The 72,089-nt window shown below is 35.1% G+C and overlaps 2 protein-coding genes and 1 pseudogene across 2 annotated transcripts; all 3 read left to right on the forward strand.

The window, feature by feature from the left end:
• The first annotated feature begins 8,269 nt into the window (after positions 1 to 8,269).
• LOC109676055 (olfactory receptor 7G2-like) lies at positions 8,270 to 9,205 on the forward strand. Its single transcript, XM_020152587.2, has one exon. It carries the CDS (start codon positions 8,270 to 8,272, stop codon positions 9,203 to 9,205), a length of 936 nt encoding a protein of 311 aa, XP_020008176.2.
• A 14,174-nt stretch (positions 9,206 to 23,379) lies between these two features.
• LOC109676054 (olfactory receptor 7G3-like) lies at positions 23,380 to 28,931 on the forward strand. The gene is made up of 2 exons (XM_074053261.1): positions 23,380 to 24,290; positions 28,886 to 28,931. Exons 1-2 carry the CDS (start codon positions 23,383 to 23,385, stop codon positions 28,929 to 28,931), a joined length of 954 nt encoding a protein of 317 aa, XP_073909362.1. The 5' UTR covers positions 23,380 to 23,382.
• Positions 28,932 to 33,178: 4,247 nt separating this feature from the next.
• Positions 33,179 to 34,691, forward strand: LOC109676048 (suppressor of cytokine signaling 6-like; annotated as a pseudogene).
• Positions 34,692 to 72,089: the final 37,398 nt, after the last annotated feature.

The following is a 72,089-nucleotide window of genomic DNA, read 5'->3' on the forward strand; positions in this document are numbered from 1 at the left end:
GCCTTTCATCTTTACACAAACCACAACAGATATCTTTAAACTTCCTGTCTTAATATTTACCCTCTCTTCCCTGGTAAAGACCAAAATAGAATCCAAATTTCCCTGTTAGACAAACTGCAGAAACTTAAAGTAAGTTTATAAGTAACACAATTGGTTCAAAATACCAAAGTTGCAATTGGAGTTTTTTAAGACCCAATTCTTGATGTTATGTTTGGCCATGCATCATTTTTCTTGATCCCTCTTTTTAAAAATTTTACACATTTAGTAGTACTCAGAGCACAGTAAACAGTGCTCATAAAATCTTAAGGGAGAATCCCTAGGACTGCGTTTTCTCCTATGTTCTCAATTTGTGCCTGGAGAAGAAACACAGACGGAAGAAAAGACAGAAAGGGAGCCATGCATGGCTGCATCTGTTCCCTTATATGGAACTCTTTGCAGGGGCAGATGGGGAAGCTTCCTCACCCCCTTCCTAAATACCCTGTTCCCTTTATTCAGAACAATTATTCTGTACCCTTTAAGATGGACGTCTCCTTACACTTTAAGCAGCATAATTAATTAAACCTGCAATGATTTTTTATGGAGGCATATCTTCCTAATCATTGCACCTCCCCCCAGTCCTTATTGCTGGGCCCCTGGACTTCCCTGTCCTATAGGGTGCACCCTTGCTAGGCATGTTGAGACACACGACTAGGATCAAAGTGGAGGATCTTTAACTTAAAATGGCCTTTTTTAAGATTTCAGATTTAGCCCCGAGAGGGTGCTTTTTAAGTAACCTTTAATAATAGGTTAGCTTGGGCTACAGCAACTTTGTTATTAGTCAAATGTTTTAAAGAAAATTTAAGGAGTCTAGTTTTGGGTCAAAATCTGTCCTCCTATATCCTCCTCCAGAAAAAAGGATGCATGAGTCCATCCTCTTAATTTACACCAAAAATTAGTTTTTCAAATCAGAATCTGCATATCAGGCAAGGAAAAAGGTATTACATCTCCAATGAAACTGGTGATACCAGTCTATCTTAGTAACCATGGAAATTTTAAAATGAATAAGCCACTCAAGAGTTAATTTCAGGGAAGGAGCCCCTTATAATCATAAAAAAATAGAACAAATCTATAACAGAACACAACAAGGGGAACCCAACCTGAACTACAAAGACCCAATTTAAACACATGGACATTTGTAGGAGACAAAGAAAAGCTTAGACAGAAAATTGAAATTCCCTCCAGCCTGTGTACAAAGGGTGTGGCTCCACAATCCTGACCACATGGTGTCTGGGCCAGAAAAGTGAATGGGCCAGCCCATGGTTGCCACCCACAGTGACCAGGACATGACCTGTTCCCTCTATTGTTCTTGATATGTCTGTGATGGTCCCATCTCAAAACAAGAGTTTAGACTGTTCTAGAGACTAGTCTTAGAATTAGGTGGAAAAAATCTAGAAGAGAAGCAGCTCCAAACCTTAATCACATACCATTTAGATTCCCAATTGGTTTTATGTTTTAACTCCAGGAACCTGTGAGTCACTTGGAAGACTGAGAAAACTAATAATGAAACTTGAGTAGGACTTCTCTCTTTTGCTCCTCATCCATCTTTGCTTCTGTTGTCCTTATCTGGATGGCCAGTTTGGGAGAGGAGACAGGAGCAGGCCATGCAGTTGGAAAAGTGAAAGAAACATCTACCACGAATAAAACAGATTTGGACAGTAAAGTCCCAAAGCTAAATGCTTTCATATCTTGTGAAATTCAACTCCTGCCTAAGTCTCACCAATTTATGTCACCAGAGGATGGATGAGGGGGCTCCAACAGCTTTCCAGTTTCCACATAAAATCTCAGATCTATAAGATCCACAAACCTTGAAAAGCTTTTCAGTGTGTCTTACAACAAGGAGTCTCACAAGGTGAAAGTTTCAGCAAGGATTTATTTTAGTATAACAGGACAAAGTATAGACAAAGGGTGGGGGGAGAGAAAAAGAGAGAAACATTTCCTGTTCCCAGTGCAGGAACGGGGATCAAAGAATCCTTTCCATCTCTGCAATTAGATTCATTACAGCTGACTCTGTTGAACTTTTTGTATCTCAGTAAAATTGCAGCATGTCATCCCTCATAGAAAGGAGTCAATACGTTCTAAAATTTTCCAAAGACTGCCAGCCATTCTAATTCTTCTATTTATCCCCAGTGTAGAACAATCCATGCATGGAAACTGTAGAGAAAATGGGATTTCATTCTACATTCAGAATATGCAATGTGGGAGACTCAGGTTCAGAATACTCTGAATCAAAATTCTTAAGAGAATGGGGAAGGTGCAATATTTTCTATGCATATATTTTTATTATAAAGAATTAAAAATACTTTCATGAATGAATGTATTAGAATTGAGAAAAAGTGCTGTAGGACAGGTGCCATGTGACTTACAGAAGATTGTATAAAGAATGCATACACACAATTAAAATGATGATAAAAGAATAGTACAAAAAACTCTTCATAAGTATCTTGTTCCTCTCGGCAAAAGATTATCTCTTGCAGATTTCTGCAAAGGGTGAAGGCAACCAAAGACCCTGTTCCTGAGTGGCAGCTGGAATCTTTGATATGTCTTGGTTCCCTAATGCCGTTCCAACTCCATAAAATAAAATTTAGGCCCTTTCACATGTTAGTAGGCATTCTGCCACTGAGTTACATCATCAGCCTACATATTTTGTTTTGTTATATACTTATGTTGATGGAGTTTAGCATGCTACTCCATATGAGTTTACAGCATACATCAATCTCTTTTTCAACCATCCCCATCATACACTATTCCCAAGCTCTAGTAATCAGTGTTGCACTTTTAGATTCATTGTTTTAGCTTCCATATTCATGAAAGAGAACATGTGAAACTTGTTTCACTGTGTCTGGCTTATCTCACTTATTATTATGTCCTTTATAGAACATGATACAGTATGAAGAAATAAGATAATACAAAATGAAAAACTCTTTCAATATTTCTTCTATTATTTTTCCTTTGGTATTCACAATGGAAGGGCAGAAGGGGACTGTGTGGCTATAAACTCACATATAGGATTATAAATCCAGCCCTTCTAGTGTGCTACTGGAATGATCAAGCATCTTAAATGGTATTTTCCCTTCTAACTCAGGTCTTACTCTATGGATGTTAATTCCCCTTCTTTCCCCTGCATATCCTTTTATAATATTGTCCTTCCTATCAAACTCCATCAATGGGCACCTCTATTTTTGTTACTAGGTATGGATCATAGGACCTCAACTGTGCTTTGGCAATCTACCATACCCACCCCAAACACAAAACTAAAGAATAAATTATATCTCAGTTGATGAACTCTTCTTAAATTATAATGATAGTAATATAAGTACACATAGTGACCATGATCTATGATTCTCATTCTGTGCTATGTACATTAGTTTTCTTTTTCTTGTAAGGTTATAGGATGTATGTGGTAAATATATTGGATTTACACAGGTGAAAAGCAGAACTTTTTCAAAAATTTCTCTCTTGAGTTTTCACAGAATTTGAATCTAGATGAGGGTGATTCTGCACCATGCCCGAGGAATTTCTATGTAGTCCATTCAGTGTAGTATAACCATAAGTAGGAAATGTGAATCTGTTAAGTAGAATCAAAACATCTATGCTTTAACAAGCCCTTTGGTATTTCTGATACACACTAAGGCTTGAGGGATAGTATTTTTTGGTCTCTCTAGGGAATAACCAAATCATTAGCATCTGTATTATGTTCCCTGGTGTATGAAGGTGGATAGTTGGGAGTAGAAATGCTTTTGATTTTCTTTATATTTGTTTCTCTGACCCTTGGGAGTTCATTATTAAGGCTTCATACTCCTGTATTTCTTATAAAAATTAGTAGACATTTAGATAATCCACCAGTCCTTTCTGACTTCTATGCAGCATCCAAGGATCAGTGTCCATGAATCCTGAATGTAGAAGGGACAGAGTTGGTAAGGTATAAGCCCTGCAAATGCCGTGGATCCTTCCAAGAGTCGACTTTTATTCCATTACTTCTTTTCTGGACTTGATGGCAATCTGACCAAGAAAGAGAGGAGGTAGGATACATTTCTCACTAAATGGTTTAAAATATTCACTGATGGGTGCAAAAATTCCAGACTGATAGGGATGGGACTGGAATAAGTGCATTCTCTGTGTCCTAAGAGGTGCTTTCCCATTTTCATTTTCTGAAGGGTGATAAATGAAGGGTGGGAGGTTTCTCAAAGCACAGCTAAAGAGAGGAGCATAAATAAAGAAAATGAAAGAACTTCCTTCCTAGAATCCATGGGTTTCTCCTTGTAAGTGGCAGGAGCCCAGCACTTTGTGTGTATCTTCTCATTAGTGCCCAGCGTGAAGGAATAAAGCAAAGCATCTCAGTTTATTTTCACACAGCCACATTTCACAGAGAAATGTGTCCCGTTCCATTCAGCCAACTTTGCTAGAATCCAGGGCACACTGCCTTAGCACACAGGAAAATCCCTTTGAAAGTTGTAAAGCAGAAAAGATTGTTAATACTCTCTATCATTTTTTCAAAATTTCCAAATACATAACATCTAATCTTGTTTCCTGAGTATTTGTTGAGTGTTAATGAGACATAGCAGCTTTGTATTGGTAAATCCATAGACAGGGAGCATTTTGTATGAAGGTGATCATGTTCTCAAGCATCATGTACCATGACTAATTCTTATTGTTATATTACCATATGCACTGTATCTAGAAACAATAATATGAACAATGATTGTAACTAATATTTCTAGAGATTTTATGATGCCTCTAGCAATGGCATCATGGTCCTAAGATTGAACCCAGGTCTCTCTGCATCTTAAGCCTATGCTCTACTACTAAATTGTACTTCCAGGGTTCTCCTTCCACTCCTTTCTATTAATATTTGCCTTTCCAAAGTGCCTATCCTTATAAAAGTACATTTATTTCCTAATTTTTAGATATTTTATTTGACAAATAAGATTTGTGTACACCATGTGTAAATGTCAGATCAGTGTAATTAGCATGTCTAGGACCTTAAACATATACATCATTTATATGTGTTGAAAAACATTTAGATCCCTTCTTTTTTGTAAAATTACTATTTCACAACACTTATGTAGTAATATGCAACAACTGAGCTATTAATAAGAAATAGTTTATGCATATATACTGGTCTATAAGTACATAGCACTTTAATTTCTGATATTTATCAAGATTTGAATTTTTCTTGTGATTGTTACTGCTAAATTATAGTTACGTATTATATTACAACATTTTATTTTGTATTTAATATTACAAATAGCCCTTATAATTATAGCACAATTTAGGGAAAAACAAATTTTAAAAGTGTAATAAAAATTATAATTCCTTTCTTGGAAATATCAAATTTAAATTTAGAAAATAGACTAAGATTTTCCCAGATTCTTACAATTAGTTTGACTTGAAGTGAATTTTAACATCAAAAATATTACTTATGGCTGGGCATAATGGCACAAAAGTGTGGTTCCAGCTACTCAGGAGGCGAAAATTGGAGGATCTGGTGTGATGGCCATCCAAAAAGTTAGTTCAAACCTTTTATGAGGAACAAACTGTAAGTAAAGAACTGGAGATGTGGCTCAAGTGGCAGATCACTTGTATGCTGAGTACAAGGCCCTAAATTTTAATATTTCTAGAAAATATTACTTGAATTTGTAAGACTCCTCTTATTTGAAAGGAAACTTGGAACTGTCTTTTATCTGATACTCCTTTATAATAACAGCATGTCTGTGAATGCAATTGCTAGGTAACATTTATTGGGTGCTCACTTTATAACAGGTACTCTGTTTATCACTTTATATAATCATCTTTACCCTTCTCTACGACAGGTAACATTTTTGTGTCCATTCTCCATGAACCAGGTTTACAGAAGGCAAAACATACAGATGGAACACTAATACCCTGGTCTTCCTGAACTTGCCATTATGCTGTGAGTTGCTTGAAGTGGTGGGGAAGATAATGTCTTATGTCCAGGCACACATTACAGTGTTGTCCATGTAGATAAAAGTGGTTAATAGGAAACTACAAAAGATAAATTCCTCAGTTCTCTGACAATGAGAAGAATAGATGAAGCAAGTGAGAGGGGTATGAATGACAATGATTGAGGAGGTGAATGAATGTATGATAATATTTGATATACTGTAAGAACTTTTGTAAGTGCTAACACACATCACAACAATGAAGGAAAAAAAAGAACTCTAGAGTTCAATAAACCTAAGAGAAAAGTTGCTTTTTAAGGAGCTTGAGTATGAGATGGCTTTCAACAATGTAATAATGGAAAAATTAAATGTTCAAACTGGCATAGAAATTTTGGAGATTTATATATAAATGACACCAGTTTTATTATTTAATGTGCATCATACAATTTAAGACTTTGGGTTTTTCAGTATTATTTTGACCTGCTGTGAAAGAGATTTGAACAAAAGAAAAATTACAAGATATCAAGAAAATAAATTATGCAAACACAAATAGATAAACATAAAATAGGAATAAAATAAAAACATAATTTAGAATAAATGAAAACAATATTAAATATAGTAAAAAGTATATAAGTTAAAAAGATGAAGAGTTGGAGAAGTCTTTCCATGTCATTTAATGCAATCCCTTTTGGGAGGGAAGGTAGATGTCATATCTGGACTCTATTTTAGCTGTTAGGAATGTGCCCCAAATGAGTCAGAGCGTAGAAGAAGCAATGACAACACTGCGATCTGAACTGGAGTGGGACATTTTTATCAGCAGTATATTTGATCACCAGCTCTTACTATTGCTGCTTTTTAAAGACGGTGTGGGGGCATGTCTATAATCCCAACTTCGGGAAGCTGGGACAGATGTCTAAAGGTTTCTTGACCAGCTAATGCTACATAGTGAGTGAGACCTTGTCTCCAAAACAAAAACATTGCAAAAACAATAATTGTTCGCTCTTAACATATTTTCTTACTCAACCGTGAACTGTAATATCAGTTTTATATGGGACTCTGTAATCCCATATATAAATGTTACAGGGGCCAATGTTGATGAGAAATTGAATTTCCTAGTGAGGTATTGGTTTATTGGGTGGAATGCTCTGTTCCCCAAGGAACTTTTGAAACTTCACTTATATCATTGCCCAGTAAAAATGCATTGAATTCAATTCATCATTAAGTGTTGAGTTGGTGAGAAATAATGACAACTGCATCACCATGAGGGGCTTTCCTAGAAAGCAGCTACCAAGAAAAAAATTAGCCAAAAGATATGCACTATTACATATATATAGTCTAATTTCCAGACAGACAGCACACAAAAGGCCCTGGGTTTAATCTCTAGCAAAACAAACTAAAATAAATATACTCACTGTAAGAAAAATTAATGACAAGCAACAGCCCAAATGTAACACTTCTAGTGGCTAGAACAATTAATTTATATTACATAGGATCCAATGTAGTAGCTTGATGCAACTTTAAGATATAACATATTTAGAATAAATTAATGAGTGGTAACATTTCTCATAATAAGACAGTAGAGGATGTGAGATTATAATTTGAGCAGAATCACAGATTTGTAATTATGGGGAGATTCAGAATATCAAGTTAATCAGTTATAATTCTCTGAGAATACGATATCATAATCAGGTTTGATTGTGTAAAGAAAAAATACAATTTAATGCTGAATTTAAAAATAGTATAAATGATTATTGTTTAAAAATAGCATTACTGGGCATAATGGTGCATGAATGTAATCCAAAATGTGAGGATGTGGAAATAAAAGGATGAGAGTTCATGGCTAGTTTGGGCAAAAGATAGAAAGATCCTATCTCAAAAACAAGCCAAGTGTACTGCTTCATGCCTGTAATCTCAGCTACTCTAGTTCTGAAGGAAGGAGGATTAAATTAAAAGACCAGCTCAGGAGAATGCAGCAGGCCCTCTCTGAAAAGCAAACTATAAGCAAAATGATTACAGGCTTATCTCAAGTGGTAGAGTCCTTGTCTAGCAAGTATGAGTCCCTGAGTTCAACACTCAGCAATAAAGAAAAACACAAAACTTCCATTTTTGTTTAGAAAACACATAAATTATATTTTATGTATCACCATACACAAAATTAGTCTGAGAACTACTTTTTTGCAGGAAGGAATGAAAATGACTTGAAGGGTGAAAATGTTTAAATATTACTAGAATTTAAGGCATTGACAGAAGATTTCTTTCCACCAAGTAATGTCTATGTTCCTGATTCATTGTCACTTATATTACTATCTTCCAGCAGACTACTGAACAACATGGAATCAGAAAACAAAACAGATGTAATAGAATATTTTCTCCTGGGACTCTCAGAGGATCCAGTATTGCAGCCCATCCTCTTTGGGCTGTTGCTGACAATGTACCTGGTCACCATGCTTGGGAACCTGCTCATCATCCTAGCAGTCAGCTCTGACTCAAAACTCCACACCCCCATGTACTTCTTCCTCTCCAATCTGTCCTTTGTTGATATGTGTTGTGCCTCCACTATAGTCCCTAAGATGCTGGTGAACATCCAGACAGAAAACAAGGCCATTACATATGCAGGCTGCCTTACTCAGGTGTATTTTAACTTGTTTTTTCTAAGTATGGATGATTTACTTCTGACTGCAATGGCCTATGACCGCTATGTGGCCATCTGCCGCCCCTTGTATTACACAGTCATCATGAACCCTGGCCTCTGTGTTTTGCTGGTTGCAGTCTCCATATGCATCAGCATTGTGGATGGACTGCTGCACACTCTAACGTTGTTAGGCTTATCTTTCTGTACTGACCTGAAAATTCCTCACTTCTTCTGCGAAATTACTCAGATTCTCAAACTGGCTTGTTCTGACACTCTCATCAATAACATCTTGTTATACTTAGTAACTGCCTTCTTGGGTATTGGTCCTTTTTCTGGCATAATTTTCTCTTACACTCAAATTGTCTCCTCCATCCTGAAAATCCCATCAGTTGATGGAAAGTATAAAGCTTTTTCTACTTGTGGGTCCCACCTATCTGTAGTTTCTTTGTTCTATGGGACCTGTATTGGGGTTTACCTTAGTTCTGCAATTACTGATTCTCCCAGGAAGACTGAAGTGGCCTCAGTGATGTACATCATGGTCACTCCCATGATGAACCCCTTCATCTATAGCCTAAGGAACAAAGATTTGAAGGGAACCTTGAGAAAATTCACATTTGGAAAATTTTCATTTTAGCAATTCTGTCAATTGTCTTCAGTATGGAATTCTAGAATGCGTCAAAGGAAACTAATTACTTTATTGAATTTTTCTAGCAAGTATTTAATTAGGGTCTTTCATGACATTTACTTTTGTATTGAGTCCTGTCTTTCCTATTTTTACTCCAAGTCAGTGACCAACCAACTTCACTCATTGAGTCCAGTTTCCACAACTATAAAATGGGGAGAGTAATATTGTACACTTATTAGTGAAATAGAGAATCTGTCTTATACTGGGATATATGAGAAAATGCAAAGTATGTTTTATACCAAAAATCTGTCTGTACTGAGTACTAGCAAAATGAAAGACATACAGTTCTTGGGTGTGCATTCCCGTGTCAATAAAATTTTAGGGGACTTTTTCTTTTTCCTTTATTATTTTATGATTAATTCAGTTCCAAATTAACTCTCTTTCCTTTGAGTTACTTTTATTTTACTCTTATTTACACTTTTGTCATACTATAAACACATTATTTGAAAAGTCCATTGAGATTTCTTTTCTAATTCAGGTATTAAATAAAAGTTGATTTCTCAACATCCAATCATAAGAATTTCATCCCTTAGTTTTGAAATTTGTTTTAACTTAGTTACATTGAGGTAACAAAACATGCTGTGCTTATTATTTTAATTTCTTGAAATTGCCCATATGATTATCTATGTAGCAATTCTGGGAAATCACAAATGACAGGTAAGATCTGGAGGAAATGCCTGTAATCTATTGCAGTGTTAAGCACTTGACTAGCATGCAGGGGGCCCTGTGCCCTATCTTCAGCATGGAGGAAAGGTAAATTTCTAAATTGACACTTAAAATCAACTCCTCAGCATGTTGTTTCCAGATCAGTAGCCCAAATGGGCAGCCCTTTTTGTTTAATAACTTTTACTCAACATCTGCGAGCTTTGGGAGAAGGGGTTCCATTTCCATTTTGAATTTGGACCCAAATGCCTGTTTTGTCCTGCTTATAATATCAGCATTATCAAGGGAGTTCATTCTTTTTGGTTCTCATAAATGTGCATATTTCTGGGTCCCCTTGGGATGTTTCAATACATGAATATTTGTATTTCAAATCAGTGTAAGCATGTCAGTTCCCTCCAACATGTATTGTTTTTTGTGGTGGAGATATTCAATGTCCTTATTGCTAAGGTCGTGTGAAATATATAATGCATTGTTGATTCCTTCTCTTTCACTTTAACTTAGTAACTGTTGAAAACTTTTCCCCACCTCTTCCACGGGTTTCATTCCCAGACCAATGGCAACCACTATTTTATACTCAACTTGCACATTACACACTTTTTTTAGATTCTAGAAATGAGATCATTAAAATCCAAGGGGAAACTGAACCTTCAAGAAGAATTGTCATGGTGTAGACCTCTAGTCCCTGCTACTTGGTAGGCTTAAGTTAGGTTAATTTCTTGGTCCAGGATTTTAGCCAGAGCAACATAGCAAGATTCTGTCAAAAATAGTGAAAGAAGAAGACAAAAGAAATTGAAAGGAAAGGAAATGGAGGAAAGAGGAGGGGAAAGGATGAAATGTTAATGTGAGGGGAGGGAAGTAGAGGAAAAGAAGAAAGAAGGAAAGAAAGAAAGTCTCTAGGTAACCCCCATATACTTTTGTTTGAATAAAGCCAGGAGGTGATTTTGATGTTCAGTCATGACTAAGAAGATATGGCAAACTCCTTATGCATTCCACAGTGTTTCATTTTAACATTGTTATATATTCTGAACTCTCCTGTCAGCATTCACAATTGCTTCTGACTGTTGAACTTTTTGTAACATACTAAATAATAGTCTTATTCCCCACTGAAAGGAATCAATACATTCTAAAATTTTCTGAAGACTCACAGCCATTCTATTTTTTAACTTTGTTTTCATTTGTATTAACATGTATTCATTCAACAGAGGTGATTAATTGGGACAATTCTGAGTAGTCTTACATTGTATATTGGTTAGATCTCTCCCACCACTCCCCATGACCTTCTCCCTGCCCCACTTAAAGCAAAAGCAGGATACAAAATCAATTTACACAAATCAGTAGCCTTTCTATATATGAACAATGAACAGACTGAAGAAGAATATAGGAAAACAACCCCATATACCATAGCCTCAAAATAGATAAAATACCTGGGGATTACTTTAGCAAAGGAAGTGAAAGACCTCTACAAAGAAAATTATAAACCACAGAGGAAACAAATCAAAGACTACAGAAGATGGAAAGATCTCCTATGTTCATGGATTGGAAGAATCAATATTGTGAAAATAGCTGTATTACCAAGAGCTATTTACATGTTCAATGTAATCTCCATCAAAATTCCAATGACATTCATCACAGAGATTGAAAAAAATCAACCTTGAAGTTCATATAAAAGTACAAAAGACCTCACATAACCAAGGCAATACCAAATAAAAACATCAATGCCATAGCAATTAAAACAGCATAGTAGTAGCATAAAAATAGACATGAAGAACATTGTGTTGGTATTTTGCTGTTTGTGTTACTATGGCTCTGTAGTATATTTTTCAAGACAGATATTGTGATACCCTAGTATTGATCCTTTTGCCCAGGATTGCTTTGTCTATTTCAGGTCATTTTTGCTTCCGTGTGAGCATTAGGAATGCTTTTTCTATATCTGTGAAGAATGTCATCAGAATTTTGATGGGGATTACATTGAACAATGTTTTGTGTAGTATACCGGTTTTCATGATTTTGATTCTATTCACCCACAAGCCTAGAAAATCCTTCCATCTTTTCATTTCTTCTTTGAATTCTGCCTTCAATGATTTATAGTTTTCATTATAGCAATAGATTACTTACTTCATTTAATTTATTCTTAGGTATTTTGACGCTATTGTGAATAAAACCATTTTCCTGATTTTTTTTCAGTTGTTCATTATTGGTATATAGAAAAGATGCTCATTTGTGTATAATTTAACTTTCTACTATACTACCTGAATCCCTTTTGTTTCTTCTTCTGGTCTTATTGCTCTGTTGGGGGGAGAATAGACAGTTTTGTCTCATTCCCTACTTAAGAGGAAATTGCTTCAATTTTTCTCCATTTAGTAAGATATTGGCTATAGACTTATCAAATAGAACCTCTAATATGTTTAGGTACATTCTTTCTATTTCTAATTACTTCAGAACTTTTTATAATGAAAGGATGTTGGACTATCTTAAAGACTAGATCCCCTGGGCACAATCTCATGATGTGTTGTAGAATTCAAATTCAGATATTGTTGATTTTGCACCATGCTCTAGGAATTTCTTATAACCATTGCTCTCAATGTGTATCCCACTCATTTGCAGAATCAGCAAACTTGAGAACTTGTGGGAAGTCTAAATTTAAAATTCCACCTCAGACCTACTACATATGAATCTGTTGGGTGTCATCCAAAGATCTGTGCTTTAAAAGTCCTTTGGGTTTTGCTGGTGCGCTAACATTGGAGATACAGACTTGGAAAGTATTTTAGGTCTTCCTGGAGAATAGCCAACTCATCAGTATCTGTGTTTTGTTCCCTAGTGTGCAGAACTGGCAATGAAGGGGTTGAGACACTTTTGATATTTTTGTGTTTGTATATCTGCCTCCTGAGGCCTCATTTTGAATGCTTCTTATTCCTTTATTTGTCATAACAATTGACAGACATTTAGAGAACACACCAGGCCTTTCTGACCTCTGAGTATCATTCAAGAATCAGCATCCCAGAATCCTGAAGTGCAGAGGGGACAGAGTTGGTGAGGATATTAGTTTTGCTTATGCTATGGAATTTTGCAAGATTCTGATTTTACTTTGTTGTATCTGAGCTGGATTTGGAGGTGATCTTTTGAAGAAAGGAAGGAGATGGGATATGTTTTTCATAGAATGTATTAATAATCAATGAGTTGTAGAAATACTTGACTGATAGTGATAGAACAGCAATGAGAGTGAGACTGTATTATGAGAAGTGCACTTTCATCTTTTGAAGTGTAAGAAATAAAGGGTAGGTTGTTTCTCAGAGCACCACCAAATAGAAGATTCTAAATAAAGTAAATGAGAAAAGTTCCTTCCCAAATTCTGTTGTTCTTTGTAAGTGGCGGGAGTACAGCACTTAGCCTGCAACTCCTCATTGGTACCCAGTTTCAAGGAATAAAAAAGCAGCACCATTTAATTTTACATAGCCATCCTCCTTAGAAATATGTCCAGCTTGAGCCCATCAACTTTCTATGAATGCAGGGCATGCTGCTTCAGTGTACATTAAGACACTGTTCAAATTTGCAAAACAAAAACGTTGTTAAGATGCTCATCCTTCAGTTTTTAAAAATTCCAAATGGACATCTATTTATGTTTCCAGAATATTTAGTGAGTGTTAATGATAAATAGCAACTTGTGAACTGGGATTTCCATAAAAGGGAACATTCTGTAGTAAGCTGAATATTTTTTTTAACAACAATGTACCAAGACTACTTCCCACTGCTTTGCTATCAACTACATTGTTTCTACTAACAATAATATCAGCAGCAATGATTGCAGTTAATATTCTTAAGTACTACACTATGCCTCTAACAACGAGACCTTTTTCTTATTAATTCAATTTGTACAATATTCACTTGATTAATGCTGGTGAACTTGTCTCAGCAACTGTTCTCTCTGTCTTGAATAGCCTAATACCCTTAATATTAATACTTCATAAAACATTGTATGTTTTTGTAATCCTGTCAATTTGTCTGAAGGTTTACAATAACTATTAAAGCAATTCTCTTACCCACCCTTGTCAATGGAGAGGCAGACCAAAAATGCTGACTCAGCTCCATCGTTTTCTGGAAGGATCACATACTCCCTCCACTTCTTTTTATTGTGTATGTTGGTGAGATTGAACCCAAGACCTTATCCATTTTAAGCATTTCTACCACCATGATACAACCAAGCCCTCTCTTGACCATGCTATTATGACTAGGCATCTTTCCAAAGCTTCCATACTGAGATTAGGATTTTCATTTGTTAATTTTAAAAACATACTTTTTAATTAACACATAACAATTGTAAATATTTCTATGGTACAGAAAGGTAATTTTATACATATTGTATAATTACAAACAATGTGTAAAATTCACATCAGGATAATTAGCATATCCTTCTTAAACACATCTAACTGAAATCCTCTTAAAATTTTAGCCTCCAAATGAAATAATATTGATGAATTTCACAAAATGCTGAATAACACATGATACGAATAGCATGTACCCTATCATTCAAAATTAAAAAAGACAACAAGCTGGAAGGCTTATTCAGTAGGATTTAGTGATTATTCCTGGTGTGGAGAGGAACAGAGATTAGAAACAATCCAATAGGGATTCTCAGATTCTGATAATTAATACCTTTTTTTTTCTTGACTTGGGACTGATTTTGTGGAATTTTATACTTATCTTAATATATGCATATATGTATATATATATATTCAAAATTTCATGTATTTATTGGCCATTAGTATGTCTTTCGAGAAGTGTCTGTTCAGTTCTTTCACTCATTTGGTAATTGTATTATTTGCTCTTTGATCTTTAATTTCTTTAAAATTTTCATTTCCTCCAAAATTTTTAACTTAATAGCATATAATTTTACAAAATACTTCCTAGCAAGCCACTGGATTTCAGTAGTATGCGCTGTAAGGTCACACTTTTCCCACTACTTTCAAGTAAAAAGGATTGGGATTGCAGCTCAACTGACAGAGCACTTCCATAGTGAACACAGGCCTTGAGCTCAATCCCCAGTACCACAAACAAAAAGAAAATATTATTTGAATTTATAAGACTCATATAATTGTAAAGGAAATTTGGAATTTCTATATAATAATGCCTTATCTTAATAGCATTTGTGGAGTACTCCCTCCAGGTAACCATTACCTAGTGTACACTTTTCACCAGAAACTGTACTTAACACTTTACATAACCATCTTGAGTATTCTCGGTGACAGGTAGCATTATTTCACCCATTCTCCAAGAAGCTGCTTCACGAATGCCAAAAGACACAGATGAGACATAATAACCTGGTCTTCCTGAACTTTTCAAAAGACTGTGAGCTACTTGAAGTTGTGGGAAGGCAATGCCTTACTTTATCTTAGCAAACTTTATAGTAGAGAGTAGGAAATGAGACAAGAGCATTTCCTTAGTGCTCTTACTATGGGAAAGAGCTAGATGAAGCAGGCAAGTGGTCAAACCAAGAAGTCTAATTGTATCTCAATAAAGTTAAGAGAAAAGTTTCAGTTATAGAGCTTAAAATATGAAAATCATTTGAAAAATGTGAAAGTTGAAAAATTAAGTATTTGAAGTGGCAACTAAATTTCTAGAATTATATATAAATAGTGTCAGTTTTATTATTTTCTAAGAATCATACCATTGAAGTCTCATGGTTTTTTCTTATTGTTTTGAACCACTTCTTAGTGTTTGTATAAAGCTTTCTTTGGAAATGATGTGTATTAGTCATACAAAATAATTGTCTTTTATGACATTTTCATATAGAGTGAATATATTTTTTATCATATTTATTCTTCTTTAACCTTTCCTATTGTCCTCCTCCCTCTTCTTCTTGTCTCCTTCCCCTTCTCAAACAGCCCACCTTGGACCACCTTCATGTCATTTTAAAATAATCTGTAATCCCCACATGAGACAAAGCATGATATTTGTCATTCTAAATCTGACTTATTTTACTTAATGTGAGACTCTCCAGATCTAGCCATTTTTTACAAATAACATGTTTTTTTAGTTTTATTTTTAATTTAATTTTTATTATAATTTCATTGCACAGATATCATTGTGTTATTTACAATGTACATATAAATACTTTGATCAAATTCATCCATCTATACTACTCTTTCCTAACGTTCTTCCCTCCTCCCCTGTCTTTTTAAACAATTTTTGGTGCATTCATTATGATATATGCATAAATTTATAAATACATGTGCATATAAACCTGTTATATTCACTCTTTGGGTTTTGTTATTCCTTATTTATAAATAATACACCAGTGTTTATATATACTATATCTTTGTTCTCTGATAACTAATCTCATTCCACAATGTGGCTATTATAAACAGGACTGTGATAAACATTGTGATAAATATTTTTTAAATTTCTTTGACATTTTTATTACTTTCACCCAGGAATGCAATAGCTATATAATATGGAGCTCCATTTTTACCATTTTTTTCCCAGTTCTGAGGGTTGAATTTTGGGCCTTGTACTTGCTAGGCAAGTACTTTACCACTAACCCAATTTTTAGCTTTTTAAGTAATTGTCATAGTGATTTTCATAGTGGCTGCAATGAAATTAACTATTCCCACCAGCAATAAATAACTATTTCTTTTCCCTATACCCACACAAGTATTTTTTAGTTTTTCTTATCTTCAGATTTGTCTTTCTTATTGAGATGTCCTGAAATCATAATGTAGTTTGATTTGCATTTCCATGATTGCTAAAAAGATTGCACATTTTTTCTTGTATTTTTGCTATTTGTGCTTCTTTTGAGAACTATCAGTATAGTTCTTTCACTCATTTATTTACTGGATTTTTAAATTTTTCTAGAATTTCCAATGTAATAGAGTATAACTTTAAAAATATTTCCTAGTGACCCACTGGATTTCAGCAATATCTTATGTAATGTCTCCTTCTTTCTACTAATTTTATTAATTTGAGACTTCTTAGTGTTTCTTTGCTTTTTTTGGTGGGATTGAGGGGAGATGGAACGTGGGGCTTCAGGTTTGCAAGGCAGACGCTCTACTGCTTTTAGCCATACTCTCAGTCCTTCTTAGTGCTTCTGTTCATTAGACTTTCCACAGAGTTTATGAGTTTTCTTTATCATCTCAAAGAACCACTTCTTTGTTTCATTGATTCTTTGTGTTTTTCATCTTGCCTATATTTCACAGATTTTAGTGTTGATCTTTGCTTTTCTTTCCTTCTACTAATTCTGTGTTATCTTTTCATGTTTGTTAGATTTTAAGGTACATTGTTTTATTATTTACTTGATTATCTGTAATTTTTTAAATGTAAACATGTGTACCAATGAATTTCCCTCTTAGAACTGCCTTAAAACTCTTTCACAAAGGTTCTGGTAAGATTTACATACATTTTCCTCTGATTTTTGACAAATTTTAATGTCCTCTTTATTTCTTCAATAATTTAATTATCAGCAAAAAGTGTCTTGTCAAACCCCTATATGTTTGTGTAGTTTCTTCTGTTCTTGATTTCTACTTTTATTTGATTATGATGTGATAAGATACAGTGAATTTTATTTCAATATTTACTTTTTTTGGTTTGCTTTATAGCTTAAAACATGTTTCATTGAAGAAAATTCCATCAGTTACTTAGAATAAAGCATTTTATGCAGCTATTAGATGAATATTCTAGAAATGTTTATTAAATACATTTGATCTACAGATTGGTTTACTCTTAATTACCTTTGCTGATTTTTTGTCTAGATGATGTATATATTGGTGAGAGTGAGGTATTTTACCTAGGCTTATCTTTCCCTTCATGTTAAATATTTTTTGTTACATTATATTGGGTGCATCATTGTGTGATGAATGAATATTTACAATTCTTACATCTTTTTCTATTTTATTAGTGTGCATTAATCGTAAAAGAGATTTTATTGTGGTATTTCCACACATGAATATAATTTACTTTGAACAAATTCACCCTCTCTATTACTCTATTACACTTTTTGTTATAGCTTCTTGATTGTTCCCTTCATTAACATCTAGTGACTGTCTTTATTTCTTCTGACCAATTTTGGGAGAGCGTGATTACCTAAATATTATTAAATATCAATTGTCATTTTTCTTTTTCATTCTGTGTGTCTTTGTCAGTGCTGTCAGATTTTTGCAAATTGAAAACAGTTGGATCTTAATTTTTAATGCTTTCGAACACTTTGAGTTTTTTTTTCTTTTACTTTTTTGTTGTTGTGCTAGGAGTACAATGTGACATTTAAAAAAGTTCTACAGTATATCAAATGTATCATAATTGATATATCCATCATTCTCCTTTATTCCCTCTCTCCCATTCCTGGAATGGTTTCAACAGGTATCACTTTTTTCATTTACATAATTGTGTACACAGTATTTGCACCATATTCACCCTTCTATACTTTCTTCACATCTCCCACCTCTTACTAGTACCAACCTCCCAGAAAGAATCTGTTGTACTCTCCTGTTCCCCAGTTTGGTAAAAGGAAAAAATATGACCTTTTTGTTTGTTTAAGATACATTCATAGGGTGTTTCCCTGTGACATTCCCATGTAAATATGCATTATCACATGAATTGGCTCCTTTCCTCTATTTTTCTCCTTTCTACCTTTTCCTCCTTTTGGTGATTTCAACAGATTTAAAATTTCTGTATTCATTCTTGTTTAGGAACTGCATCAACCATTTCCCTTCTTAACGTCCTTCTTTTACCCTCCCTGTCTTGTATGTGACTTCCCTTTAGTGTGAACTGTTTTTCATAATATTGCTTATGTTGATATTTGGTCTATAGTCTACATCTGAACTTAGCTAACTTCACTTAAGATGATGTTCTCCAGCTCCATCCGTTTACCTGCAAATGACAATATTTCATTCTTCTTTGTGGCTGAAAAAAATTCCATTTTATATAATACCACTTTTTTGTACAGTTAAGACCATTTACATTTACTATGATTATTGAAAGGTATTTACCTTAATGATTTACTGGTTAGTGATTTAATAACATTTCATTCTTTCCTGGTTTTCACTTGTTTCCATTGAGATTTATTTTTTTCTGAAGTGTCATGCTAGTGTTATCTCTATTCCTCATCTTTATGTGGTATTCTTTCAGTCTGTTATACAATGCTGCTTTGATGGTCATAAGAACTGCTTTAGTTCATGCTTACCACGGATATTTTTTACTCTTCTTCCATTTTGAGAGGTAATTTTTCTGAATTGGATAATTTTGTTTTAAAATTATTTACTTGCATGGCTTCAAATGAATAATTCCTTGTTCTCATGAACGTTCAGGTCTCTCCTGGGAGGTCAACTTATTCCTGAAGTTTAAATTTTTAAGTAACATGAGATTTCTTTCCAGCAGTTTTCAGTATACTTTCTTTTTCCCATGCTTAATATGCAGTGACTTTTTTATATCCTGTTTATGCCCATTTTGAGTTCTAGATACATCTGGTACTTAGACGTCAGTTAATTTTACTAGATTTAGGAAATATTCTGCTATTAATTTATGGAATAGATTCTCTATGCCTTTAGTCTGTGTCTAAGATCCCTCTTCTTCAAGAAAGATTTGTAAGATTGGGCTCCTAATTTTCCCCAAGAAATCTTGAAAATTTGGGTCACAATTGATTATTGCTGTATAGGGGTAATAAATTCCTCATCTTGTCTCCAGTCCCTAACATTGCTTCTACAACTTGCTCTAGTCTACTGATGATGCTTTCTATTTAATGTTGTATTTGATTTATTGAGCTTTTGTTTCTTTCTAAAATTTTTTTCTTTTCTTTCAGATAATCTTTGTCATTTTTGAATTTCTCTTCCAACTTCTTGAATTGTTCATACAAGTTGTTCAATTTCTGCTCCAATTCTTGAACTGAGTGCTTTATTTCATTCACTTATTTTCATCCTTTTATAAGTCATTAGTGATTTTTTTTAAACCAGAGTTTTTAGTTCTTTATCATTCATTTCAGTATTATTTGATTCATTTTTGAAAAGTTATGAACATTTGGGGGAGTTATATTTCCTTCATTTTCCTTGTGTTTCTGTGTTGTGATTTGTGTGTTTATATTGTTATTAGTTCATTTGTTTGGCTGCATTATATATTCCAGTTTTATATGGGGTTTTCTTGGTGAAGGAACTTCTCTTGAGAGATCAATCCAAAGTATTTATTAGAGATGAAAAAATAATCTTCTATAACAATGCCAAAATAAACAATACATAGGGATTCAATTAAAACAATTAAAAATAATAATCAACCACAAATAACTATACAACCAATAGTGTTTAAAAACAACATAGGACATTCTATGAACTAAAAAACGTACAGAATGGTAAAATTAATATACATAAATGAATTAAATATAGGATATGGCAAATTTTGGGGAAATAATTAAATTAAAAGAAAGGAAAAACATAAGAGAATAGAGCAAGTGATAAAAATATCTAATTTAAAATAAAAAGTACATAAAAATTGTATGGATGGATAATTGTAAAAAAAGAATACAAATAAAATATAATTAAAATTAAATTAAAACAATATAAAATACGGCAAAGGTATAAAAGTAAAAAAGGCAAAGAATTTGATAAGTTTTCCCATGTTTCCTTATATTGAAATCCAGGAATATGTGGTAAGGTATATGTCATATATACCTTAACTGTGAGGATTCTGCTCCAATGAGTCAGAGAGTGGCAAGAGCAATCACAACACTGAGATATGCCTTGGAGTGGAAGACCCACTAGTACCCAGAGCTCTGCTTCCCGATGTCAATGCTTTCATACAATCCAATATTAAGCTACCCCGTGAGTGTGACCTGGCTAGGTACTATCTGTGTACCTGAGCTCACTGTTCTCAGTCCCAAATGGCAGAAAGTCAATTCTAGAGGCTGAGAAATTAGCAGGCCATGAGATCATAGCTTTTAGTTTCTTCAATAATCCACAGATGAGAGGGCGTTCTCCTTCTGTAGTGTGCCCTACTACGAAAGGCAGGGCCTGTAAACACTAGTGTCTACAAAATCCAAGCACCTTCTTGCTTAAACTTCTTCATGAGTCTGTGTGTAATCTATACATTATGGTCACTGCTTCTCACAATGACACTTAGGGGCAGGATAGTCCTAGACTCCCTGACATGTGATTGCTCCTTTATTGTCAGATCCACAGAGTAGGGCAGTCCCAAAGAAAAGCCTCTCTCTTGAGATGGTGCTTAGATAAAATAGTCTGCAATATAGTGAGCAGTGAACTTGATTTCTTCTCCAAGCTGGACTGCTACACAGGGAAGGCACTATCAGACCAAATTTACTTTCAAGATTTAAAGTTTATGAGAACTGTGTCTCCTGCAGCTAGCCCTTCAGTATCTTAACACCAGTGCAGCCTAGCTTACCTTGTGGTTGAGGCTTCCAGTTATTCTCCTCTAGGACGAGGATTTAGAGCTGCTGTTTCATACATTTCTCTGTGTCACCTTTATGTTTCTCCATGCTTTTCAGGTGCCCCATTTTGTCTTTGTTGACTCCTAATACTCTTTGTCTGTTCCTAATATTATCTGTCCCTTTTACCTTGACCTTTCTCATTCAGAGCATCACATGTAAGAAGATTCTAGTCTGCCATCTTAGTTTATAACACTAAACTCCTTTCATAATTTTGACAAAATCCATAATAGATTTTTATAAGTGATATTCACCTTACAATGTTACACACCACATAACTTGTTTTTTTTTGCTATAACCATATTTTGGTACATTTTATGTGACATCCCTCTGTGACCCCCTCCTTCCTATTTCTGTCTCTATTGAAAAAATATTCTATTATCTTCTTCCTTCAAAGAAATCAAAATTTTAGTTGCCACATGAGTGATAATATCCAGTATTGTTGTGTTTTTCTATCTGGGTTATTTTGATTCCTGCCATTTATGGCAATGTGAAATGAATAAGAATCTTTAATATTGACTAGAGGGGGAGAGAACACAGTTGTATCAACAATGCATTTGCACACTTGCTCTTAGAATTTCTCACTTTTAAACCACCCGTGGTGAGGATATTCCCCTAATCCCACCATTGGGGGGGGGTTGAAGAAGAGCATGATTTCTAGAGTAGCTGAGGATATGTAGTAAGACACTGCCTCAAAAAAGAAAACTAACAAAAATAACTAATTGGTCACTCAGAGAGGTGTCTTGACTAAACCATGAAACACGTTGTTAGTTCTGCATCATGGGGTGGCTGAGACTATATATTACTTATACAAGGCCTGATATTCTGAAAAAATTGTGTGTACCCATGAAATACTTTGGTAGAATATCATTGACGAGTTCCCTATGGATGCTTTGAAACTTTGCTTATGTCTTTGGGTGCCCTGAAAATATGCAGAGTTTAATTTGTGTGTGTGTTTAGTGAGTTGGGGGATGATAACCAATCTATCGTTAGTTAGGCCCTATCTTAGAAAGCAGCTAGCAAGGAAAAAATTAGTCTAAAGACATATGGTATAAAATGTATGCATCCAAATTTCCAGACATGTCTAGCTCATGAAAGGCCCTATGTTCAATCTCTAGCAATGAAATAAAATAAAATAAATACCTTTACTATAGGAAAAATTAACTAATAACAAAATCCCAAAAAGTGATATCTATAGTGGCTAGAACAATAATTTCAAATTACACAGTATTCAATGAAATGATTTGATGAAATTTTAAAATATAAAATACTTAATATGAATTGGTGATCGGTCTCAACATCAGAGAATAGTAATTATGAGATTTAGGGTATTGGGGTAATCCCAGAGTTAAGATTCTCAGAAAAATTATATCATATAGCCAGGTTTGATTGTGTAATAAGAAATGAATACATTTTTATGCTAGATTTAAAAATTGCACTGAGGCTTGGCATTTGCTTTAAAATAGTGTTTCTGGACATAATGGAGTATGCATGCAATCCTTGCAATTCAAGAGGCAGAGAGAGGACGATCAAAGTCCAATGCTAGCCTAAGCAAAAGTTAGTGAGTTTCAATCTAAAAGAGAAGCTTGGAATACTGTTCTGAGCATGTAATTTCAACTACTTGAGTGGTGGAGGTTGAAGGATCACAGCCCAGGTGGAGGTAGAAGGACAGTACAGACAGGTACAAGGCATCTCCTGGAAAACATACTATTAGCAGAAGGACTGAGGGTGTTTCTCAAGTTGTAGAGCACTTGCTATTAAGTTCGAAGCCATGCGTTAATAACCAGTACCACCAAAAAATTAGCACATTTCCATTTTTGCAATTTGACATTAGAAAACACATAAATTTTGTTTCATGTATCATAATGTATAAAATGTATATGTGAACAAAGGATTTAAGGAAAGAATGAAAGTGATAACTTGAAAGGCAGAATCATTTACATATTTCTAGAATTTAAGGCATTGATAAAGTCTTCTTCTATCAAGTGATGTCTGCATGTCTGATTTATTGTCACTCATGTCACCATCTTCCAGCAAAATTCTGAACAATATGGCATTAGAAAACCAAACAGGTGTAATAGAATTCTTCCTCATGGGACTCTCAGAAGATCCGGAAATGCAACCCATCCTCTTTGAGCTGCTATTAACCATGTACATGGTCACCATGTTTGGGAATCTGCTCATTATCCTGGTGGTCAGCTCTGATTCCAAACTCCACACCCCCATGTACTTCTTCCTCTCCAACCTGTCTTTTGTCGACATCTGTTGCATCTCTACTATAGTTCCTAAGATGTTGGTGAACATCCAAACAGAAAACAAAGCCATCTCTTATGCAGGCTGCCTTACTCAGGTATGTTTTTTCATGATTTTTCTATGTATGGACAATTTACTTCTGACTGTAATGGCCTATGACCGCTATGTGGCCATCTGCCATCCCTTATATTACAAGGTCATCATGAACCCTACCCAATGTGTACTGCTTGTGTTAGTCTCCATGTTCATCAGCAGTGTGGATGCACTGCTGCACACTCTAATGGTGTTGCATCTTTCTTTCTGCACTGACCTGAAACTTCCTCACTTCTTCTGTGAAATTACTCCGATTCTCAAGCTGGCCTGTTCTGATACTCTTATCAATAACATCCTCGTATATTTAGCAACTACTCTCTTGGGTATTGCTCCCCTTGTTGGGATAATTTTCTCTTACAGTCAAATTGTCTCCTCCATCATGAAAATTCCATCAACTAGTGGAAAGTGTAAAGCTTTTTCTACCTGTGGGTCTCACCTATCTGTAGTTTCCTTGTTCTATGGGACTTGTATTGGGGTTTACCTTAGTTCTGCAATTACTGATTCACCCAGGAAGACTGAAGTTGCATCAGTGATGTACACTGTGGTCACTCCCATGATGAACCCTTTCATCTACAGTCTGAGGAACAATGACTTGAAGGGCACTTTGAGAAAACACACATTTAAAACATTTTCCTGTTAGCAATTATGTCCATTGTCTTATGTGTGAAATTGTAGAATGAGTCAGAGGGCTCAAAATATTTGATGTACCACAAATTCTGACTTTCACTTAATTCATCCTGCTAACATTGTTTTTTTTTGCTGTTAGTCCTTTTTATTATTGTGTAAGGCATACATTGTGGAATTTACAAAAGTTCTTATCATATATCATACTTGAATTCATCCCCTCAGGGGCTTTCAGAACAAATACTTTTGTATTGAATCCTGTTTTCAGATTCTTACTCCTTGTCTAACTGATTTAATTCTCTGAAACCAATCTCCACAACTGTAAAATAGGCACAGTAATATTGTACACTAACTAGTCCAGTTCCATTGTGGTAAGAAAATACTGTGTGTATATAATTTAATTGCTAAATATTAAAATTTTATCTTATACTACTTGTGATAAAACAATTATTTTATCAATTTTGCTGTTAATGTTAACTCTATAACTGTTGAATGTATTGTTCTATACATGTCTAATAAGTCAAATTTGAAATTCAAGTTCACATCCTGTTGTGTTTTACTAGTTTTATTTGTTCTTGGGTGTATTAAAATCACCCATTGTGATTTTCAAATTGTTATTTTCTTCGTAGCATTCAAACAAATACTCCAGTAAATGGGTACAAATTCAGAACTGTCTTATCAGATGGAGCCTTGGACACTCTATGATTTTGAAATTACCTTTGTTGTCTCTGAATATATTTTTTTCTAAAAATTTCTACTTTGTCTTATAGAAATACATTGTGTTTAGGACCTCCTAAAGGTAGGAAGCATGAATTTAGCTCCTCCTTCCAGTTGTTTTACTTCAAATTCTTCATTTTTCTAAGATACCTTTCTATATGGTCTCTAACAAAAGAAATAAATTCTTCACCCTTACTTATTGCCCCTAAGCCTGAAGACTCCTGAAACTCCCATTGATCTCTCAGCCACCCAAGACCCAAGGCTAACCTTTTTGAATTCCATTCCTCTCCTCACCTCTGCGGTGATTTCTATGCACCATTTATATGCATAGTTATATGCATATATAGTTAATTTATATTAAATTTAAATTTTAATTTATTTACCAAGTTTTTCAACATGGGATTAAACCTAGGGACTTGTACACAGTAAAAAAGTTCTATACCATTGAGATACATCAAAAAAATTCTCAATGTTTTTAATAATCCAAAATAATCTTCTTATTTGTTGCAATCTAAAATGATCTATTTTATATCTGTTGTTATGCTGAGATGAATGTCCATTCAGTGACTGGCAGATGTAATACTCTGTATGTGTCTTCTAAGCACACTTGATCTATGGAGTGATTTAACTCTGATATTTGTTCTTTTTTTGTTGAGTGACCTATCTACTGATGAAAGCTTCTACTGAAATCATGTACTACCATTGTAATGGAACCAATCTGTCCCTTTTCATACAGTGTAATTTGTTTCATGAATTGTGCTCACCATTGTTAGTTGAATATATGTTTGCAGTTATTATATCTTCTTTATGGATTATTCACTTACTAATAAATAGTAAATTTATTTGAATATTCTGACTAATTTTAGGTAAATGCCTACTTTGTCAGATATATGTGTAGCTACTTCTGCTTGCTTTTTTCTTCTGCTTGCTTCGTATACACTTTACATCCTTTCACTTTGAGTCTGTGTGCATTGGTCAGTGAAGTGTATTCCTTGAGAAAACAAGGAGTTGGATTCTGTTTTTCAAAGCAATCTTACTAAGGGTTATGTTTTTTACATTTTTATTAGCATTCAATAAATGTATAGGGGGATAAATTGTGACAGTTAGCTATATTCTCACATTATATGTTAATTAGATTCACCCTTCACATCATTCCCCTCTTTTTAGAACAGTTTGAACAGATTTCATTGTTCTATTTTCATACATGAATACAATATCCATCCACCAGATTTACCATTCTTCACCTTTTCTTTATGCTGTCCCCTTCCACTGGTATTCAGTCACAGGCAAGACCTGCTTTTTTTTCCCACCCTTCATTTTTAAGGGTACATTTGATAGTTCAAGGGAGCTTAACCTTAGTATTTCAGAAATGCATATATCATGCTTTAATCAGATTACCCCCCATTGAGATACCTGTTACTATTTCTGAATCCTGTGTTATTGTGTTTTTCTATTTTACTTAACTATTGAATCTTTTCTTTCTTCTTTTTTCACCTTAAAAGTTTATTTCTTGACTGAGTTGAACATGATTTAATATTTCCTAGATATTGTGTATTGATCTATACCTCTATGAAATTTGTTCTTTATGAGCAATTACATCTGTGACTGTCTTTCCTCCTGATTTGTGGGTAGGATTTTGTTAAGTATGTTCTGCATTGCTGTCAAAATGTTAAAGGGTTGCTTTTGTTTGTGTTAATCTTTAAAGGTATTTATTTCTTTTTGATTTTATGGGTCAGTTTCTTGATGTAGAAAAATTATCTGACAGTTATTTTCTCTCAGGACTTTACACATGTCATTCTATAATGTTCTGGATTTCATAGCTTCTGCTAAGAAATTGATGCTTTCTGATGAGTTTGCTTGTGTTTGCACATCATGGTTTTATCTCATAGCTTTCAATGTCTTATGTTTTTTATATCATTTCTAGTCTTGGCTTGTTCATTTTAATGTGACTTCAGGAGTTTCTATTCTTGTCATGTCCACTCTGGTCATGTCTACTTCTAAATGCCTCCTGAACATGGAACTCCATATCTATCACTTGGAAAATTGTCTGCTATGAATTAATTGAATAAGATGTCTATGCCTTTGTGTTGTATCTTAGCTATTTCTTTTATCTCATGGATTGTTAAGTTTGGTCTTTTGGTCATATCTCCGAGTGCTTGAACCTTGTGGTTATCCTTGCTTATTTTTTTCTTTATTTCTCTATGGATATATTTCCTCACGTTTGTCTTCAATCTCTTATATACTTTTTACTGCTTGATCTAGTGTATTAAGGATGCTTTTTTTCCTTTTACTGTTGTGCTGTGTGGGGTATATTGTGGCATTTACAAAAGTTCTTACAATGTGTTAACTACATCATGCTTGAATTCACTCCCTCTACTACTCTCCTTAATTCCCCATCCCCTAATTCCTGGAATAGTTTCAACAGGTATCATTTTTGAATTTACATACATGAGTACACATTTTTGCACTGTATTCACTCTCCTATTCTCTTTCTCTACCATCTTCCCCCTTTCACTGCTGTCAAACCTCCCCTTGGGCAGAAACTGTTCTTCCCTGTTCTCAGAGTTTGTAGAAGAGAAAAGATAAAAAGAAAAACATGGTATTTTTGCTTGTTTTAGTTAAAGATAGCTATGCAAGGAGTTTGCTTGTCATATTTCGATGTATATGTGTGTTATACCCCGAAATGTTTTATCTCCTCTGATTATCTATCTTAAACCTTATTTCCTTTCTCATGGTGGTTTCAGTCTAAGATTTCTATATTCATTTTTGTATAGAAAATATTTCACCCATATTCAAGTTCATTGTTTCTTTCTTTTGCACTACCTGAGTGAACTTTCCTTAGTGTGACCAGGGTTTCATAATTTTGAGGCATTTGTATTAGGTCTGTGTTTAAATATGAGAGAGAACTCTTGGCTCGTGATCTGAGTATGGGTAACTTCAGTTAAGATGATGTTTTCCCATTCCAACCATTTACCTGAGAATAACAAAATTTCATTCTTCTTCGTGGCTGAGTAAAATTCCATTGTATATTAATACCACATTTTCTTAATCTGTTTCTCAGTAGTGGGGCATCTTGGCTGTTTGCATAGCTTAGCTATTGTGAATAATGCTGCAATAAATATGGGTGTGCAGGTGCCTTTGTTGTAAGCTGTCTCACATTCATTTGGGTATATTCCCAAGAGTGGTATTGCTGGGTCATATGGCAGATATATTGTTAGTTTTTTAAGGATCCTCCATAATGTTAGCTTACATTCCCACCAGCAGTGTATGAGGGTACTTTTTCCCCTGCATCTTCACCAACATTTGTTGTTGTTTGTGTTCCTGATATAACCATTCTAACAGGAGTGAGGTGGAATCTTAATGTGGTTTTTATTTGCATTTCCTTAATGGCCAGGGATGGTGAGCACTTTTTCATGGATAAATATTTATATTTACAGTAAGAAACAAATCTTCATTTTTGTTATAATTGCAAAGGCAGCTCAGACTAATGGTTTCTACGGCTTTTCTGCAGTTTTGATTTGCATTTCATTTATGGCCAGGGATGGTGAGCATTTTTTCATGTGTTTTCTAGCCATTTGGAAAAATCCCAGTACAGTTCATTTGCCCATTTCTTCATTTTTTCATTGAGTGTTAGGGAGTTTACATATTTGAGCTTCCTGTATATCCTGGTTATCAGTCCCCTGTCGGATGCATAACTGGCCAAGATTTTCTCCCATCCTATGGGCAGTCTTTTCAATTTAGAAATCATTTCATTTGCTGTGAAGAAGCTTTTTAATTTCATGTAATCCCTTTTGTTGATCATTTCTCTTAGTTGCTGAGTTCTGCTGAGGAAGCCATTGCCTATGCCTATTGCTTCCAGTGCATTCCCTGGTCTTTCCTGTACTTCTTTCAAGGTTTCATGTCTTATATTAAGGGTCTTAATCTACTTTTAGTTGATACTTGTAGAGGTTGACAAGCATGGGCTTAGTTTCATTTTTCTGCAGTTTTCCCAGCAACATTTGTTGAACAGGCTGTCTTTTCTCTACCATATGTTTTTGGCACTTTTATCAAAAATTAACTGGACATAGCTACGTAGATTCATATCTGGGTCTTACTATTCTGTTCCACTGGTCTTCATGTCTGTTTTTGTGACAGTACCATGCTGTTTCTATTGCTATGGTTCTGTAGTATAGCTTGAAGTCTGGTATTGTGATATCTCCAGCGTTGCTCTTTTTGTTCAGGATTGCCTTGGCAATTATCAGTCTTTTTTGCTTCCAAATGAAATTTAGGATTGAATTTTTAATCCCTGTGATGAATGTCACTGGGATTTTGATGGGAATTGTGTTAAACATGTAGATTGTTTTGGTAGCGAAGCCATTTGTACTATGTAGATTCTACTAATCTATGAGCATGGGTGGTCTTTCCAACTTTTGTAGTCTTCTTTTATTTTTTTCCAATGCTTTATAGTTTTCCTAGTATAGATCATTTACATCCTTTGTTTACTCCTAGGTATTTGATCTATTTTGAGGTTATTGTAACTGGAATTTTCATATATTCTTTCTCAATCTGTTCATGGTTGGTGTATAGAAAGGCTACTGATTTTTGCAGATTGACTTTTGTATCCTGCTACTTTGCTGATGCTGCTTATGGTGTCTAGAAGTTTTTTGGGTCTTTTTGCTTTAAGACTAGGCTATCTTCAAATAGGGATAGTTTGACTTCTTCATTACCTATTTGTATTCCTTTTATTTTTACTTCCTCTCTTATTGCTCTGGGAAGGAATTCCAAGACTATGTTGAATTGGAGTGGAGAGATTGGGCACCCTGTCTAGTTCCTGACTTTAAATGCAATTGTTTCAGTTTTTTCCCATTAAGTATGATTTTGGCTATAGATTTGTGATACTAAGCCTTAATTATGTTGAGGTACATTCCTTCCATTCTTAGTTTCAATAGAGGTTTTTATAATGTAAGGGTGTTAATTTTTTTTACATTTTTGGTTTATTCATTCATATATTCATATGTGCATATATTGTCTGGATCATCTCTCCTCCCTGTCCCCCATCCCCTTCCTCTCCCCCCACCCCCTTGCTTCCAGGCAGAACCTGTTCTCTAATTTTGCTGAAGAGAAGACATAAGCAATAATAAGAAAGACAAAGCGTTTTTGCTAGTTGAGATAAGGATAGCTATACGGAGATTCCAAGCATTGCTTCCGTGCACATGTGTATTACACCTGAATTGATTCATCTCTACCTCTTCTCTTCACTACTGCCTGGTCACCTTTGCATATTGACCTCAGTCACTTTAAGTTTATTGTATTAGCTCCTCTGCAGTGGGAACATCAAACACTTTCAAGTTTTGAGTTTCCTACCTTTCCCTATTTGTCCTGTATGCATTCTCCCCTTAGAGTCTGACCCATGTCCAATAATATTACTGCATTTGTTTTAGGTCTAAAGTCCACAAATGAGGGAGAACATAGAATTTTTGGCCTTCTCAGCCTGGCTAACATCTCTTAAGATGATGTTCTTCAGTTCCATCCATTTACTTGCAAATGACAAAATTTCATTCTTCTTCATGGCTGAGTAAAATTCCATTGTGTATAAATATCACATTTTCTTAATCCATTCATCAATAGTGGAGCATCTTGACTGCTTCCATAACTTGGCTATTGTGAATCATGCTGCAATAATCATGGGTGTGCAGGTGTTGAATTTTATGGTAGGCTTTCTCTGTATCTGTTGAGGTGATCAAGTGATTTGTGTCTTTGCTTCTCTTAATATGCTGTATTACATTTAATGATTCATCATTTACACTGACTTTTTTAACATACTCAAGGAAGAGAGAACACACAGTATTTGTGTTTCTGTGTTTGTGTTACATAGTATAATGTCCTCCAGAATCTCCATTATGCTGCAAATGGCAGAAATTCATATCTTTTATGGTTGAATATCATTCCATTGTGCACACTTAGCAAATTCTTGTACATTTATCCTTGAGGGGCTCCTAAACTGGCTCTATTTCTTCTGTGAAAATGACACAATGAATGTGAACATGAAGTATCTTGATGTTGCCCTGTATTACATTATTATTTATTTATTTATTATTACTTTGTATTTTGAATGTTGGTAGCACTACTTAAAATAATATCTATATTTTTAAATGAATTTTAAGTATAGATATGGCTTTTTTAGGCATTAAAACTATAGTAAAGTATAGTTTCTCCACTATAAAGGCAAATTCAACTCAACTGTAAAGGCAAATTCTCTAAATTCTTTGAAATGGTATAAATCAAATTTTATTTTTCAGACCATTGAATTCAAACTGTCAAGCAAATATTATCACAATATACCACATTGAATGGAAGCACATGTTTGTATACAGTAAGAAATATAAATTGCATGCAAAATAGAGAGACAGATAGTACAAGATTCTTTTTTCTAATGAGGGAAAATATTTTGGCCAGAGCTTGCAGTAGTCCACTTCAGTGAAGGGTTGCACTGTGTCCACCTGGTTCTTGCTCTCCTGGGTAGCACATCCTTAGTCAATCCAATATGACACAGGCACAGATTCCTCACAGACTTAGAATCCTCCATTATATAAGAAAAAATAAGATAGTATGGTGAAAGACAAAATACAGTGAAAGAAGAATAATTTCTAGAAGAAGATGAAGAGGTGTATGTTTTTGATAATTGAGTTTTCAGGAAAAAAATTGGAGCTCCTCAAATAATGGAGGGTTTATCTGATAAGGAAAGCACATGAGAGACAGAAGATAAACAAAGAGGTCATAAGCTCATTGTTGAATTTTTTTAGTATAAGAAAACATGAGATAGATACATCAGAGGAATGTATCTGACAAGTTCAAAGACTCTGATTCTGAAGGTAAGGGAGAGGTTTGCAAACCGATGAAGAAAAAAGGAAATTCAGAAAAGCCAGGAGGTGTTGCCCAGTGTTTGGTGCCAGATCACACACATGGACCTACAGACTGCAGCAGGGAGGTGAGGTTCCTGATGAAATGGAAATTTTTGATGATACTAACCTAATCTCTGCCAAACAATCTAACGCCAAGTGCTAATTCCTGTCTCTCAGAGGGTGATGACTGAAAAGGTAACAAGAATTAATTTTCCTGAGTACCAGGCCTTGTCACTTCTGAATGAGGTCGTCAAGTAGGGAGGAAGGATTTGTACTTGTCTGGACATCATAATAGAGGTCTTAAGAAGATATCCTTTGAAGAACCAGTTCAGTTTAGGTGCGCTGAGGAAATACAGGTGGTTTAAATCAGTTCCAATATCCATAGTTTGCAAACCAACATCAGGAGTGGAGAAAAGGATACAGGTTCTGAGTCACTCTCTCTGAAGTTCACAGGAAAAGACAAAGTGCCCACTATGAAGAGAAAATTTACATAACTAGCTGTGTAGGAGGGGAAATATTACTGTCCAACTTCAAAGAGCATCTTCACAGCTCATGCCTTCTGTATAAAGACAACTGTTCACTTCTCTAGTGTGGCATATGTGTAGTTTTAGGTTACTGTTTCAGGGTTGGAAAGGGGTAAGGAGGAAAGGAGTTAGATAAGATAAGTTTGGTTAAGATTTGGGGCTTAGGGCCAACGTCCAGCAGAGCTTCCATACATTCATGTCCTTCATCCAAGTCTCCATAGCCCGCGATGCTGGCCCCAGCTGGGGATAACTACTCTCCCGCTGGGCGGCCACCAAGGGGCTGGGGCAGCAAGAGGAGGGCAGGTGAAGCCTTGCAGGGAGCACTGGCCATGGTTGGGGGCTGGAGCTAGGACTGGGTCACAGCCCAGAAGATGCGGCCTGGCTGTGGGACCAGAGAACCTGGGGTCAAAGAGGGAGGATGCTTGCGCACCCTGCCAGGTGGTGCTCCAGACCCTCACAGCCTCCGCGGGTCTCTGCCTGGGTTTATAGTGCCGGATGCCATGCGGAGAAGTTGCTGCCAGCTGTAGACCTGCCAGTTTGAGACCAGCCAGTTTGGGTGCTATTTAAAGCTGCCCTGGAGCCGACCCAGGCCTTGGAACTCCATTGGTGTAGAGAACTGGCAACTTGAGATAATGGCTCCAAAGTTCAAACAAACCTGGAAAAATATATAGATGCCGCATTGTAGTCTCTCCAGATGTGTGGGGATAATAGTCCAGAAATCAAGTGATCCCCTTGGATTAGGTAACTAGTCATAATGAAGAAAATTAGTTTTAAAACCTTCTGGAAATCTTTTAACTTGAATAAAAACAAGGAAGAGTCTGAGTTCATGGTAGTATAACCATGATCACTAGACAGTGAGTTTGGAAAGGATGATTATTTGGTAGCTGCTATGGTAAAGATATGGCCAGCTGTGATATCAATGGTGATGAAGAAAAAGGGGGAAAAATAAAAAAGCGAAGGCCTGATGGGTCCACTAAAAAGGCGGCTCTCAGTGAAACAGAAGTCCCTATGGTCTTCAAGGATGTCAGAGCCCAGAGGCCCATCAGGTCCACTTCCCTCTGCACTTACCACTACAGCCCATACCCTGGCTTCTTTGACCTAAAAACTCTAAGGAGATGTGCATCAAAATGGAGGTGAGATTCAAACCCATGTTTCACTCTTCCATCCCAAGTCTTGCACTGAATAGTGTTCAAAAGGATTTGCACGACCTTCAGTCTGAAACTGTTTGCCAAGAGTAAGTAATCCACTCAAGAGTTGTGATTCTCCCAGTGGAGACTTGTATCTCCACCCAGATGAACATGTGTCTGTAGTTATTGGACTTATGCCTCAGGACTACATTCAGGGTAACATGCCTTTAGATGAGTGGATGAATCCTTTGAAAGCTTCACGAAGCTATTGTCTGGACATTTCTTCAAACATGGAGATCTCTGCAGTTCCTCCTCAAGTTAGAGGGAGCACTTTTGCTGAAGATGAGAATCAGGTGGACCAGGACCTAGTCATTGGCCCAGAGAAATTCATGGATCAATGTTTAAATGGATTGTTGATTGACACCACAGAGTCATGTTGCAGAGCCCCACAGCAAGTCATGGTGACATCCCTCCACTGTCACCATTGCTACCTCCAATGTAGAATAATCAAATCCAAACTCACTGGCATAGATGCCCATGTGGCTGAAAGCATGCGTTGTCATTTGAATTTTGATCCTAACTCTGCTCCTGTGGTTGCAAGAGTTTATGACTCTGTGCAAAATAGTGGTCCTATGGTTGTTCAAGCCTTACAGAAGAGCTGAAGAAACTGGAAAAACAAGGGTGGCACTGAGGACCAATCACATTCTTGGAGGCAAAAGGGAAGCTAGCAAACATGCCAGATGGTTCTTTTCTGGTTCGGAATGGTTCTGATGAACTTTATCTTTTAAGCCTGAGCTTTCGCTCCCATGGTAAAACACTTCACACTAGAATTCAGCACTCAAATGTTAGGTTTAGCTTTTGAGAACAGACAGATGTGGAAGGACACACCTTTATAGTAGAACTAGTGGAGAATTCAATCAGGGATCTGAAAACTGAGCTTTGTGTTATTCAACGTCTTTGTTACCTGGATCTGTCCTTTACACTGTCAGACTGACCAGTCCAGTGCCACAGTTCATGCAGGTGTGTTCTTTGCAGAACATTTGTAGTTTTGTTTTAAGTCAGTATACCAGAATAGACTAAATTCAGAAACTTCCTTTGCCAAACAAAATGAAGGATTAATTACAGGAGAAGCACTACTGAAAGATTGAGAACCCCACATCTTGGACTTTGGAAATAAGAAAAAGATTGAAATACAGTTTATAGGCTTTCATTGCCATGAAAATCTTTTGCTGCCATAACTATTTTAGTTTTATGTGCACTAGAGTCATTGATTTGTTTAGGGTTGGGGAAGTGTCTGCAAGGTGTCTTGGGTTTATTTTGGTTCTTCAAAGAGGGATGTCTTGAGGTTCCAGAAGAGTCAATTATCTTTCATTAATGTGCAGAATAATCACAATGTGAATTATCAGATTTTCCTATGTACCCCCAGTACTTTGCTGCTATCCACTGTGATTTTTATGCATTAAAAGCATACTTCATGTGTATTTAATCCAATTAAAGTTGCATGAACCTTGAAAAAAAGATTTAGGACTTCATTGGGAGTTTCAAAAGAATGGAAAAAACAAATGACTACTAATGGTGACATTCTGAAAGATCCAAAATAGTTTTGTTTTCATAACTTTTCTTTGGCATAAGTAAGAACTGTGATATACTGCTTAAAGCTGTGGAAACCAAAAACTTACAAGCTAAAATATCCTAATGACATTCCCTCAAAAGGACTACACCAGTTTCTAAGTTACCGAGTCTGACATTTTGGAGATGGAAACAGACTGAAGTTGTGAGGGGAAATATTTTATTGTATATATTCCCAGGCAGAACATTCTGTCTTAGAATATGCCTTCTTGAAATTAGACAAAATATCCATTCACTTCCGTTTATGAACATACAAATATCAGTTTGTCCAGCAAATCACTGAATGAAGAATTTTGAGAAGGGCTGTGAAGCATATAGTTTTTTGGGATAAAAGGGGAAGATAAAGGTTCATGGTCTTAGGTAGAAAATTTTGGAGTACCTGTTTTTCAAACTTTAAACACTGAAAACAAATTATTGTTAGAGTTCAGTCACTGGCCTTGGTCTCAGGAAAAGACTTGCATACTGAGACATAGTTCACTTGAATACAAAAAACAGCATCTTAAGAATTATAGATACACAAAACAATCTGTCTGGAATCATGAAGTCACATGGATTTTTTTTGAGAGAATATCTAACTATCCAGACAGTGCTAGATCCAAGTTCACTATCCTCCTGCCTCAGCAACCAAGGTCTGGGATTAGAGGTGAGCACCACCTTGCTTGACTGTGTCATTCATCAGTTCTTGGCATCCTCTAGACTTCCATCTACAGCTACAATATAAAATCTCTCTACACATGTGTTAAATTATTGTGAAAACTTTAACAGTAAATGTCATGCAACACTGCCAATTTTTGTCATGATAAAACTAAAGATTTATAACCCTACTCAAAAAGAATCATTAAATGGTCTAAAAATGTGAAAAATTTCTCCACCACTTAATAAAAAATTTAAATTAGTTTAATACATTTTGCAGTCACTAGATCATGGCAAATAAAAGTGTTTGTAAAGATACCAATGTCATCTGGTGGGAATATAAATTGATTCAACCAATTAGAATAAAAAGTTTTATACATAACCAAAGAAAGAAAGCTATACAACAAAAGCTAATAACTATACTACAAGTAAAATATTGTCTCTTAATTCTGAAAGAAAACTGTCAAACAGGTTTACTCAAAATTGCATGAAACAAACTATCACAATTTAAATCAACACTAGGAATTCTGCCTAAATATTCCATTACCATACATAATATAAAAGTAAATATTGTTGAAAATAAATGAATTTTTGTTAAGTGTGGCAATATTGAACCTCCGAAGTACATGCAAGAGAATAACCACCAATACAAAGAGTTAATGTTGAATATTTAAATATTAACAAGATCCAGAATCTAATGATTTGTGTAGGAACTTTAACTGATGTTGATCCTATGATCAGGAACAAAACAAGTACAATATTATCAGTCACATACTCTGAAATTTCTGTCTCCATGATTCCATATCTGCCTCATTTCCTCTGTCTTTCCTCTGTTCCTCTTTATTTATTCTATAGGAAAGCATGGGATTACATTTAAGGACATCCAATATAGTCCAGGATAAGCCACTCTTCTTCAAAGACACTCCTTAGTACCAAACATTTAGCCCTCTGTCATAAAAAGTAATATTCACAAGTGAGAGAATGATGACATATTGTTATGAAAGACATCATTCAACTCACCAGAGAAATACAATCTGATTGTCCTAAAGGAAATTCTGTTATCAACCAATTGAATGAAAGACATTTAGTCATCTGTCTTTAGAAATTATGACTGGGTGTGACACCTTCATCTACTGTAACCAATTAGTGATGTGAGGAGAACCAGCCCTAGGATCAACCACCTCATGGAGGACTGAATGGAACCATTCTCATTGTTCTACTATGTTCCCTATATCTGGGGTTCTTGTAATGAAAGTTAATCCTCGATATTTGGGGGGAATATTAGTGTTCCTAACAGTCCTCACTGAGGGAGATTAAATGTTTCACAGTCCTCTCAAACCACTGAGATAATCAATCTATGCTAATCGTAGTAACTAAAATTAAGTATATAGCCAGAGACTGATTGGTCTGCTTAATTAATTGAATATAAAAATTTAGATGGAAGTCACACTATGCAACTTCCCTGATGTTCCTTTGCCATAACCATTATCATGGAATGAGGTAAAGACAAGTTCCCAGAAATAACAATGGCTTCACTAACATTTTTCCTGACATACTTACCCTCTAAAATTTTTCCTCATCTGAGACCTGTACCTAAAATCATCATGCAGACAATTCAGAATATATAAAGAATTCAACAGAAAAATAAAACATTCAATTAACATGAGTGGGCTGCAAGAGGGAGGAAAGGAAAAGGAGAGCGTGACAAAGGGAAATATTCAGGCTACATTATATATATATATATACATATATATACATATATTTATGTGTATGCATGTGTAAAAGTAGCTTAATGTAATCAACTAAAAACCATTAAAACTACAGGGGCAGGGGAGGGTTTTTAAAAAAGGATAATAATAGATGGTATGACTTTGATGATCAAAGTACATTATATACATATATATACATCTCCAAATTTAACTGCTTTTTAAAAATGAAAAGTAGAGAATAAATTATGTGAAAAGAAGTTTCTCAAAGTAAGCTATTCAAATGAAGGGAAAGTAGTTAATGTGTACAGATGTAGAATTGAAGAGAGGAAATAACTGTTGATTTTCTACAATTTAGTGGAATAATGATAGTTGTGAAAAAACAGCTAATATTCCAAAATGAGAAGATATTGAATGTTTCCAATTAAAATTCCATAAATGTTGATGTGGTGGTTATGCTAATTGACATGTTATGATCATTATGCAAGCTACAAATTTCCTGAAACACATTAACATCACAAATCTGTGTATAATTGATATTTGTCAACAAAATTATCTATCGCCTATCTATCTATTTAACATCTACCATCTATCTATAGTAAAACCACAGAAACTAGGATACATAGTCTAGCTCTGATTTTATTACCTAAGCAAGAGATAGGTTTTGGAGATTTGAAACTTTTGATCAGGAAGCAGCAACAATAGCAGAAGTTGGAAATATAATAGAAATACATGTTTTTTTGTTCCCAATCTAAACTTATTTTTTCCTAAACATTGGAGATGAAGTCTAGTATTCTAGGCTTTGAGAACACTTCCAGAAGAATATAGTATATGCTGAAATTTGAGAAAATACACACTCAATACCAAAATATCCTCATTGGTATTGTGAATCCAATTGAATACTCAAATACTTTCATCTCTTCATTTCTTCACAAATCCTCCTTGTCTTACTCAAATTCATTCCTACCTCATTATTGAAAATTTACATTGAACATAAGCTGTGTCATACCATATGAGATAACACAATGCATAAAAAGCATATAGCTTTTCATCCAAAGTCTTCTATGAATTAAAAATTAAATATGAAAATAATATGAAATCTGTCATTTTTTGCAATAATTCCCTTAATTTGAATTTTTGAACTTACCTAAAATTTTTATCAAATTGCAGATGGATTATTTATCATTATAAGTCTCATTTTCAAAGAATATTAGTTAAATTTAGGTTAGATTATGGGGTGTAAAATAAACATATAATTCTGGGGAAAAAGTGTCAGATCTCAGATCACCTGAGTGAAATTGATCAATTACCACAGATAGCATAGAATTAGTATTCATAAGTCTTCATTCAAATCTCATAATTGTTTTGAAAATTTAATGTTTTGTTCCTGACACAGGCTCTAATCTTCCCCTTCTCTTAAAGATCTGTCACTGCAAGTTCATGACATTTATCCTGCTTGACATAATAAAAAGTTATAAAATATCCATGTATATTTCAGTAACATAAGATGAGCCCCATGTAAGTGTAAGGCCTATCCTTTTAGCAATTAATTCTAGGAGAAGCTCACAACACTGTCTACAGATTTTTTGCGTTGTCATAAGGGAATTTTCTTGTAAAGTGACAGCCCACTGTTTTTAAAGAAGACAAATACATGGGAGTTATAAGGAAATGCATAGTCTCCTATGAAAGGAGATAAAATTGACCTGCTCCCTTAATAAAACTGAAACGTACAAGGTAACCACACATGTTATGATAAGCAATATCTTACTATGATTTTCCTGTAGAGTGTATTCTCTTTATGCAGGGGAAGAAAAAAGTGGCTATAACAGAATTTATCATTACGGGCTATCTGGGGCTTAAACATTGTGAATATAATCCAGGGACCAATACATGCCTAGTGAGTGTGGAAAAATTTTAAATGTTGTAAGCCTGGATGTTGTTATATCCAACTAGAAATATATGATGAATCTGTTAGCTTTATGATGATTATCATTCACAAACATAATACATAAATATATATATAAATGTATATATGTGTATATGTATTGTATGTATAATATGTCATAATTTATATATATGTATCATATATAATATATACTTATATATAATTTATATTAAATATGTGCTTTTTATATATGATATGTATATATATATTATCATGGAGTAAATCTTGAATAAATACAAATTTTCTTTCATACAATCATATATCTATGAAGTTAAATGTTTTTAGGATGTTTCATGATGAGAAATCTTATAACAAAAAACCCAGCACAGGGCTCAGCCTATGAGATATAAATACTAAAATTACCTATTGGATTTGGTTTACTTGCATGAACTATCACACTTGGCACTGTCTTTTCCTCAGAAAGAAGTGATGTATAGTAGAAGTTGAGGGATGAGGAAAGGTACAGAACATCTCTAGCATGGAAAATGTAAATTTCAATGAAATGCCTATATACTAAAACTACATCTTGGAATAATGATCATGTGGAAAAATTATAATTCACTTGGCACTAGTATGTGATGAAATATATGACAATTAAAATAAATTAATGAATGAAAAAAGAGTAATGAATCTACCATGATTGAAATCAATAACAAAAAGACTACCAATATTTCCCCATTTCATAAATAATATGAAAATATAGATCATTGAAAATAACTTATTTACTGTGAAATCTAACAACACTGTTGAAATTCAAAAGTTCAATGATGAGAACAAAAAACCAAGATAAAGAATTCTTTGCTGGAATTTAAACTTTAACATGTTCTATTATTTAATAAAGTCTATAAGACTGTAAAAGATGCTGCTGCTATGAATTTTGTAGATTTGTGGGGCAAAATATAAGTAATCAAATAGGAAGAGAAGCAATGAAATTTCTGTCTCCATGTTTTCATTACCCCCTGCTTTTCTTTGTTTGATCTGTATTTGGCTATTTCATAGGAAAACATGTGATTATACTTAGAGAAAACCCCAGATATTTCAGGATAATCTACTCTTCTGCAAAAACTCTGGTATTTAGGCTCTAATATTGACACTTTTAAAAACAAATGAATATTCATGAGAAAATTAAGATCAGGCTTTGACATTTTGTTTGAAAGATATCATTCAACTCTCAAGACAGATGATTTATGGTTCAATCCATGAGAATTCTTTTATTCTTTGGTTCACGGAAAGGCACTCAGGTTTCTGTCTTTGAGAGTCAAATCTACGTGTGACACCTGTATTTGTTGTAATTATGTGATAAGAATAGAACCATTCCTAGAATGTGTTCTGTAGGGTGTGTTTTCTAATTGTAAGGTCCTTGTAATAAAAGATAACCCTCTTTATTGTTTGGAAATATTGGATTTAGGTTTCCATTTTTATTAGAATCTAATGTGTATTCACTGATAGATTTTAAATATATTGAAGTCTTTTCAAAGCATTGAGACAATCAAATAATGCTAATTTTAGATGCTAAAAGGAAGTATAATTGACACTAGTGTTGACTCAAAAGAACATGTCTTAACACTGGTCCCACTGATTACTAAATTTAGAAATAGAAAATTTTAGTTCCTTATTTTACTCTGGATCTGCCCTAGTTTTCAATGATCATAGTCTTTATAATGCAATGATGCAGAAACTACTTTCCTGATATGAAAATTCATATAAATTTTCCTCAACTACCCACCCTCTAATATTTTTTCTCTTCTATGTCTGATCCTTACAATCATCGCTAAGACTACTCAAGGTATGTAAGTAACTCAGAAGCAAATCTTCAAATTATCCAATTAAAAAATGAGATTAGGGCAAAACAGGTCCTACTTAGGAGTATTGGAAGAAATGAGAGGGAGGAAGTGGTAAGAAAATTGTGAAGAAGAATGAATATGGCACAAATACTGTGTATACATGTATGTAAATAAAAAATGATGACCTGTTGCAGGAATGGGGGGAAAAGGAAATAGAGGAGAATTGTGGAGGGGTGAATTCAAGCAAGATATATTTTAAGAACTTTTGTAAGTGTCACAATGTACCCCCACCCAGCATAAAAATAAATAAAATAAAAAGAAACAAAATAGAAATTTCTATGTGGGGACAGGATATTAGGGGGTGAATATGGAGCAAATAATGTGTACACATGTATGTAAATAGAATAATGAGGCATGTTAAAACTATTCCAGGAATGAGGGATGGAGGGATAAAGGAGAATGATAAGGGGGGGTGAAATTCAAGTATGATGTATTTGATGTAAGAAATTTTATGAATGCCACAATGTACTCTCAGTACATTAATTCTAAAATGAAGATATATACATGTAGAAGTGATGCTTAACAGGTACAGAGGTGCAATGGATGGGAGAAATAACTTCTAATGTTCTATAGCAAACTATGACAATGATGGTTGACAACCAATGATGCACAATTCAAAATGACTTTAAATGTTCAATAGCAAAAAAGTGATAAACATGAGAAGGTGAATATGCCAGTTAAACTGATCTGATTATTATACATTTATATATGTATTGAAATATCATGATGTAACACATAAGTGTGAATAATAAACATATTTCTCCATAAAATTACATATCAATTTTCATATCATTAGAAATGGCTAAAACTAGAACACATAACAATTCTGTGACCTTAGCAAAAAAACTGTTTAGGGAATTTCAACCTTTTGTAAATTATCAAAGATTCAGGCAGCAAAGGAAAGACAGATAACAAACTCAAGGTGAAATTTACTTAGCTTTTATGTCATCTGCTCATTTTGTAAGAGCAGAATGCTGGAAAAGTCCAGCATTCTACCTCATCAGGAATCCTGTCATTGTGATTTACTCTAGAAAACCAATACTGAAGAAAATAACACTTAATAAAGCAGAAGCTATCATACAGAAGAGTTTCCTCAAGACCTTGTTCCTATTCATTTTCTCAAGACATAAATAAATGGGTCTTGTATTTAAGGAGCTACAGAATATTTCACTGACACTGCTGACTCCTTGTTTGAGTCAGTAGCTACAGAGCTACTGTACACTCTAAAACCTGTTCCACAGCACAAGAAAACTATTGAATAGTGAGACCCACAGGTGCAAAGACATTGATAGCTTCCTCTCAAAGACAATTTTTCTCAAAACAGAGGAAATGATCTTAGTAAAAGAAATTTATCTCAGAGTAAAGAATCTTACAAAATATGACAGCTGGAAAATGTGTCAGAATAGTAGTGATGTGGCTATCAGAGAAGGCAGCTGCTGGGGTTCATGATTAATGTGCAGCTCAGAAGTGAAAAAGGCTACATGTACTTATAAACCATTGTTGCAGGAGAAAAATCTCTAAGAAACCAAAATCCAAAATGACCCAGATTTCTGTGAATCATTCTTTGTAAATAATGTTCTGATACTGTATTTGGAGGTTCACCCACATCTTTGGGATGACACTTTTGCTTAATAAATATCAACAAATGACATTTTAGAGAGAAAGAACTACACGGGGGTGTGGATACAGGAGTTAGAACTAATGGCCAGGATGACAAGCAGTTTCCCCACAGTGGTGAACAGGTACATGGACAGGAAGCAGATGAGTGAGGGACTGCAGTTCTGGAATATCTCTCAGGTCTAGGAAGATAGAATTCTGCAACAGCTGCTTGATTTCTGGGTCATATGCTGGTGAATCTTATGAAAAATATGGAGTCAAAATAAAATGAACAGGGCTTCTGGATTAAGAGCAATGACAACATGTTACAAATGTGGATAAAGGAACATTTTGGGTTGTGTTATTGACTTACAGATGATCAACATATGGAGTAAGGAGCTTCAGTCTAAATTTTAATAAATATGCTAAAAGATGTAGATATTTCTAAAGAATATGAAAGACTTAAAAATAGTAAAAAAAAGTTGGGAAAGGAGAGAGGGTGGATAAAAATGCAAATAATGTCTGACATATTTGTTATATTGTGAGAACTATTGTAAATGCCACAATGTACCCCCTATCTAGCACAACAGAAATTGAATAAATTTTATAAAAAATGTTGTGCATGTGACCCACATTTAATATATGCATACTTGGAAATAGCTCAATGAAACCCCTTTGTACAGCTAATGTATATATCTCTATATATTATTCAAATAATCTCTATTGTCTATATGGTAAACCCATGTTTTCTTTCTCTTCTCTCATTTTATTTCCACACCCTTTACTGAATGTGAACAATTTTTCAAACATTTCCACTTGTGAAAGTGAAACACAGAATGAGATTTGGGTTTTCCTTCCTTGCCTTAAAACAAAAGGAGAGTTGAGAATGTGTATCTTCATGAGCAGTTTTCTCCAACTGTGGCATCCTTCAGGATTATTTAATTGGTTCTTCAAAATACAGATGAAATAGTTCATGCTATCACTTCTCTAGACCCCTGAGGAAATGTCATGGCAATCCTATGCATAATTAATTAAGAGCACATATTTTATGGTTACTATATGAACTCTCTAGAGCAATCTTTGTAATGTTTCTGGATAATACAGAACTATATTCCTAAAATGTCTTTCAGGTTTTGTAATTTCCCATTATGATTAGAACATTTTCTGACTAAAAATAGCGCTCGCTTTCTAGATATGTACTCTCTGCTACCCATTAAGTTAATTAAGTTAATTGTGGCAGGTAGAGGGAGATTACCCCTGTGTCGGTGAACAAAGATTGCGAAATGTTGCCTTTAAACTTGAGGTTCATATGAATCCCTTAGGAAATATAAGGAGTCTTTGTTAGCAATTATGAAAGAAGCCAGATAACAATGGTGAAGAGATAATTCCTTTAATCCTGTGGTTATTTCTTTCCTTAATGAGAAAGTGAGAATGTCATTAAATTATGTGAACAAGGAAAACTTAGATAAATGAACAAAAGATTGAAATGCATAGACTCCAATGAAAACATGTAAAAATGTATTTTAGTTTCAGATTGTGAAGTCTTACAAGAGAGTACTGATTTACATAATTAGCTTTCTAACAGGAGCGTCTCTGGAGGGCAATGATCCTCCCCTCATGGGAAAGAGAGAAACTGCAATGTTACCCATCATTATTTAGTGTGTGTTAGACTTACACACTCTGAATTTAATCCAGGTTCCTCAATTAACTTTTTGAACTGTAACAATCTTTAATTGGGTGAGAGATCTGGGTATCCTCATTTGCATAACTGGAACTTCCTGGAAGATATGTTTTTTTAGTTACAGGATAGTAATCATTTCAAAATGTATATTTATCAGAATATAATATTGCATACCATAGACAAGGTAATTTTATTTGTGCAATTATAGCTCAATAAAGTTTGAGGGAAACACATTCATTGACATATTTCAATGTGGAGAAATGAATGTAGCAAAGGCAGCCATCACAGGGCTTCAAAACCTAATAATACCTACATAAGGACATACCTACATAATAAAAATTATTTAAAAAATTATATAATATTCAAAACTTTTAAATAGTTTGAGCTACTTCACTGATACATAAATTCTCATTGTGGATTATACATGCATCATTGAATCTGAAAAGTGTGTGAAAGCCAACCATCACTCAACAGTAAACAATTTATATACTTCACTTTCCTTGCTTCAGGTATTTTTATAGTGGTAAATGATAGAGGTATATTTGAAAGCCCTTGCTTTATATAACTACACAAACTCAATTTATTCTCCTTCCTGGGGCAATCTACCACACCAAATTTGTATATATAATTTCCTCTTTAATCATTATGTCTGGTACTACTGTTCCACATAATAACTTCATTGGGTTTTATCTTAAAGGCTTCCTATAAACTAAAGCCTATGTATCCAGGTGAAGTAGCTCACATCTGTAATTCCAATATTTGGCAGGTGGACATCAGGAGGCTCACCATTCAAGGCCATCTCTGGCAAAAGAAAGTCCATCAAAATCCCATCTCACCCAGTCAAAGTTAGGCCTAGTGGCACATGCCTATCCTTCCAACTAATAAGAAACAGAAATAGTAGGATCTCAGGCAAGATTATTCCAATCACAAAAGCTAGTCTCTGTATTCAAAAGAAAGTATAAATGCCTGGTGGCATGGCTCAAGTGGCCTGGGTTCAAACCCAAATACCACCAACCTAAGATCATACTGTATGTGCCATTTACGAATGGAGAGCTTAGGTATTGTATTTAAAATTAATTGATTAATGTTGATATATCTCATCATACTTCATTCTTCATAACTGCAGTATATTCCTCTTTAATGTCTCAAAATAATTTGTTTTCACATTCTCTAACTCATAGGTGCTATAGTTACTGCCTTTATGTCTTTATTCTATGACTACATACACAATAAAAAGCAGTGCATGGGAGAACACCATCACATTCAATATGGCAATGGCATGCCATTGGAAAGGAAGAAGGGAAATGAGGATATCAAAGTAGTCAATTCTGTATTCTGCTTACTAAATTACTTTATTTAATTACCTGAAACTGATATAACAGAATATGTACATTTCTTAATTATGAAAAAGGAGATGGGTCATCACATGTTCCTGTTTATTACCCTACCTCTGTTGAACATATTTAGAGTATTTCACCATTTTAGAAATTTAAACACCAGGATCAAGAAGCTATTGGGTGAGGATTTCTCCTTCTCCACCCATTTCCTGGGTCCCTCACAACTTTGCTACAGTGATAGGACAAAATCCGTGCAATGATTGGTTAACAAGTACCAAGGAGAATAAGAGTAGAACTGACTGGAATGGGATAAATTAAGTTCCTCTCAAAATTCATATTCAGAAAACTTAACGTCCAATTCCACAGAGAAATACCATTGTATTAGAAGATGGCTATTTAAAAAGGTAATGAATTTAGAATGTGGTCATTAAGCATGATTCCTGACTTAATAGAACTGTGGACCTCATCACACACAGAGAGAAGACCATGCTCTGAAACTTGAACAAGAAGCCCTCTGCAGACTAAAAAGAGAGGGCTCAGGTGAACCAGCCCTAATCAACCATGGTTGATCAACGTTTAGCCTCCTATACTGTGAGAAAATAAATTTCTCTTAATTCACTGTCTGTCATACATTATTATAGCATCTATGAATATTTAATACAGCTGACCCAAACTGTCTCCACCATGAAAATAATTCAAATAAGTGTCAGAATATTTAATTAGAGTAATCATACTTGAGTAGGGACAAGTGTCTGTTTAGAAGGAAAATGATACCTGCTGCTGTAATGAGACTTTAGCATTGTGATCCAGTTGATCAAAGAAAATAAAAATGAGAAGATCCCAAATATGTAAGTTATACAGCAGTCTCATTGAGTACCCTTTTCTTCTTCTCATGTGCATGTACTTTCCCACTGTTTCGCTTGGATGGTACTATAGCAAAATGGTTGGCCTCAGGTTGTAATCATTAACTAATTGAACTTGAGGTTTCTGTCTAATTTCCATGAGAATGAAGTTAAGCGTCTCACCTGGACACTGAATGCTGAAAATATGTTCTCATGAAGGGCAAATACACTGTCTGAGTCAATTGACCCTAGGTTAGGAAGGATCATCTGTGGGAGAAAGTGCAAGATGAAGTAACTATAGTTGTTTTCTTGATTGGGGAGGGCTTCTTTTTGTATCCACTGATTCAAGCTATTTTATTAGTTGGCATAATCCAGACATAAGAATTAAAAAACTGGTGCAGGTGTTTCACAGACTAATGCTGCCACCTAATTTAGGAAACACATTTTTTGGAGCATAGCCACAACCATTTGATATGTATTGTCTGTAGCTGTTTCCTTTAGATTTTTATTGTTGTGCTGGTGGTATATTGTGGCATTTCCAAAAGTTCTTAAAATATATCAAATAGATCATACTTGAATTCACCCCCTCCACCTTTCCCCTTTATCCACCTTTTCCCCATCCCTAGAATATTTTCAGTAGGTCCCATTTTTCCATTTACATACATGTGTACACAATATTTTCACCGTGTTCATCCTCTTACACCCTTTCCAGATATCCTCACCCTTCCCACTGGTACCAACCTCATAAACAGGAACTGTTCTGCCCTCCTGTTCTCAGATTTTATAAAAGAAAAAAAATGACATTTTTGTTTGTTTAAGAAAGATATAAAGGAGTTTCCTTGTGACATTACCTTGTTTATAGGTAATATAAACTGAACTGGTTCACCTCACCTATTTTTCTCCTTTCTACCTTAGTCCCTTTCTTATCATGATTTCAACAGGTTTAAAATTTCTACATTCATTCTTGTATAGGAAGAATATCAATCATACTCACTTTCTTAACTTCCTTCTTTTTCCCTCCCTCTGTCATATGTGACCTCCCCTTAGCATGACCTGTTTTTGGTAATTATAGACAATACAATTTTATTCAGCCACAAAAAGAAATTTTGTGTTTTTCAGGTAAATGGATGGAATTGTAGAATATCATCGTAAATAACAACAGCTTAGTTCAGAAGGCCAAAGTCTGCATGTTTTCTTTCATATGTGGAATATAGACATAGAACGAATACAAGGAATATTGTGGGGAGGCTTCTGGATAAGATTTACACTGGTCCTATCACACTTAAGCCTCAATGTCTAAGGATCCTCGTTATATCAGAAATGTTACCATCATTCTGACCCCAGGAGTGCATATTTTAAAGATCAAGTCTATAGCAAATAGAAATTCAGGATTATTGATTTCTTGATCCCTGAGGCCAGGTGAACCTCATCCAATTCTCTTCATATTTTGCTGCTCACTTCTATTTCATGTACTGTGCACATGCATGCATATGGAAATGGACTTATACAGTATATTAAAACAATCCATTTCATGTATCTATATTTCATTAAAACATGAAGCCTTATTGAATTTTAAGTTTTACAGTATAGCTGATATGTTTACAGATATATAAAATATAATTACAAATAAAATTAAAGTACTATAAAATGGTAAGCACTCAAAAATATTTGCTCATAAATATATGGTTTTCTGAGCTTTAATGTTAAAAATATTTGCATCAGTTTTTATTTCTCATTATTAACATGCATTAATTATACAAATTAATGGTTTTGGTATATTTCCATATATGTACATATCATCCCTGTGTATTTCCTTGTACCATTTCTTGCCCTCCCTTCTCTCTCTGCCTTCCCCCGGCACACTTCCAAGTCTCTTTGTTGTTCCTTTTCTACTTTTAGGCCATCTTTACATTGGTTTCTACATATTAAAAAAATACTTCACACATAATTCATTTTCAGTGTCTAAATTCCTTGGCTAAACATGATGTCTTCCACCTCAATGCATTTTTCTGCAAATGACATGTTTCATTCTTCATTCTGGCTAAAAAATACTCCATATTATTTATACACATGTGTATATATAATGCTATATATTATATATATAGCATTATATGTAATTATATTATACTGCATATATGTATGCACTAATATCTATTTTTCTGTTAACAGGCACTTAGGAGTGATTCTAGATTCCATATTTTGGCTTTTGTGAATAATGCCACAGTGAACATTAATGTTTAATTGTATTACAGAATGGATTTCATTATGACACTTCCACATGGGTATATGATCTACTGTGAGCCTATTCATTCCCCTTTGTGCACCCTTCTCCTCCTCCCCACACGAGCCTGGTCATCACACACAAGTAGTCCAGCATTTAGGTTCATATATTTTTGTTTGTGTGTTTCTATTTATGGATATAGATTCCACATATTCAAAAAGACATGTGATATTTGTCTTTCTGAGCATGGTTTATTTTACTTAACACAGTGATCTCCAATTTCATCTGTTTTCCTGAAAATGATATAATTTCATTCTTCTTATTGCTGAATAATGCCCCTTTCTGTATACATAGGACACGTTTTCTTTATCCATTCATCTCTTGTTAACTACCAAGGTAAATTCCATAACTCATTAACAAGGTGTTCAGACTTGCATTTCTTTGGGCATGTGCACAGGACTAAAATAATAGAATCCCAGTAATAACTGTAGCTTTGGAGGAATTCCCATATTGGAATCGATTAAGGTGGAACCTTAATTTTTGTTATACATATTTTCCACAGAAATTTCTATTCCGTTTTTATTGCCCACATCTGACAACATTTGAAAAAAGAATAATGTTCACTAGTTATACTTTCTGAATGTGCTTCTAATTCTGTCATAATATTTACAATGTACAGCTTTTCACATGAGGAGACTAAGCAAAATGCCCATTTTTAAAATTTCAAGTGATTTGATTAGATTTAAACCCAAATTTCATGGCAGAGATTTTAATTTAAACTGGCATTAATTTTAAAAAAATTTTATAATTAAGAATTTTAATAATTTAATGCCTACAGATTTTTTCCCACTATTCGTGGATGTATGTAACTAACAGTCAGTTGAGTTCCTACAATATAGTAACAAGGACTTGTGGGTTGACCAATAGAGCTGTATTATTCCGAGTTCTGTATGGATGAGAAGATTCAGACCTTGGTTATCACCATCTTCATGCAGATAGTAAGCTTTTGATGTTTTGCCTTGGCGGAAAAAAGAACTTGAGTTTTCCTTCCTCTCCTGAAAAGGTCAATGGTTTCATCATGGGGGCTCCACATCTGTAATGTCACATAACCTCAAAAAGCCCCACTTACTAATAAATACTATTACATTGGTAGCTAGACTTACAAATATGCACTTTAGAGAACATAGTATTTCTTTCATTAACAATACTCACTTTATTATGTTTCAGTATTTGTTACCTAAAAAGCAAGAGGACTTTATGTAATTTGATTTTTAAAGAGTGGCTAAATTGGAAAATGAACTCATTCAAATTCACTTCAATCATGAATTTTTTAGGTTTTCCCTCCAAGTGGTCCCTCTTTTACATTTCTATTCTTTTCATTTTGGGTTTTGATTTGTCATATGTGAGAAGCCAATTGTTATTTGCTTTCTGCGTCTGGCTTACTACAATGAGTAACATGATGATCTCACGTTGCACCTTTTTACCTGAAAATTACATAATTTAATTCTTCTTCAAAACTGAATATGAATAATTATGTATATATAGCATATTATATTTATCTACACAACAGTTAATGGGCACCTAGTCTGATTCCATTTGTTGGCTACTGGGCATAGTGTTGCAACAGGCATATGGGTGTAGGAATCTTGATTTTATCCTGATTTACATACTTTTGGATGTATGTCTTGGAGTGTTACAGCAGGATAATCACGTAGTTCCATTTTTAGGTTTTTTTAGGTCTCACCTTACTAATTTCCATAGTGCCTGTACTAATTTAAATCCCCAGCAACAGCATATAAGTTTTCCTTTTCCTCCTCCCCCACCATTTTTTATTGTTTCTTATGTTGACTATATCCATTCTGACTTGGAAGCAAAGAAATCTCAATGTGATGTGTATTATCACAATGGGTACTATTTTGATGAGATATTAATTTCATCTAAATGGAAATAAAAACATTAATATCCAAAGGTTATATGTATTTCATTTTCTTTCCCTATAAAGGAATACATTGGTAAAAGGATGAATTTTGTGGAACTCAGACTAAACTGAAAACAAGCAAAAATTTTGTTGGTGTGTGCTAATATGACTTTTAGGAAGAGAAGGACTCAATTTTTCTACAGCAATGTATAGCTGCCTGGGCAGCTGCATGAGGAGAGAGAGGAGGCAGATTGAAAATATTAAAGACATTTAGTAAAGTATTCCTAGACATCTCAAAAGTTTGTATACTGTACAAGCATTAAATGTTTAATCAATAAAAATAGCATGACAGGGAACTTACAAGTGGCGTGTATGATAGCTTTATTATGTATCATTAATTGAGATAATTAGTCTATGAAATGAGACATTAATTGAAAAAATTGTTTCCACTCTTAAGGTTGTCTTGGTGAATCCCTCATCCTGTGATACATTTTCACCTCCATCACAAGTGTCACTTACTCAGGGACAAATCTTCCTACTATACTAAGCCATAGTTTTTTCTCCTAAGTGTATTTGTAGTCACGATCATGCTTATAAATAACATCAGGAAGACTATCACCATGTTTGCACTGAAAATTTTATGTATGTACATATTTTACGTGTTATAAAGTCATTGTACCATAAGTAATGCAACAATGAGATCTAATTACTTGTATGTCTCAGAAAAAAATTGAACACTGAATATTATAAAGAGAAGTTTCTAATTATTGCACTAAAATAGAAATTGACTGAATTCTGAAATTATATTTCACTCCTTTTTCAGATTTTAACTATACTTTTCTTAAATTCAATATCCAGACACAAATGAATTCAAGAACACACAGAGTCATTTACAGGTCCCAGATTAAAATTACAGGTGTGGTTTATAGATGTTGCAGAACAATGCAAATATGCAGAAATCCCATTAAGCCATGGTACATGATACCATTCAGATTCTAATTAAAAATGTTTAGGGGTGTGCTTGTTACAAAACCAATGTTGTTTTAGAGGAATAATGTAATACAAACATAAAAATGTGTGAAATTATTACAGGAAAATATAATAATCTTATTGTTCAGAAGAGAAAATCCATTAAAATTTTGAAACTCCTTCTTGCCTCATTAAAGGATTTATACTCTGCATTTAACTTTTACATACTTCATTTACATTTTTCAAAAAAGGTTTAGCATGGATTTGTTTCAGGATATCAGCATACAATAAGCAAAAATATTGACAAACTATGGTGGTGCTGAGCACTGTGGATTCTATGAAGCTAGGGCAAAAGGAAACTCTATATGCACAAAATATAGGGACCATTATTCCAATTAACATAAAATATCTGTTGTCACCCAAGAATGAAGCCCAAGGTTGGAATTCTTGATTAAATTCCAAAGAAACCCTGTGCTTAATCACCAACAACACATTTACACACACAGAGAGAAACTTATGAATTATGTTTTAAAAAGATAAATGCCTCAACAGAAATACCATAAATGCATATTTCACATGCAGTAAAATAAATGGTACACATTTTACAAGATATTTCTTCACCTACACCCACTGGATTCTCAGAGTAAATTTAAATGATTAAAATGTTTGGGAGGATGTTATCAAACATTACAAATATCTAATATCAACTTAAATTGGCTCAATCACTCACGGAAACTCTGGAAATACAAAAATGTGATAAGCTACACTTTTTGAATCCATGTACCTCTAAGCAAAATATGAAATTATTATTCCCTTCAAAACATGTGAAGGAAATTATTCAAACATCATTATTCACAATTGTAGAAAAACGAAAGCCAAAACATTTTCAACAACAGAAATGTTTATCATTAGTGCCGCTATGCACAACATAAAAATATGACTGATAATACATGAATAATTACTAAACACAGTATGGTTGATCCTGAATTACAAAGTGAGTAAGAAGACAAAATTCATTCATTAAGATTGATTTTAGCATGATCACACAGAAACACATTTATGTGATAAATTGTATGGGGATTTCTATAGAAGTGGTGAAAATAGTGTCCTAAAACTGACAATTTTTAAAGGAAAAATGATCACGTACTGACAATCAAATACTGCCTATATCAATCACTGAGATTTTAAAGTGTCCTTTTTTCTCAATGTCCTACAAACTTTAGTGTGTCTTATAAGATAATATGTGATAATATTTATACTCCACAAAGAAAATCAAGGAAAAGTTCCTCTTCTCCAAGTACTCTCTCCTTGAAAATGCAACATTGACACATTCATCACATATGACAATTATAAGTTAGTGGAACATAATCTGGATATATTTTGTTATTATTATTAAATTTTGGCAAAAATTTGTATTCATTCTTTAGTGATTTTTTTGCAGTACTGGATATTGAACTCAGGGTCTTGAGTTTTGTAGGAAATCACTCTTCCACTTGAGCTACATCCCAGTCCTTTTGCTTTTAGTTTTTCTGCAGATAGAGTTTCATGCTACCTTTGCTCAGGTCAGTGAATGCTGTGGATGAATTCTACCCTACCCTCTCCCTCTCCCTGGAATTTATAGGTTGATGCCTGTATATACATCAACTCAAGTATGACTGTGTCTAGAGACAGGTGCTATAGGTAATATGGTTAAATGAGACCATATGTGTGGTGTACTAATCCCATGAAATGGCCTTTATAAAGGAGGAAAATGGGCTGCAGTTTAGGCCAATGGTAGACCAGTTGCCTAGCATGTACAGTGCCCTGAACTGGATTCTCAGATCTGAAAACAAAGGTGGTGGGAGATTACTTTATGTCTTTCCTTCATGCTAGGACACATTGAGAAGTTCACCATCTGGAAGCCAGGACAGATATAACTTATCAGGAATCCAATCACCTTTGAACTTCTCCCAGCCTACAGAACTATAAGAAACAAAATTTCTGTGTTTCAGCTACCCACTCTAGTGTTTGATATTGCAGGACAAGGGATTGGGAGAACAGAAAGATAAACTATCACACACTGTTTTTGCCTGCTTTACTTCTCACAGGAGTATTCAAATCAGCTTCTCAACATTTAAGAATCTGATGTTCTCATTAAGATAATGTGAAAGTAGTTTTCTGATGTAGGGAGAACTGTTGACTTTGTGATGTAAAATTTTACTGTCCATGAATATAGTAATCTTTATTTGCTTACATATCTTTTGTATTCCATTTTTTCCCCTCATACACTTGTATTTTTTGTGGTAAATGTACTTTCATTTTTGGTTTTTCTGTTGTATGAATATTCTCATATATATGTGCATCTTGATATATTGTTTTAATAGTAAATTTATTGACTCTTCCATTTTGTGATAGTTTTTGGTATAAGATATATGTAGATTATAATCTTTCTCATTGTTTTTCTCTCCATTTGACTTGGTTAATGCTTCTCTCACAGTATGAAATATATACATGATGGATCATTTTACCCTCCTCTTTCCTCTCTAACTTATCTGCTGCCTTTTGGGTAATGATACATGGGGATGTTAGAGTGACTCAGGCAATAGAGCACCTGCCTAGCAAGTATTAGGTCTTGAGTTCAAACCCCAATAACACCAAAAAAGAGTTATATCATGAATTCTGTTTTATTGATGGTCTTTATTTCAAGTGAGATATTTATTTATTTTTGGTGGTACTGGATTTGAACTCAGGATCTGTTGCTTGCTAGACAGGTACTCTACTATTTGACCATGCCCCAGTCCTCTTGTTTTCCTTTTGTTATTTTTCTGATAGTGTGTTCTGGTTTTGTCTGGCTGGCCTAAAGTGCAGCCTCCTACCTATGCCTCCCATGTAGCTGGTAATGCGTACATGCCACACACCTGGCTTATTTTATTGATATGAGGACACTAACTTTTTGCTTTAACTGGCCTGGAACCGTGATCCTTCCAATCTGCTCCTGCTGAGTTGGTGAATTATAGGTGTGAGCCACTGTGCCTGGCCCAAATGGATTATTTAAAAAACTATCTTCTCCAGTGTCTATGTTGATGGATTTAGGATTTTTGCCTATAGAACTTTCGGCATAGTTACATATATTAATTGATTTCTTAATAGAGAACATTATTTTTATAATTAATATTAAAAAGTATTTTTCAGTTCTCATTGTTTCTCTTCTTCATGGCGAATGTTAGTGTTTCCTCAGATTCTGAAGTTATTTCTATTCTTTCAACCACTGAGGTTCTCTTTGAGCCATTTCACTCACTCTGGTTTCAACTATCACTGAGGATCTATTGCTTCCTAAATCTTTATCTTCACCTTAAATCTCCTATCTGAGTGCTAGATCGTATCCAATGGCTGGTTGACCATCTCCACATACTTGATTACAGAAACCTCAAACATAATGTATTTAACATCAATTTAACTTCTGTCCATCATACTCCTGTTTTTCCAAATATACTTTGTGTTCTGTTTCTACCTGGTTGGGCATACAGACAGCTTGGAAATAAATCCAATTTTCACCTTAGGAACAACAAACTAGGGCCCAAACTCTATTCCTTCCTCCCCCTTTGGAGGTGCTGGGAATTGAATTTAGGGCTTCATGCTTGCTAGGCAAGTGCTGTACCATTTGAGTCACACTAATATTCTTTCTTTGGCTATTTTAGTCTATTTTTCAGATTGGATCTCGCTTTTTTGTCCAACAGGCTATGATTCATTTATTTCCACCTTCCAAGTAGCTACTGTTACAGGTATATACTACCATGCCAGGCCACTAGTGTAAAATTCCACTCCTGCTTTTTTTTCTTTATTTTTTCATCAAATGATTTCCTAATTCTGTCAGCTGCTGTAGAGGGTAATGTTTTCCCTCATATGCTTTCATTCTTACTCTCCACTCAGTCATTTACCATTTTCCTTTCATGAAATGACTTTCAAAATGTGAATATTGTCACATACATGCGAATCTTGTTACATAAATTACCACTTTTTTATAGTACTGGGATTTGAACTCTGTGCTTTGCACTTGCTTGGCAGGCCCTCTACCACTTCACTGAAGCCCTAGACCATTTGCCTTTATTTATTATTTTTGAGATAGGATCTTGATTTTTTTTTTTGAAGTACTGGGATTTGAACTCAAGGCCTATACCTCAAAGAACTCTGCTAGCTCTTTTTGGTAATGATTTTTTTCAAGATAGTGTCTCACAAACTATTTGCCCAGACTGGCTTTGAATCCTGATCCTCCTGATCTCTGCCTCATGAATAGCTAGGATTACAGGTGTGAGTCACCATTGCCTGGCTGTTTGCTCCATTTTTACAACCTAGGATTGTCATTATTCTGTTTCATTTTGTTTGTTTTTTCTTCCAGATGTTTGTTACATTTTCTTTCAACCTTGGACCCTTTACAGGCCCTGGTCTTTGTAACTGTGGTGACCTCAATAGTAATTACACAAATATAAGCCCTATGAAAGAAGTTACACTCTGTTGAAAATAAAAAGTAAACAGCTGGATGAAGTGACTCACTCCAGTGATCTTAGCTACTTGGGAAGTAAAGAGAGGAGGGTTATGGATCAAGTCCAGCTCAAGCAAAAACAGTTAATGAGACCTTATCTCAAAGAACAAACTAGATGTGGTAGCACATATTTGGAATCCCAGGTGCAAGACCTTACATGAAAAATAACTAAAGCAAAAAGGGCTAGTGGCATCACATGAAAAATAACTAAAGCAAAAAGGGCTAGTGGCACATCTGAAGTAGTAGAGTGATTACCTGACAAGTACAAGGTAATGAGATCAAACACCAGTACCACCAAAAAAGAAAAAGAAAAAAGTGAAACAGAGATGTAATATTTAGCAGTATAAAAGCCACCATGATTGTTTTAGGAAGAGAAGAGAAAAGAAAATACATGGTGTTTTATTTTATAACAGGCTTAAATCAAAAGCAGTTTTTTTGTTTTTCTTTTTGGCAGTATTGAGGTTTTGGACTCAGGGCCTTATGCTTGCTAGGCAAGCATTCTACCATTTGAGCCACTCCTGCAGCCCCAAAGTTTTAAGAAGATTATTGGGTGTTTTTGTTAGTTTAATGTTGAGTGAGTCTTCCAAGTTGTTATTTAGTAGATAGGTAGATATAAAATATAGACTCTAGTAGCCATGGTTATATTGGAAATACAAATTAGGAAATTAGTCACCTAAAACCAGTATTAAAATGATATTTATTAAAGCAGTCATCTATGGAGTGGATAGGAAAATGACAAGAGAATTCTAGACTCAAGCCTTGTGTACAGAACCATCAGAATTCATGAGAAGAAGACTGTGCTGCATAGGATCATGGTAATGGGTGATCTGGACTTGGTAGAACAACCAGGAGCTCTTGGGTATGAAGATATAGTGAGCCAACAGTTTCATGATAAAGTGCTCAAACTTTTGTGTGCACGTGGAACTTGCTGGTATCGTTTACCTTTGTCTTGTGCAAATCATTAGAAGACATGAATCACAATAGATTTTTACAGACTTCATTTACTATGCAAGTAGATGGCTGCTGAAACCCCAACACAAAATAACAGCCTACAAAATGAGGGATTTTCCAAGAAAGAAATCTAGAAAAGTCTACTTCAAAGATGGTGGGCACAGCTTGGTTTGAAGAACCAAATCCTTTCATCTAGCATGGGGATTGACTGGGGATTTTGTGACCTGTTATGGTTGTGAGAAGCATAAAATATTTTAATTTAGGATCTTGAAGAAAGCTGTTTTCTTCTTTTCTGGGATGAAGAAAATTTGTACTTGGAAACCCCTACAGGTTTCTAACTACAATTCCTTAGGAAAAATAAGGGAAAGTAAACACACATGTGTATGGAGTTGTTCCAAAACCTATATCCATGCTTATGTGAGAAACAGATTGATCATGCCTGCCTGAAAGGCAGGCTGTTAATCAGAAGCTAATCCAGGAAAACCTTGCATTTTCATATGTGAAAAAGGAATGAAGTGTGATGACATTATGCCCACAATTATTCTAAGAAAGAACAAGATGAAAGATACTGTGCTGGAGCCTACAGCTTGGTGGTAGGTGAATAACAATCTCCATATGTTTTAGAAGAGTAAAACAAAGCAACAAGACTTAGCACTATAAAATTCATTAATTAACTTGCAATTTCATTAAGTCTGAAATCCATACATTTATCCTAAGTCCATATTTTTGTTTGACGTCTTACATCATTATGAATAGAAGGCACTCTTTTACCTTTATGTTTGAGCCCCATAAAGAATACGTTTGTATTGGAGATCAGAAGGGCAAAACAGGTCCTCCTGCAGGGAGCTGATACCAGTGGGAGGGGGAGAAGGCGGGAAAAGGGTGAATATTGTGCAAATACTGTGTACACATGTATGCAAACAGAAAAATGATACCTATTGAAACTATTCCAGAAATTTGGGTCAGGGGGCCTGGGGAAAAAGGAGAATGGCAGAGGGGGTGAATTCAACTATGATATTTTTGATATATTGTAAGATCATTTGTAAACACCACAATCTACCCCTACCCAGCACAACAATAAAAAAGAAAAATGGAATACTTTTGTGTGGCTCATGGATACTGATATTTTTTCATGTCCTTTTAAATGTCCAGAAGGTTAATGGCCTGGTTAAGAACATCCAGAGAAACCAGGAGACACAATTGCAGGTAGTTGTGATTGCTGGGAGAATACATCAACTGATGAGATCATTGAAGTATGTGAAATCTTTAATGTGAGCTCAAGCCGTATTTGAAATCTGAGGGAAGAATACTAAGTTCTGATCCCTCTCCCACAACCCTGCCTGTTACTCTGTATTTAAGGGATCCCCAGATAACACATTAATAGGTGTTTTAAGAAAAAACCTTGGACCCAGGACTCAGAGAAAGGGTGAACTGATCGTTTTAAAATTTTAAGTTTAACCTCCTATGTTCTGGATATTCAGGATCTGGCAACTATCATAACATAAAAAGTGCCCATGGCTTAAGGCCCCTCAACTAAGTATTTTGTCATTTTTCTCTACAATAGTAGAGATAGTCTCCTGGATTTTCTATCCCAGACTGTCAGGCAGAGCCTAGAAGCAGGGAACCAGTTTAAGATACTTTTACAGTAACGTACATAGTGATTTGTGGTAGGTTGCATAAAGGCAAAATGAAATGGTAAGAATTGATCCAATTTGAGGTTTTACAGTCATTGCTTGGCATCTGAAATCTGTAGTATTTAAATGCCTTATATAAAATGGCATGGTATTTGGGCACCAGAAACATAGCGAGCATGAAATTTGTCCTGTAATTTTCTGTTTTTTTCCTTTCCAGCCCTCTGGGGCTGGAGTTTGAACTAAAGGCTTCATGCTTACAAAACATCCTATAGTTTTCTAATATCTCTCTTTTTTTGTGGCTCTGGGGTTTGATCTTGGATCCTCACATTTGCTAGGCAGGTGTCTACCACTTGAACCCCTTCACCAGCCCCAGATCACCATTCTTTTTTTTGTTATTTATTTATTCACATGTGCATACATTGTTCAGGTCATTTCTACCCCCTTCCTCCTCCCCCACCTTCTCTCCCCTTCCCTGCTCAGTTTTAGGCGGGTCCTGTTGTGCCCTTACCACTAATTTTGTTGAAGAAAAGACACAAGCACAATAAGGAAGACAAAGAATTTTGCTAGTTAAGTTAAGGGTGGCTATACAGAGAGATTCCTAACATTGCTTTCGTGTACCCATGTGTTGCATCCCATGCTGATTCATCTCTAACTGATCTTTACATTGGTTCCTGATCCCCTTCTCATGTTGACCTCTGTCACTTTAAGGTTTCTGTATTATTTCCTCTGGAGTGGGGACATCAAATGCTTTCATGTTTTGGGTTTTCCACCTATTCCTATATCTCTCATATGTGCTCTCCCCTTGTCACAGATCACCATTCTTACAGTGCTTGCTTTTATTGCTGGTGATGATCATTTTGTTCTGTCTTGCCGATTCATTTTCCAGGTAGATCACAAGGAAATGTATCATTTTAATTCCTATTACCTGTTCAAAAAAGGGGAAGATATGTGTCTGCTTTCTACTTAAGGGTCCTAGAGGAAAGAATACTTCAGATCTCTTAATCTTGTTGACCTTCCTGGCAAAGGGAGAACATGAGGAACTGTGTATGGCTCCTATGACTACTGCTCAGACAAATTCAGTTTACGTGCGACTGATCACATAAGGCAAATAGAGCACTACAAGTCTGCTTATTTGACTTTCACTGCAGGGGTGTCATGCATTCTGACAAAGGCATGGCAAATAAAGCTCTGGATATATTTTGCATTTTCCCCTCCTTGTCCATGCCAGATTTATATGATGAGTCTTAAATCCAAGTCTAAATGTGAGTATGTAGAGATACGGCTTATAGGAAGCCATTAGGATTAAATGACACCATAAGGGTGGGGTACTCATCCCAGAACACTGATTGCCTCAGAAGGGAAAGATAGGGGTGAGTATTGTATGGCATGTTTAGTGTCTTACAAAGAAAAAAGAGAGCAAGAAAGAGAAAAGAAGATGGATAAAGAGAGTTCTGTTCTCTCCATGTAAGGACAAACTGAGAAGGCTGCCCTCTGAAAGCCTTGAAGAGAACATCATCATGAATGGAATCACCTAACACCTTGATCTTGGACTTCCCAGGCTGCAGAACTGTGAGAAACAAAATTTCTGTTTTGTTTCAGCTACCGGGTCTGTAGTGTTTGTTTTTGCACCCATGCTGACTAGTACCAGGAAGGACAAGGCTCTTGGGAAAACAGAATTAATATCGAACACACACCTGAGTATTTTTGCTTATTTTATTTTCCAAAGTAAATTTTCAGTAAGTTTTTCTATACCTCAGAATAAGTAGTAGTATTAGTAATAGTTATTTCCATTAAGGTAATTTTAAATTAGTTTACTGATGTAGGAAAGATTGATAACTTCAACATGTAGAATTTTGCTGCTTATGAATATAGTAGTCTTTGCTTGGTTAGATATCTTTTGAATTATTTTATTTTTTTATTTGTTTTGGCAGTACTGGGGTTTGAACTCAGGGCCTCTAACTTGCTATGCAGGTACTCTTACTATTTGATCACACTCCCAGCCCTCCCCCGCTTTTAAAATAATATTCAGATAGGGTCTCATATTTTTGTCCATGGCCATCTTAGACAATCATCCACATAGTTGCTTTCCACATAGTTGGTGTTACTTGGCCACTTGGGATCACTTTGTTTCTTCCCTCATTACTTTTATGTTCTTCTGGTTGAATCCATTGCTAGGAACTGGGAGCTGGTGGCTCACACCTGTGATCCTAGCTACTTGGAAGGCTAAAATCAGGAAGATATTGTGGCCTGGGCAAATAGTTCATGAGACTCCATTTCCAAAATAACCAGAGAAAGTGGGGTGCATTGGTTCATGCCATAATACTAGCTACTTAGGTGGCAGAGATCAGGAAGATCCTTGTTCAAAGCCAGGCTGGGCAAACAGTTTGCGAGACCCTATCTCAAAAAGTGCCAACACAAAATATAGGTGGTGTGCTGGTAGAGTGGCTCAAGACTGTCTGACTAGCAAGAATGAGGCCCTTAGTTCAAGCCCCAGGACTGCCCAAAAAAGAAAAAAATGTGCTGGAGTTGTGTCTCAAGAAGTAGGGTACCTGCTTTTCAAGCATGAAGCCCCCAATCCTACCAAAAAGAAAAAAGTAAGGATTGCTAGGTATTTTGGTTTGTTTTTGTTGTTGTTGTTGTATCCAATGTTCTCATGTATATGAACAAACACTTTAATATGTTTTTAATAGTTTGTTAATTTATTGAATCTTCTTTTCTGCATATTTTCAGGAAATTCTCTTGTTTGTAGCTATAAATTATATGCTGGAATTATATGCATGTCCCCATCTTTCTCATTTTGATTTTCTCTTTGCTTGACTTCGCTGATATCTCTCATACAGTGTTAAATATACCTTATCCATGTTTGTGTGGATTGTCATGGAATTTTCTCTGTAGAGCTGTAAATACAACTGCATATATTGATTAATTTCTTTATGTTTATTTTTTTCTTTATTGCTAAAAGAAATGTGAAAGTGGCTTTTCCATGGTCCATTTCTCTTCTTGTTTCCTCAGATACTGTAGTCATTCCCATCTTTTCAGTCCCTGAGGTTCTCTTTGAGCCATTTCACTCACTCTGACTTCAGCTACCACTGAGGTTCTACTGCTTCCTAAATCTTTATCTTCACCTTAAGCTTGCTTTATAATTGGGATATATCTACTTGCCAAGTGGATATCGTCACATACTCAATCACACAAACCTCAAACAAAGGATGTCCAAAGTTAGTTTAACTTTTGCCCATTATATTTATTTTCTTATTTTCAAATTTACATATTTTTGGTGGTAAAAGGGTTTGAACTCAAGGCTTTGTGCTTACTAGGCAAGAGCTCTACCACTTGAGCCATGCCTCCAACCCCAAAATTTACTTTATATTGGCAGTTTCTACTTAGCTCCATGTCCAGACAGCTCAGAAGTAAACTCCTATTTTCACCCTAAGGATACCTAATATGAAATTCTACTTCTGCCTTTTTTTCTCTTTTTTTTCCTCAAATGAGTTCCCAGTTTTGTATTCTTACTAATCTGTGTCTTGATGTAGGTGGTCATGTTTTCCTTTCCTTAGTTTCTTCAACTCTTACCTTACCTTCAGTCATTTCAGCTTCCGTGGGATGATTCTCAAAATGCAAATCCTGTCAAGTAACTTACCACTTTTTATTGGTGTCTTCATTTTTTTTACACTGTGATTTAGGAAGTGCATTATGTCTACTTTTATATGCATACTATGATTTTTTTCCTTTTTTAGATTCAGAAAAGAAATATAAGGATACCTATAAATGCACATCAATTAAGTAATTTACTAATAACATTGAGTACCTGAACTATACATTGCTGGAATTAATTAGGTTAAGAATTTAAATGCATAATAACTGACTTATCAGTTACTTGCGCATGTTTATTTATCATTCATCCTAGTGCAGGAGGACTTACTTAGAAATGGATTTTCTTTACTTTCATTAATCTGGCTTGTGTTCTTTGGACTTTCTCAACTTGACTTCTGTTGCCTCATACTTATCAGAACACATTCATGGCTCAGGTGGCAGAGTGCCTGACCAGACTACATTCATTGTTCATGTAGAATATAGGTACCTTCTGTCATTCCTGTGAGGCATAACCTGATAATAGAGAACAATCCATTTTTCTACCTATATTACCCTGTCATACATTGAACATGTGACTAACTTAATTTTTCTAACACATTGATTGCATCAAGGACATAATAATACATGTGTCTTCAGACAAAATATGGGCTCTTACCAGGAGGGTAATTTTATTCATCCTTGTTCTTGTTAAGAACAAGGACTGTTCTAAATCTATAAAGGAAACTGTATAGTCATATTTCCTTTCGTCACTAAATTAACACAGTCTGAATAACCTGTATTGATTTTTCTTTCTCCCAAAATACAGAACACAAATTCAGCTTTGCCTTCTATCAAACTCATGTAAAATACACGTAGAATAATGAGATCTCATATTCCTGTTCCTATGACTGAAGACTAGGGTTGAGGAAAAATGTGTCATCACAGCAGTTGGTGTCATTTGAGGATGTGGCTGTGGACTTCACCCAGGAGCAGTGGCAGGACCTGGGTGATGCTCAAAGGACCCTCTACAGGATGTAATGCTGGACAACTGTAGAATCCTGCTGTGAGTGAGTGAGTGAAACTTCCTGTCAATTCTCAGTAGTGTTTATTTTCTCCTTTGTAAATAAGGGAACATTTTGTGGCTTTACTGCAGTTTCCATGTTACATATTATAACTGACCCATAGCAATTGCCTACAATTTGTTGTGAAGTTGGCATTTCAGTACACATATATAATGTGTAATTATTAAATCTGGGTACCTGGCAAAACTGTCAACTGCATCATGAAACACTTTTGTATTAGAAATATTTGAAATGACTTCTATTTTGAAATGTTCAATTAATTGTTGTCAACAATAGCTCTGCTACTGTGCTATAGAACATTAGAAGTTATTCCTTTCATGCAAATACATGTCATTGTAAGTGACAGAATTTTCATTTTTTTTAAAATAGTAATGATGTTTGAACTCAGGGCCTCACACATTAGACAGATGCTCTACCACTTGAGCCACTCTGCCACAATTTTTTGTGCTGGGTATTTTCGAGTAGCTAGGTTTACAGGTATGAGCCACCAGCTCCCAGCTCATTCAGGTTTCTTGAAGGAATCTCTAAACTACTTTTCATGTCAGATGCATTTATTTAGATTCCCAACAGTAGTGTATGAGAGTTCCCAATGGTTGTTTTGTGGCTTTGGTGTGCCTGAGCTTTGAAATCATGGATTCATTCTTGCTAGGTAACATGGAGCACACCTCCAGTTTATTTTGTGTTTTGGTAATAATCATTCTAACTGAAGAGCAGTGATACTTCATTTTGGTTTTGATTTGCATTTCCCTGATGATTTGCAGTGCTAATAAGCATTTATTTATATACTACAGGCTACTTTTGTGTCCTCTTTAGACAAATATCTGTCTAAGATATTTTGTCAGGTTTAATTGTATTACTTGTTTTTCTGCTGCTTAGGTGTTTGAGTTCCTTATGTCTTCTGAAAATAATCTGTTAGGCAAATAGATTGGAATTAGTTTTCCTCATTCTATGTGTTCACTCTTCAGACTTGATTATTTGCTTTTCTGGCCATAGCCTTTTCTGTTTGATGTAATTCCATTCGTTGATTTTTGCTTTTCTGTTTTTGTTTGTTTGTTTGTTTGTTTTGCAGTTCTGGGGTTTGAACTCACGGCCTTATGTTTGCTGGTAGTTGCTCTACTACTTGAGCCACTCCACCAGCTCTGTTTTGTGTTGGATATTTTTGAGATAGGGTCTCACAAACTATTTGCCTGGCTGGCTTTGACTGTGATCCTCCTCAACCATGTCTCCTGAGTTTGCTAGGATTTCAGGCATAAGCCAATATCACCCAGTTGAAAATATGATTTTTAAGGCAGTTTTTTCTCTAATTGGTGAAAAATGTCATTGGTATTAGTAGGAGGATTTCATTGGGTAATGTATATATTGTAATTATAATGATTCTTCCAATTTCTGAGCATGTGTTGTCCTTCCCAAATTATAATAGTTCTTCCAATTCCTAAATATGTGTTGTATTTTCATGTATTATATCCTGTTTAATTTCTTTCATCAGTGTTTTGAAAATTACATCATAGAATTGTTTCATTTCCTTGATCAAAAGCATTCTAAGGTATTTTTTTAGTAGCTCTTCCGTATGAGATTGCTTTCTGGATTTACTTATCAACAATTTCCTTATTGGTTTACAATAGGGTATGCATTTTTAATGTTGACTTTGTATCTTGTAACCATACTGAATTGACTTATCTATTGTCACAGTTTTTTCTGAGGTCTTTAGGTTTTATTTTAGACATTTATCTTGCAAATAAGGATAATTTGATCTCATCTTTTTTGATTTGGATGCATTATATTTCTTTCCCTTGTCTTATTACTATGGCTAAGATTTCTAATACTGTATTGATTAAGTATGATGAAACAGTATATCCTTCTCTTATTCCAAAACTTAGAGGAAATAATTTCAGGTTTTCTCTATTTGTTAAGATGTAGAATGTGGGTTTGTTATATATAACACTTATGTTTAACATTGCTAAACATAAGTTTAATTTTTGAGGCTGTTCATGAAGATTTGGTTACTCTATTTTATCAAATACCTTTAAAGCATCTATTGATACACGTGATTTTTAATCATTCCTTTTTTATGTGAATTACTTTTATCAATTTACGTATGTTAAATGTTGCCTCCCTGGGTTAAATAACTGCATAATCATTGTATATCATCTTTTTATGTGCTCTTGGTTTTCATTTACTATTTTTTGGAGATGTTTTTGCACATATGTTTATCAGGGATATTGGTGTTTTTGTTTTTTTGTTGTTGTCATCTTGAAATCAGGGTAATGCTGTATTACTTAGATGAGTTTTGAAGAGTGTTCCCCATTGCCTTTTTCTGGGACTCAGGGCCTCATGCTTCCTGGGCAGGCACTGTTACTGCTTGAGCCACTTGCCAGTCTTTTTTGTGATTTTTTGGAGATAGTGTCTTGCAGACTATTGCCTAAAGATGACTTAGAGCCAAGAGTCTATTGATCTCTGCCTCACGAGTAGCTAGGATTACAGAGGTGAGCCAATGGTGCCTTGCTGAATTGTTAGGTTTTTAAAAATTGGTTAACAATTCAGTAGTTATGCTATTCTGGTGTTTACTCTGGGAGTCTATTTTTAAGAGGTTCAATCACATTACATGTTTCTGGACTGATCAGATGTTATATATGTTCATGGATCAATTTTAGTAGGTCATTTGGAAATTTATTCATTTTGCTCAGCTTTTCCACTTTTTTCCTGTATAGTTATTATTATAGTCACTAATGATCCGCTCTGTTTCTGTGTAACAGTTGTAATGTTTCCTTTATTGTCATTCACTGATTTTAGTCTTCTCATTTTCTTGGTTAGCCTATCTAAAAATTTACTGATTTCTAATTTTTTTCTTTGAGTCTTGATATCCTCTGTTTTTACTCTGAACTTGGTTATATCTTTCTATCAACTGGATTTTATTGTTGTTATTGTTGTTCTTTCTTAGTGTTTTGTCGTTTTGAAGTCAGGGCCTCATGCCTGCTAAACAGGTGGTCTACCACTTGTGCCACTCACCATCCCCTTTTCTAGATTTTTGAATTATATATCAGTTTATTTGAAATCCTCCTTTCTCTCTGTTATCCCCTGCCTCACTGCTTCTCCCCCACACCATGTACCATGGTATTAGTGTTTGAACTCACGGTCTTGCAAGAAATCTATTTTCTGACTGTGTTTAATGTAGTCAGTTACTGCATGAACTTCCTTCTTAGTACTGTTTCTGATGTATGTCACACGTTTTGGCATACTGTTTTGATTTTCATTTTTTTCAGAAAATTAAATTTGTATTTTGATTTATTTCCTATCCATTCAAAATGCTGTTTAATTTCTATAAATTTGTACCATTTCCAATGTTCCTGTTACTTTTCTAGTTTTATTCCATTGGATCAGAAGAAGCACATGCTATAATTTCAATGTTTTTAAATTTGTTGAAAATTACTTTGTGTGCTAATATTTGGTTTATCATTGAGAATCTATGTGCTGATGAAAAGAATGCTTATTCTAGCTACACATCAGACAAAGGACTGATAACCAGAATATATAGGGAACTTAAAAAACTAAATTCTCCTAAAACTAATGAACCAATAAAGAAAAGGGCAAGTGAACTAAACAGAACTTTCTCAAAAGAAGAAATTCAAATGGCAAAAAAACACATGAAAAAATGTCACCATCTCTAGTAATAAAGGAAATGCAAATTAAAACCACACTAAGATTCCACCTCACCCCTGTTAGAATAGCCATCATTAGAAACACCACCAACAACAGGTGTTGGTGAGGATGCAGGGAAAAAGGAACCCTCTTACACTGCTGGTGGGAATGTAAACTAGTACAACCACTCTGGAAAAAAATTAGGAGGCTACTTAAAAAACTAAACATTGATCTACCATTTGATCCAGCAATACCACTCTTGGGGATATACCCAAAAGACTGTGACACAGGTTACTCCAGAGGCACCTGTACACCCATGTTTATTTCAGCACTATTCACAATAGCCAAGTTATGGAAACAGCCAAGATGCCCCAGCACTGACAAATGGATTAAGAAAATGTGGTATCTATATACAATGGAATTTTATGCAGCCATGAAGAACGAAGTGTTATAATTTGCTGGTAAATGGATGGAATTGGAGAACATCATTCTGAGTGAGGTTAGCCTGGCCCAAAAGTCCCAAAATTGTATGTTTTACCTCATATGTGGACATTAGATCAAGGGCAAACACAACAAGGGGATTGGACTTTGAGCACATTATAAAAGTGAGAGCACACAAGGGAGGTGTGAGGATAGGTAAGACACCTAAAAAATTAGCTAGCATTTGTTGCCCTCAATGCAGAGAAACTAAAGCAGATACCTTAAAAGCAACTGAGGCCAATAGGAAAGGAGGACCAGGAACTAGAGAAAAGGTGAGATCAAAAAGAATTAACCTAGAAGGTAACACACATGCACAGGAAATCAATGCGAGTCAACTCCCTGTATAGCTATCCTTATATCAACTAGCAAAAACCCTTGTTCCTTCTTATTATTGCTTATACTCTCTCTTCAAGAAAATTAGAGATAAGGGCAAAATAGTTTCTGCTGGGTATTGAGGGGGTGGGGGGAGAGGGAGAGGGTGGTGTGGGTGGTAAGGGAGGGGGTGGGGGCAGGGGGAAGAAATGACCCAAGCATCGTATGCACATATGAATAATATAACAATAAAAATTAAAAAAAAGAATGCTCATTCTCTCAGCTATTGCAGATGTTATGTAAATGAAGGTTAGGTTCATTTGGTCTAAAATATGGTTTAAATGCAGTGGTTTGTTTGTTCCTTTTTTTGGATTAATTGATTTGTACATTGAGGATCGTGGTCATTGAAATTCCCATGTATTATTGTATTAGAATCTACTTGTACCTTGTAGATCTAATAACGTATATAATTGAGTGCTTCAGCATCGGGTGGTGTTGGCTTAGTGAAGGCCCAAATATATTAAATGATTAATCATTCCTCTTTTTTGTCCTTTAAATAATATCACTTGGGTTAGTTTAAAATAACCTGTCTTCAGACTTATAAATCTTTTCTTTCTACTGAATAGTTCAACTGTCTTTTTAAAAAAATTTTGTCCTTTTTGGTGAGATTTGGGTTTGAAGTGAGAACATCATACTTGCAAAGGAAGCACTCTACCAGTTGAACCACACCTCCAGTCCATTTTGCTCTGATTATTGTGGAGATGGAGTATGTCAAAATTTGCCCAGGCTGACCATGAACCACACTCCACCTGATCTCATCCTCCCAAATAACTAAAATTACAGATGCAAGTGACTAGAGCTTGGCTTTTTAAAAATTTTTCCACTTGAGTTCTTCACCTCCAAATTTCTGATTGGTTATTTTTCTGATTTTTGTGTCTCTGTCTCCAGCTCATTTCAGTTATTCCTTGACTACTCTCTTGAAAAAATTCTATAGCTTATTTTGTATTTTCCTTTAGGAAATCACAATAGATATGCATAGCTATCATTCTGCCCATAGGATAAATCCCAAATCTCTAGCAGTGTAGAAATAAACATACTCCTTTTTCAGTGGTGGAACAAGTCCATTGTTTAGAGGGCTATATAATTCATCACAGAATGCATATAATGGCAAACTGATGTCAAACTCAAAATTTTTATTTAAAAATCTTTCTCCTCTCAAACATCTACTTTTTTCCTCTCTGATTTTGATAATTTGTAAATCTCTTCCTTTTTCAGGTGGAGGCCCCTCCCCCACCCCATGTTGCCACAGCAGGCTTTGTGTCTTGTGTTGAAGTGATCCTCCTGCTTCAGAACCCAAGTCGGTGATGCTATAGTCATGCAAAATTGTGCCCAACTCAAATAAATTAAAAATCCTACTACATGACATTCTGAAAAACAGTAAACTCAGTCCTAAATATGGGTAGTCTTATATCCAACATATCAAGACCCAAAATCATGATTCCACATTACCTTTTTTAAAACTCAGTCATGGCAAAAAATGACCAAGATTCTATCCTTGCCTTTATGAGGAATCATTACAGTCACACCTGGTAATGCAGGACTTTATGTACCATTCCTCAATGATTATGGCCACACCTGTGCAGTTCCTGAACAGTGTTTAAGATGTATGAAGAGAGGGCAGAGCATGATTTTGACTGAGTAACATCTACAGAATCATCTTCCCTAAGAAACCAAATGACAGCTATTCTCATACTAATACCTCCAAAGCAGTTTAGGTAAATCAGGACTGGAAGCACAAAAGATTTGTTCACCCCCTTGGCCATGAACCACTAGTAGGGTATGTTGGGGGTATGGAGCCTAGAGTCTGGAGATTGCAGTGATCCCAAGCCTGGAGGCAGTGTTGGAAGAGCAGCAAGGTGGGCACAGTATGGCAAGCAGTCTCTGCACTTGTGGCACGTGTATCCTCCAAAGCACTTCTGGGTCAGCCTGAGACATGTTGAATCAACACGTGCAAGTCAAAATATAGACCTCTCATGCCCAGTACAGCTCTGCCACTATGCCAGGTGGTCTTGGAAATCTCCACAGGAGCCCTAGACATGGTCATGGGCAGTGTCACAAAAACCTAGAACTATGCAGTGCTTCACAGACTTGGGAACCTCCCAGGTGGACCGAAGAGTCTGTGAGTTGTTGGGAGAGGTATAGGTCCTCACAGGTCAAGTGGAGAGTGAAATTTGCATCTCAAAAGTTAGGAATCCAGACCCTGGGAGCCAGCACAATGGACATACAAACAATAGTTTATGCCTAACTCTATTTTGGCACCCTGGCTCAGAATCTTAGAAGAGCCAGAGGCCACTCTCCACTGAGCTAACTGTCCAAACGAGACAACCTTTACTATTCTCACCAGTTCATACTTCAAAAAACGAACAAACAAACAAAACCCCCAAGACTCCTCTAGGGGAGAGAGGAAGTCACTCTCCTCCACAACAATGAAGAAAATTTCGACTGCTTCTTTTTGTCTTTTTCTTCTGTTTTTTGTTATTTTCCCTCCATTCTCTCTCTCTTTTTTTATTATTATTTTATTATTCATATGAGCATATAATGCTTGGGTCATTTCTATCCCTGCCCCCACCCCCTCCATTACCACCCACTCTGCTCCCTCCCTCTCCCCCCCACCCCCTCAATACCCAGCAGAAACTATTTTGCCCTTATTTCTAATTTTGTTGTAGAGAGAGTATAAGCAATAATAGGAAGGAACAAGAGTTTTTGCTGGTTGAGATAAGGATAGCTATACAGGGCATTGACTCACATTGATTTCCTGTGCGTGGGTGTTACCTTCTAGGTTAATTCTTTTTGATCTCACCTTTTCTCTAGTTCCTGGTCACCTTTTCCTATTGGCCTCAGTTGCTTTTAAGGTATCTGCTTTAGTTTCTCTGCGTTAAGGGCAACAAATGCTAGCTAGTTTTTTAGGTGTCTTACTTATCCTTACCCCTCCCTTGTGTGCTCTCACTTTTATCATGTGCTCAAAGTCCAATCCCCTTGTTGTGTTTGACCTTGATCTAATGTCCACATATGAGGGAGAACATACGATTTTTGGTTTTTTGGGCCAGGCTAACCTCACTCAGAATGATGTTCTCCAATTCCATCCATTTATCAGCGAATGATAACATTTCGTTCTTCTTCATGGCTGCATAAAATTCCATTGTGAATAGATACCACATTTTCTTAGTCCATTCGTCAGTAGTGGGGCATCTTGGCTATTTCCATAACTTGGCTATTGTGAATAGTGCTGCAATAAACATGGGTGTAAACATGGGGAATACTCTTGTGTATTTCTTTTCTTCTTCTGTTCTGTAGTCATTAAACATGAGCTATGACAACCACATTTTAATATTTAATTTTTAACTAACTCTTCCTCCTTATTTTCCTATTGCCCTCCCTCAATATCTATGTTCCTTCCATCCTCAACTATATCAGCTCTATGCCTTATTTTTCTTCTTTCTTTCATCTTTCACAATCTTCTAACAATCATTTTTGTCAGGTTGTTAGATTGACAGTCTTATTATGCCTTAATTCTCATTTCTTTCTCACTCTATCTGTAATTGTATTTTTTTATATCCTTCCTTGTTCCCTGACATTGTTCCCCTGTATTCGCTTTATTAGCCTCTGCTTCCATACTCATTTCACCATTCAATTTGTCCTGATCATCAGTGTTATCCCTCCTATCTTCTGTCCATTGATACCCTTATTAGCTAGTGCTTTCTTAATTCAAGAAACATTATCTTTGCTCCTTTATTCCTTTAAAGAACAATGGAGGTTCACTGGTGATTCTTAATATTTTCATAGTGGGTATTTCTGTCAACTGGGACTGCTTGTGCAGCTAGTCTTTTTCCCTGAGAGAAGGGGGGGAGGCAGACAGTGTCTTGAACATGGTGAGTGCATATTTGACTATTTAATCACACAACTTGTCCAGTGTTGGGAAAATACACTGCAACCCAGATACTAACCAGTCTTGCCTAATCATTGTAAATGC

This window comes from Castor canadensis, chromosome 14, assembly GCF_047511655.1.
Source record: "Castor canadensis chromosome 14, mCasCan1.hap1v2, whole genome shotgun sequence".
Taxonomy (NCBI): Eukaryota; Metazoa; Chordata; class Mammalia; order Rodentia; family Castoridae; genus Castor; species Castor canadensis.

Excerpts from the sequence above, each read along its gene's own strand:
- LOC109676055 (XM_020152587.2), top strand. The coding sequence starts at position 8,270 with ATGGAATCAGAAAACAAAACAGATGTAATAGAATATTTTCTCCTGGGA.
- LOC109676054 (XM_074053261.1), top strand. The coding sequence starts at position 23,383 with ATGGCATTAGAAAACCAAACAGGTGTAATAGAATTCTTCCTCATGGGA. Across the intron at positions 24,291-28,885 it reads TTGAAGGGCACTTTGAGAAA|CCTGGTCTTTCCTGTACTTC; the intron begins ACACACATTTAA and ends TCCAGTGCATTC.